Here is a 72,089-nt window from a genome sequence, read left to right as displayed (position 1 = left end):
CCAGAGGCCTCAGCAGCCAGTGGGGGTTATGGGTGTTCGGTGTGGCAGACGGGCTGGGACAGGGGTTGCCCCCAGAATGGGGTTGGGATCCAGGGTCTGGCATGGTGGTACCACGACCGGTTGCCCCCCCCAGCACCACCCTGCCAACCGTCCAATGGCGGTCCACCCCTGAGGAGGGTCCCCCTCCCCCGCCGAGGACTGGGGTGGCAAGCTCGGTCTCTATGCCTGTGAGCCAAGATGGCGACTCATCTCCTCGGATCCCCATAGAAGCCTTTACGCCAGGTTCACGTATGTCAAAAGGAGTATTAATTGGCGTAGCGTGACCATTTGCAGGGGAGGCCGCTGAATGACAGGAGGCCATTGGATCACGGGTGGCTCTTATTAATTGTATGGAAATGGGCTTAAATGGTGATAATTGGTTTCTCGCCACTCTATGGCGAGATTCTGAATTTGCCTACGGGAGCAGGTCGGTTGCATCGCAAACTCTTTGGTCCCTGGCACGCTTCCCATTTTTGGCCTCCCCCCACTGTTCACTGGCCACATTACACTTGAGCGCGAGAGTAACGAGGCTGGAAGATCGCGTCCCATGTGTTGATGCTGGGGGAGAATTCGTAGACTTCCATGATAGAAAACTGGTGCCAAAACAGGATTGATTCAGCAACTGTGGAGGGGCTAGCACTGGTGCCACGTGGAACACAATTGATTCCAATGAGAAACGGTGCGGGATTCGTCGGGTCCGCGTTTGACACTCGGGAGGCTGACAAGCTGCAGTCGAATAATCACAATTCACTCCCCACACACACACCATTTCAGCCAAGAAGACGGCACTGGCTGTGCTGGAGCGTACCCATCCTGCTGATAGGTCGGCTGGGGCGAGAAGGTACCTAGGGGAGTGTCCTGGGGGGGACACCTATACTGTACGGGCCCTAAGTTCATGGCGTGCGCAGCTGCATGGCTGCCTTGCTGGTTGCGGCAATGGTGTTCTGTGCCTGTCCACCCTGACCCCACAGCCCACTTCCTGGACAGCCCTCGTTACTTCCCCCAGCCCTGGCAGAAGCCCCTGTCCAGCGGAACAACTGTCAGCAAACTATGTCAATGTTGGACACTTTCTGTACCCCCTCTCCCTCCCTCAGCAGCCACGGCGCTGGTTTGATGATTTTTGAAAGCACAAGTGAACCGCGCCGTTGTGAACTCGACCCATTGGAGGCGGAGCATCACGGAGGCCCCGGAGAATACCGGGTCGGGCCCGCTAATGACACGCAAACAGTATCTAATATATGTGCGTTCCAGACTGCATTGATGCCGCTGTCGAGGTGACGAAGAATTGCGATTTGGCGTCAAATTGGTGCCCGCCGCAACTTTGGCATCGGAATCGATTTTCCACCCAATCGCTTTCCGTGATTTCCGTGTCAGCCAACGGAGAATCCTGTCGCATGAATCTGGTCACAACTGCTCTGTAGTCCATGAGCTTGGTCACTACTGCTCTGTAGTCCATGAGCTTGGTCACTACTGCTCTGTAGTCCATGAGCTTGGTCACTACTGCTCTGTAGTCCATGAGCTTGGTCACTACTGCTCTGTAGTCCATGAGCTTGGTCACTACTGCTCTGTAGTCCATGAGCTTGGTCACTACTGCTCTGTAGTCCATGAGCTTGGTCACTACTGCTCTGTAGTCCATGAGCTTGGTCACTACTGCTCTGTAATAGGTGAACTACTGAACAACAAATAACTGCGTGCAAAGCCAAAACACCTAACAGGCAAAAAAAAATCAGTGCTATAGTCATCAGCTCACTGTTGCCCCTTTAAATCAACATAGACCGCATTAAAAAATTGACTGTCACTCACACTTCAACTTTGTTTTTATGATTTAATGACTGAATCAAATTATGTCAACTTCCCGCAAAGGGTAATGGAAAGCTGGAACTGTTTAGCCCCAAAAAGCTGTTGCTGCGAGATCAATTGAACATTTCCAAACTGAGATTGATGGATTTTTATTAGACAAAGGTATTACATTTTATGGAACCAAGGCAGGTTGATTGAGTTGAGGTCAGTCATGATCTAACCGAATGGTGTAACAGGCTCAAGGGGTAAATGGTCTCCTCGTCTTACCACATTCTTGTGGAATGATGCAAGTGTTTATTCACCATTTGTTGATGAATTCTGAAAAAAAAAATCAATAAATAGTTAATTACATTTTTTGATAGGAAATGGCTATGAATTTGCAGGGTGTCAACAATCATGGAATTTTGCCATCAAGTGGTTTGTGGCAGATCTTAGTTGTTGCGTTTTATCGTCTGATGATCGCTACAGATGGGCAGCACGGTAGCATAGTGGTTAGCATAATTGCTTCACAGCTCCAGGGTCCCAGGTTCGATTCCCGGCTTGGGTCACAGTCTGTGCGGAGTCTGCACGTTCTCCCCGTGTGTGCGTGGGTTTCCTCCGGGTGCTCCGGTTTCCTCCCACAGTCCAAAAGACGTGCAGGTTAGGTGGATTGGCCATGCTACAATTGCCCTTAGTGTCCAAAATTGCCCTTAGTGTTGGGTGGGGTTACTGGGTTATGGGGATAGGGTGGGGGTGTGGGCTTGGGTAGGGTGCTCTTTCCAAGAGCCGGTGCAGACTCGATGGGCTGAATGGCCTCCTTCTGCACTGTAAATTCTATCTATAAGATGTTGGAAAATTCCACACACAATTTGTCCATTTGTTGACATAAAACAAGTTAATAGCTATGAACAAATAGCTAGAATAATTATTTTTATGCCTATGTTCAAATTAACTGACAAAGAAACTGATATTTACAAATTTGTGTATGTAGGGAATAGGTCAACTAAGTCAGTCCAAGATGCCAAGAGAGAATATCAGACCAAGCTAGAGTCACAGACTAGCATTACATACTCTCGGCGGTTGTGGCAAGGCCTAAACAACATAAGGGCTACAAAGCGAAGCCGAGCAGTACCTCCAGCAGCAGTGCACCCCTCCCCGATGAACTCAATGCATTCTATGCTCGGTTCAAGCAGGAAACCATCGATCCGCAGTCGACTGCCCCAGCAGCCCAGAACACACCCATACCCACCATCACAGCTTCCGAAGTCAGATCAGCCTTCCTGAAAGTGAACCCTAGGAAGGCGACGGGCCCGGACGGGATCCTTAGTCGTGCACTCAGAGCCTGCGTGGACCAGCTGGCAGATGTGTTCGCGGACATCTTTAACCTGTCCCTACTCCACTCCGAGGTCCCCACCTTCTTCAAGAAGACCACCACCATACCGGTGCCAAAGAAGAACCAGGCAACGTGCCTCAATGACTACTGACCGGTGGCCCTGACGTCAGTTGTAATGAAGTGCTTCGAGAGGTTGGTCATGAAGCGCATCAACTCCATACTCCTAGAACGCCTTGATCCACTGCAATTCTCATACCGCCGCAACCGGTCCACAGCAGACCCTGGCCCTACACTCATCACCCAGTCTAGTCCATCACACAAACCTGCCTCCCATCCATTGACTCCATCTACACCTCCTGCTACCTGGGGAAAGCGGGCAGCATAATCAAAGACCCCTCCCACGCGGTTTACTCACTCTTCCAACTTCTTCCATCGGGCAGGAGATACAAAAATCTGAGAACACGCAAAAACAGACTCAAAAACAGCTTTCACCAGACTCCTAAATGACCCTCTTATAGACTGACCTCATTAACACTACACCTGGTATGCTTCACCCGATGCTGGTGTTATGTAGTTACATTATGTACCTTGTGTTGCCCTATTATGTATTTTCTTTTATTTCCTTTTCTTTTCATGTACTTAATGATCTGTTGAGCTGCTCGCAGAAAAATACTTTTCACTGTACCTCGGTACACATGACAATAAACAAAAATCCAAAATCCAAATCCAAATCCAGTGGGCAGGTTTCTCCGTCTCCCGCACCCGTTTTCTGGTGTGGCGTGCCCCCGCTGGCAATGGGATCCTTCGCCCCACCAGCCGGCCAATGGGGTTTCCCATTGTGGACACTCCCACACATTGGGAAACCTCCCAGCATGAGTGCACTGCCGGCGAAATGGAGGATACCGCCGACAGAGAATTCAGCCAAATGTTTTTCAAACTTTTTTTCAGGGACTCACTTTTGCCAACTGGCCAACCTTGGGGATCCACGCCAGCTGACCTTGGTGACACACGTCACTTTCTCTTACTTTTAATGCGAAAGGGGAGCCTGCTTGGTCCTCATGATCTCACTCCCGTTAGGTTCACAGGGCAATAACGCATATCAGGTCTGGACTTCAGGCAGTTCCTTTGTTCCACCTATATCTTTGAGAGAACGGAAAATCCAACCTCACACATGTAGGTTGTTGTGATTGGCAATAGCAACAAAATGCTTGTTTTACTCAGCACTGGATACTCCTGGGAGATGCTACTCCAGAATGCTGACAGCCTCATGGATTTTTGGTCATGTTTTTAATGTACTGTCACACGTCAGCTACAGCAGCTTAGTATTTTCATTTGGAGTCAGCTGTGAGTTAATAACTGAGTCTGGAGTCTCAACCTCAAAAGGAATTTTGAACCCACCACTTCTCTTTCAAAATCTGAAACTTCTCCTCTTGTCGGCCAGTACTTCCCTGCATATAACACATATGGGCTTTGCATCCTTATTTGCATTGGCACAGTTGACAAGTCTATACCTCAAAAAATCAACTTTAGTCTGCTTTGTTCCCGAGTTAAGTCTATTCTTTGTAGGCTGTTCATAGGAGACCTTGGAGCTCAGTACAGAGCTAACACAATACTGCTCTGTCCTGCCATGGATTCTCCTGAGCAGCTTTCTCCAGCAGATTCAGATGTGAAATTCTGGCCAGCAAGTACACTGCCTACATCTGTGTCTGGCCATCTCTTCCTTTTAACAAAATGATCCATCTGCACAGTCTTCACAGTCCTCTTGCCTTGCTTGCTACAAGCTAGAAAATGTAAGAAGCTCTCCTCTGTGATTTGGCGCCAAAAGCACAAACGTACAGGGCGCTTGACGTCAAGTGTATGTGCAGGACACATAACCTGTTCACTGCTGCCACTTACGGTCCGAAGACTGCACACAGTCTCATTTCCTCCTCATTTAAAAGCCAGTAGCAGTTGTCATTCCCAAATTAAATGGCAATAGCAGCCGTTGGGCACTTCTCCCGCGATAGCGAGCACTGTTGCGGGAATGCCATGACCGATTTCTCAATGACCCTCCCAGCAACCACTCGTGGCCCACTGAGTTGTAGCACATCTGGGAACTTTTCTGTCATATATCATCAGCTGTAATAAGAATTCTTCATATCTAATGCATCTATGTTGGAACTTCTCTTGCTATATATATAAACTACTTGGATTTGCTCGATGACAAAACATCAACATTCTCTATGAGTACCAAATGAGGGACATAACCAATTAGGGAAGAGTACAAAGGCTGAAGGAGAACATTAAGAGGGCAGTGAAATGTGTGGTGCGTGTAGTTCAACATTATTAAATGTGAAACAGTAAAATTTGCAAAATAGGGCATAGGTGGCATATAGCCTAAACTGTAACAGTATGAAGTAAAAAGACAGAGAAATCTAGAAATACATATGGCATTGGATGTAAAATAAAGAACATGACAATGAATTTGTAGTAGGCATTGGTTACAACACTACAACACAAATTTCGGAACTTCAACATGCAAAAGGTTTGAATCTCTCGGGGGTTTCTCGTGTTCATTCTCATACTGTTGGTGGGTGAGCAGCGTGGAACTAAAGGCGTAAATGTTATTTATGCATTTTTCAGAGCTCTCACACCGATATCAAGGTGGATGTGTAGCCATCTGGGATGGCCACTTCCCCAAACCGAAAGCACAAACAAAGCCAGGCCAACGGCCACCTCGGACACACCCAGCCATCAGGGCACCCACCCCTTTATTGGTCAAGGTCAATACGAGTGATCAAGATACGGTCCAATTGATTGGGGCCAAGTTCAAGGCCCGCCCAAAAGCGCACAAAGCTCCCTTAGGGTATAAGAAGAAGGCCCCAAGAGAGAATCGCTCTCTTGGAATTGGCTCTCGAAGCGGAGAGACCCTTCCACCAGCTACCACCAGAAGCAAGTAAGTCCAAGGTCAACGCTCACTACCAGATGGACGTCCTTAGCTGTTCTCCTGTACCACTTCGAACCCAACAACCTCAGATCCGAACAACGGCCATTGTTCCTCTGACTGAGTGGGCACCCGAAGCTAAGTATAGGCTTTAGCATTAGTGATAGTTTAGTCTGTAGTATTTCGTGCATGAGTAGTTATTGCTGTGTGTGTAAATAAATAGTATTGACTTTGAACTAACTAACTGGTGGACCGGCTCTTTGATCAGTATTCTGGTTTGAACCTTGTGGCGGTATCGAAAGATACCTGGCGACTCTAAAGCAAACATAATTAGAATTAAGGAAGGTGACCATATTGAACCCCATATTTAGAACCAAATAAAGAGAGCAACATTTACTGGCGACCTCTGACGGGACTCGACCTAGAAGTGGCCTAGTCACTCCGAGAGAACCCAAATTTGAATTGGAATCCAATTGGAAACAGAAAAACCACAAGTCTAAGAACGATACTGATCAAACCTCCAAGATTCAGAAGTGTGTTATTGCATGCGTACTAACAGGGATATAAGGTAAACCTGAGAGATTTTGTTGTGTAAAACTGTCGGGAATTTTGTAGGCCGGAAATTAGCGTAAGCCGTACCCTTGTTTGCATCACCACTTTATCACCCCTTGTTCCAAATTCGGCAGAGACCACAGAGATAGAGAAAAATGGCAATGAAGGCAATGGAACGCCTTATGAACCCCCAAGAATTCGAGGTTGCAGCAACCAGTAGAGTGGGACAGTGTCCCGTATGGGAAGAAGAGATCAGAAAATATCTCAAAGGGTAAGGATGGCCCCTTTGGAGTGAATTCTGCGCCAATGATGAAACAGGTCCCGGAAGTATAGGGCATACTTGGTGGGAGAACCTGACAGAGATCCATAAGAAGAGCTTAGGAAAAGCTCGCAAGCCGATGGCAATCGTGTCCTGCTTGGCACAATTGCGAGGCACAGAGGAGGTCGTGAGGATGCTCCGTAGAGAGATTGAGGAGAGAGACAAGAGTAGTGAAGGAGATGTGAATGGATATGAGAGAGAGAACAAGGAACTGAGAGAGCAGTTAGTGGCGATGGACAAGGAGGTGGAGGATGCCAAGCGGGCACACCAGTCTTGTCTCACCCATTTAAGCAGCTTACAGTCCTAATATGACAAAGCCTACCAGGACACGCAACGCGCGTGGTAAAACAGGAAACGGAACAAGTTGAGCAGTTACAGAAACAGTGCAACGATTTAAAAGCAGCCCTATGAGCACTCCACACTTCCACGGTGGAACAAAGGCAGTGCTCGGTAGATCACTCGGTAGAAAGGCAAAGTGCCGGAAGCAAATTGCAGAATTGCAATCTCTGTTTTCTGTTCAGAATGGGTTTCAGAGCACGGTTGGACCCCAGTTAGACAAGGAAAATGGCCCCGACTGGCAGGAGTTAAATGACACTGCCCACAGATACGTACATGGAACATGTACACAGGAGAAACCACAAAAGAGAAAAGCACCCCAATCCCCGACTGCACAGGCAGAACACAATCCTATGAACCCTGTCACCACACAGCGCAGGTTACCTGTACACCACCCCATTAACCGTCACTCAATTACGGGATGCGTGCGACAAGATAACACCGTTCCTACCCACATCGGACCCCCACCATTACTTTGCAAGAGTAAAACAACAGCCGCCCATGTACGGCCTGGATGAAAAGGAGCAAGTGAAGCTTACAGTTTTAAGCCTCGACCCCTCAGTCATGGCAGCCCTTCCCGACCCACAAAACGTAGGAGGAGGCACCCTCCAAGAAATGCACACAGCGATCCTAGATGCGATCGGCTATAACAAAGGAGACCCCGTAGAAGGCCTAAACAAGTGTAGGCAAAAGAAGACAGAGCACCCAACAGTGTTTGCTGGACGCTTGTGAATACATTTCACAGCGTATTCGGAGAATTAGCCCGCGCCCATTTGACCCTAGACAATATGGCCAAATGGACCCGCATCCTAGTCTCTCATGCAACAGTAGCAGGACAGAAAGCTTGCGCAAATTACGACCCCTCAGACGAGGCCCACAACGAGAAATGGGTTTTAAAGAGATTGTCCCGCACTTGGGAACAAACCGTTCAAGGTAAATCAGCTTATGGTAGAGCAGAGGAAGAGCAGGCAGATGCGAACATGCATCCAGTTGGGACACATCAGAACCCCGCATGAGTAAATGAGGGAAGAAATGGCCCACAGCAGCCTAAATCCCACGAGTGCTACAATCGCGGACAGTTAGGACATTATGCCCGAGAATGTCAAGCGCCCCCGAAACAGCAATGGAATCAGCCCACCAATGCCCCCCAGAAACAGCAGTGGAACCAACAGCCCAACCCCCTGTGGTGGTATGTATTAGGGGTATTAAGGTACCCTATGATGCCGAGAGGCTATTGGTGGATAGACACTGGATCCCGATTGGATCAGCCGCCTACTGGCTCCACCCAGTAAGGCGGAGTACAAGAGCCCGGGTTCTCCCAGCAGCCGCATTCTGTAACTGTGCTGCTGGGGAACAAGTCTGTGTAATAAAGCCATCGTTCGACTCCTTCTCATCCCGTCTCGTGAGTGATTGATTGTGCTACAATTTATTACGCAAACTTTAAAGGACATGGAGCTCCGAATCATTCCGGAGTGTCTGCGAATCAGCCCCCACGCGGCAAACTTAGCGGCAACTTTTAAACATTGGTTAGCGTGTTTTCAGGGATACCTCCGAACGGCCCCCGGCATACCTACAGAAGACCAGAAAATGCAGGTCCTGCATGCCAGGGTGAGCCCTGAAATCTACACTCTCATAGAGGATGCGGACGATTACCAGGCAGCGCTCGCCATGCTGACAGGAATCTACGTTCGGCCCGTCAACCAAGTCTACGCACGCCACCAGCTCGCGACAAGACGGCTGATCCCCGGAGAATCGCTGGACGAATTCAACACTGCGCTGTTAATACTGGGGAGAAACTGCATCTGCCCATTGGTTTCGGCTAACGAACACACAGAGCTACTTGTACGAGATGCGTTCGTGGCAGGTATGCTTTCATCCCAAATTCGCCAACGATTGCTGGAAAGAGCCGCACTAGGCCTCAAATAGGCACGGGCCCTCGCGGCCTCGTTCGATGTGGCATCACAGAACGCCCGTGCCTACGCCCCCGACTGCGCGGCAGCCCCACCGCGACCAAACCCCAGGGACCCCCCGCCCACCCGCAGGCCTGTGCTGCCAGAGCGGCAGATCACCTGGGGGGGCCTCGCTGCTACTTTTGTGGGCAGGGGAACCACCCCCGAATGCGTTGTCCGGCCCGCTCGGCCCTCTGTAAAAGGTGCGGCAAAAAGGGGCACTTTATAACAGTGTGCCTGGCCCAAGGGGTAGCCGCAATCTCCGGGGGCGAACCCCAAACTCAACCCCCCCCCCCCAGTGATCCATGTGCGGCCAACGGGCGCCGCCATCTTGGGTCCCGGACTCCATGCGAGAGGGGTGGGCGCCGCCATTTTGTGCTCCTCCGGCAACGTGCGATCCATGGGCGGCACCATCTTGTCCACCCCCGACCGTGTGCGACCCGTGGACGCCGCCATCTTGGCTGACGACTAAGGACCCCGGGATGGACGGCCCCACGGGGCCTGAAGATAACGCCCCGATGCAGCAACTACGACTGGCTTCTGTGACCCTGGACCAGTCGCAGCCCCGGACGCGCCAAACAGCAACAACGACAGTATTTATAAACGGGTACGAGACGCCCTGCCTGATGGACTCTGGGAGCACGGAGAGTTTTATACATCCCGATACGGTAAGACGCTGCTCCCTTCCGATCCACCCGAGTAATCAAAACATTTTTCTGCCGGCAGGGTCCCATTCTGTAGAGATAAAAGGGTTCTGCATCGCGAACCTCACGGTGCAGGGGAGGGAGTTCAAGAACTATCGGCTTTACGTCCTTCCCCACCTCTGCGCTGCCACACTCCTGGGATTGGATTTTCAGTGTAACCTCCAGAGTTTAACGTTTAAATTCGGCGGCCTATACCCCCACTCACTATCTGCAGCCTCGCAACACTCAAGGTCGATCCGCCTTCCCTGTTCGCGAATCTCACCCCGGATTGCAAACCAGTCGCCACTAGGAGCAGACGGTACAGCGCCCAGGACCGATCTTTTATCCGATCAGAAGTCCAGCGGCTGCTGAGCGAAGGCATAATCCGGGCCAGCAATAGTCCCTGGAGAGCTCAGGTGGTAGTTGTAAAGACCGGGGAGAAGCAGAGGATGGTCGTAGACTATAGTCAAACCATCAATAGGTACACGCAGCTGGATGCGTACCCTCTCCCCCGCATATCCGACATGGTCAATCGGATTGCACAGTACAAGGTCTTTTCCACGGTGGACCTTAAGTCCGCATATCACCAGCTCCCCATCCGCCCGAGCGACCGCAAATACACTGCTTTTGAAGCAGATGGGCGGCTCTATCACTTTTTAAGGGTTCCATTCGGCGTCACTAACGGGGTCGCGGTCTTCCAACGGGAGATGGACCGAATGGTTGACCGGTACGGTTTGCGGGCCACGTTCCCGTACCTCGACAACGTCACCATCTGCGGCCACGACCAGCAGGACCACGACTCCAACCTCCGCAAATTCCTCCAGACCGCGAACGCCCTGAATCTCACATACAACAGGGAGAAATGCGTGTTTAGCACCGACCGTCTAGCCATCCTCGGCTACGTAGTGCGAAATGGAGTGATAGGCCCAGACCCCGAACGCATGCGCCCCCTCATGGAGTTCCCCCTCCCCCACTGCTCCAAGGCCTTGAAACGCTGCCTGGGCTTTTTCTCTTATTACGCCCAGTGGGTCCCCAACTATGCGGACAAGGCCCGCCCGCTAATCCAGTCCACGGTTTTTCCCATGTCGACAAAGGCCCACCAGGCCTTCAGCCGCATCAAAGCGGATATCGCAAAGGCCACGATGCACGCGATCGACGAGACCCTCCCCTTCCAAGTCGAGAGCGACGCGTCCGACGTAGCTCTGGCGGCAACCCTCAACCAAGCGGGCAGACCCATGGCCTTCTTTTCACGCACCCTCCACGCTTCAGAAATCCGCCACTCCTCAGTGGAAAAGGAGGCGCAGGCCATAGTGGAAGCTGTGCGGCATTGGAGGCATTACCTGGCCGGTAGGAGATTCACTCTCCTCACTGACCAACGGTCGGTGGCCTTCATGTTCGATAATGCGCAGTGGGGCAAGATCAAGAACGCCAAGATCTTGCGGTGGAGGATCGAACTCTCCACCTATAACTATGAGATCTTGTATCGTCCTGGAAAGCTGAATGAGCCTTCCGGTGCCCTACCCCACAGCACATGTGCCAACGCACAAGTGGACCGTCTCCGAACCCTCCACGAGGACCTCTGCCACCCGGGGGTCACTCGGTTCTATCACTTCGTAAAGACCCGCAACCTGTCCTACTCCATCGAGGAGGTCAGAACCGCCACCAGGAACTGCCAAATCTGCGCAGAGTACAAGCAGCATTTCTACCGGCCAGATAAAGCGCACCTGATAAAGGCTTCCCATCCCTTTGAACGCCTCAGCCTGGACTTCAAAGGCCCCCTCCCCTCCACCGACCGCAACACGTACTTCCTTAACGTGATTGACGAATACTCCCGGTTCCCTTTCGCCATCCCCTGTCCCGACATGACCGCGGCCACGGTCATTAAAGCCCTCTGCACCATCTTTACACTGTTCGGTTTCCCCGCCTACATACATAGCGATGGGGGGTCCTCCTTCATGAGCGTCGAACTGCGTCAATTCCTGCTCAGCAAGGGCATCGCCTCGAGCAGGACGACCCGTTACAACCCCCGGAGGAATGGTCAGGGAGAGGGGGAGAACGGAACGGTCTGGAAGACCGTCCTGCTGGCCCTACGGTCCAGAAGTCTCCCAGTTTCCCGCTGGCAGGAAGTCCTCCCACTCCATCCGGTCGCTGCTGTGCACAACAATGAATCAAACACCTCACGAACGCCTCCTTGTCTTCCCTAGGAAGTCCTCGTCCGGAACGTCACTTCTGACCCGGCTGGCAGCCCCGGGACCCAACCTGCTCCGAAAGCATGTGCGGACGCACAAATTTGACCCGTTGGTCGAGAGGGTTCATCTCCTCCACGCGAACCCGCAATACGCCTACGTGGCATACCCCGACGGCCGACAGGACACGGTCTCCCTGCGGGACCTGGCACTCGCCGGAACTCCACACACTCCCCCAACACCAGTGACCCCCTCTGGAACTCCACACACCCTCCCAACATCAATCACCCCCTCCCTCCCACCGACACACCCCACAGCTGCCCCCTTCCCGGGTGGATCGGTCCTTCCACCGGCCCCGAATAGGGGTATTGGAGCGGGAAGAGGCATCGCGATGCTCCCAGAGACGACGGGGCCCGAACCAGCGCCTGCATCACCACCGGGGCTAAGACGATCAGCGAGGATGACCAGGGCACCCACTCGACTCATCGAATCAGTATAGCAAAGCAAGAAATGCCTCTGTAAATAATTTTTTTGGGTGCCCAGTAGAAGCGGCATTGAAGTAGTACTGGTAGTTGATATCGGAGCACAGCCGCCATGTTAGAGGCATCCTAGGTACCGACTCTCTAAACCCCTACCACCATACGGCCCACTACCCCGCCGGGTTCTTTTTTAACAAGGGGTGAATGTGGTGGTATGTATTAGGGGTATTAAGGTACCCTGTGATGCCGAGAGGCTATTGGTGGATAGACACTGGGTCCCGATTGCATCAGCCGCCTACTGGCTCCACCCAGTAAGGCGGAGTATAAGAGCCCGGGTTCTCCCAGCAGCCGCATTCTGTAACTGTGCTGCTGGGGAACAAGTCTGCGTAATAAAGCCATCGTTCGACTCCTTCTCATCCCGTCTCATGAGTGATTGATTGTGCTACACCCCCCACCCAAGGAACCACACCCAAAGGAGCAATGCACCAGAGAGCATGCTCCACCTTACATGCCCCAGGGGTCATAGAACATAGAACATAGAAATATACAGCACAGAACAGGCCCTTCACCCATGATGTTGTGCTGAACCTTTGTCCGAGATTAATCATAGATTATCATAGAATTTACAGTGCAGAAGGAGGCCATTCGGCCCATCGAGTCTGCACCGGCTCTTGGAAAGAGCACCCTACACAAGGTCAACACCTCTACCCTATCCCCATAACCCAGTAACCCCACCCAACACTAAGCGCAATTTTGGACACTAAGGGCAATTTATCATGGCCAATCCACCTAACCTGCACATCTTTGGACTGTGGGAGGAAACCGGAGCACCCGGAGGAAACCCACGCACACACGGGGAGGATGTGCAGACTCCACACAGACAGTGACCCAAGCCGGAATCGAACCTGGGACCCAGGAGCCGTGAAGCAATTGTGCAATCCACAATGCTACCGTGCTGCCCTTAAGAACAAATTAATCGACACTATATCATTCTACCTTAATCCATGTACCTATCCAATAGCTGCTTGAAGGTCCCTAATGTTTCCGACTCAACTACTTCCACAGGCAGTGCATTCCATGGCCCCACTACTCTCTGGGTAAAGAACCTACCTCTGAAATCCCCCCTATATCTTCCACCATTCACCTTAAATTTATGACCCCTTGTAATGGTTTGTTCCACCCGGGGAAAAAGTCTCTGACTGTCTACTCTATGTATTCCCCTAATCATCTTATAAACCTCTATCAAGTCGCCCCTCATCCTTCTCCGTTCTAATGAGAAAAGGCTTAGCACCCTCAACCTTTCCTCGTAAGACCTACTCTCCATTCCAGGCAACATCCTGGTAAATCTCCTTTGCACCTTTTCCAAAGCTTCCACATCCTTCCTAAAATGAGGCAACCAGAACTGTACACAGTACTCCAAATGTGGCCTTACCAAGGTTTTGTACAGCTGCATCATCACTTCACGGCTCTTAAATTCAATCCCTCTGTTAATGAACGCGAGCACACCATAGGCCTTCTTCACAGCTCTATCCACTTGAGTGGCAACTTTCAAAGATCAATGAACATAGACCCCAAGATCTCTCTGCTCCTCCACATTGCCAAGAACTCTACCGTTAACCCTGTATTCCGCATTCATATTTGTCCTTCCAAAATGGACACACTTTTCGGGGATAAACTCCATCTGCCACTTCTCAGCCCAGCTCTGCATCCTATCTATGTCTCTTTGCAGCCGACAACAGCCCTCCTCACTATCCACAACTCCACCAATCTTTGTATCATCTGCAAATTTACTGACCCACCCTTCATCTCCCTCATCCAAATCATTAATGAAAATCACAAACAGCAGAGGACCCAGAACTGATCCCTGCGGTACGCCACTGATAACTGGGATCCAGGCTGAATATTTGCCATCCACCACCACTCTCTGACTTCTATTGGTTAGCCAGTTTGTTATCCAACTGGCCAAATTTCCCACTATCCCATGCCTCCTTACTTTCTGCATAAGCCTACCATGGGGAACCTTATCAAATGCCGTACTAAAATCCATGCACTACATCCACCTCTTTACCTTCATCCACAAGCTTGGTCACCTCCTCAAAGAATTCAATAAGATTTGTAAGGCAAGACCTACCCCTCACAAATCCGTGCTGACTATCCCTAATCAAGCAGTGTCTTTCCAGATGCTCAGAAATCCTATCCCTCAGTATCCTTTCCATTACTTTGCCTACCACCGAAGTAAGACTAACTGGCCTGTAATTCCCAGGGTTATCCCGATTCCCTTTTTTGAACAGGGGCACGACATTCGCCACTCTCCAATCCCCTGGTACCACCCCTGTTGACAGTGAGGACAAAAAGATAATTGCCAACGGCTCTGCAATTTCATCTCTTGCTTCCCATAGAATCCTTGGATATATCCCGTCAGGCCCGGGGGACTTGTCTATCCTCAAGTTTTTCAAAATGCCCAACACATCTTCCTTCCTAACAAGTATTTCCTCGAGCTTACCAGTTTGTTTCACACTGTCCTCTCCAACAATATGGCCCCTCTCATTTGTATATACTGAAGAAAAGTACTCGTTCAAGACCTCTCCTATCTCTTCAGACTCAATACACAATCTCCTGCTACTGTCCTTGATCAGACCCACCCTTGCTCTAGTCATTCTCATATTTCTCACATATGTGTAAAAGGCCTTGGGGTTTCCCTTGATCCTACCCGCCAAAGATTGTTCATGCCCTCTCTTAGCTCTCCTAATCCCTTTCTTCAGTTCCCTCCTGGCTATCCTGTATCCCTCCAGCGCCCTATCTAAACCGTGTTTCCTCAGCCTTACATAAGTCTCCTTCTTCCTCTTAACAAGACATTCAACCTCTCTTGTCAACCATGGTTCCCTCACTCGACCATCTCTTCCCTGCCTGACAGGGACATACATATCAAGGACACGTAGTACCTGTTCTTGAACAAGTTCCACATTTCACTTGTGTCCTTCCCTGACAGCCTATGTTCCCAACTTATGCACTTCAATTCTTGCCTGACAACATCGTATTTGCCCTTCCCCCAATTGTAAACCTTGCCCTGTTGCACGCACCTATCCCTCTCCATTACTAAAGTGAAAGTCACAGAATTGTGGTCACTATCTCCAAAATAGTGGCCACACTAACAAATCTATCACTTGCCCTGGTTCATTACCAAGTACCAAATCCAATATGGCCTCCCTTCTGGTCCGACAATCTACATACTGTGTTAGAAAAGCTTCCTGGACACACTGCACAAACACCACCCCATCCAAACTATTTGATCTAAAGAGTTTCCACTCAATGTTTGGGAAGTTGAAGTCACCCATGACTTCTACCCTGTGACTTCTGCACCTTTCCACAATCTGTTTCCCAATCTGTTCCTCCACATCTCTGCTACTATTGGGGGGCCTATAGAAAACTCCCACCAAGTGGCCGCTCCTTTCCTATTTCTGACTTCAACCCATACTACCTCAGTAGGCAGATACTCCTCGAACTGCCTTTCTGCAGCTGTTACACTATCTCTAATTAACAATGCCACCCCCCACCTCTTTTACCACCCTCCCTAATCTTATTGAAACATCTATAACCAGGGACCTCCAACAACCATTTCTGCCCCTCTTCTATCCAAGTTTCTGTGATGGCCACCACATCGTAGTCCCAAGTACCGATCCATGCCTTAAGTTCATCCACCTTATTCCTGATGCTTCTTGCATTGAAGTATACACACTTCAACCCATCTCCGTGCCTGCAAGTACTCTCCTTTGTCAGTGTTCCCTTCCCCACTGCCTCACTACACGCTTTGGCATCCTGAATATCGGCTACCTTAGTTGCTGGACTACAAATCCGGTTCCCATTCCCCTGCCAAATTAGTTTAAACCCTCCCGAAGAGTACTAGAAAACCTCCCTCCCAGGTCATGTTACAACTGTGGGCAGTCAGGACACTTCGCCCGAGATTGCAGGAGACCCCCACCACCGGCTAGACTAGCCCCCAGATATGAAAGAGAACGCCACCCACAACAGCTGCAAGGTCCCAGCTGCCCCATGCAGACTGTGAGTGCTTACCCACCACTTCCCATGGCAGCGTTACCTCAGCAAGGCCACTTCATTTTTGTTTCTCTCTTCCTTCCTCTCTTCTTCGGTCACACTACACCGACTCCATATGCTAGTTACACCCCAAGCCAAATGTGATTTACGGTGTCCTTTCTGATGGAACCTGCATGATTTTTGTTATGTTTGTGTGTTATTGTGAATGTTAAATGTTGTTTGTTAACTCAAGGTTTTCATGACCCCATGCCATCACTCTTTTAACGCCCACTGGTAGTTAATGGAACTAGTTTGTCCGCAGACAACCGTTCATAGCTACTCTTCTGCTTTGAAGGTGGAAGATGGCCACCATCGGCAACCCCCATGACGACCACAAATTCTTACCGTTCTTGCCGGTCGCTCAGGTAGTGGAGAAATGGCGTCCCCGCCCTGCCTGAGGACACCCATCTGGTCAGCTAGCTCAGGTAGAGCACATACGGCACTTGTCACCATCCTACCCAGGGATTCCACCCATTCTTACCCGCCGCAGCCCATTTTGGCACTTTTAGTTCAAAACTCTTTTGTTTATTTATGGCGACCCTTAGGTTGCTTCCAAATGCGATTTACATCCTCAAACACTGGGATGGTAGATCACACAGGCTGCGAGGTGGTTCGCACTGTGCCAGTATTTTTCTCGGATGTCTTGTCCCAAAGATTTGGTTTTAAAAAAAAGAAAAAAATGAGGGAGTCACAGATGGTGACCAATTATAATGGGTAATTGGCAATAAAAGACAGACAGACAGATACATGAGATCTTAAACAAGATAATAACAGAAATTATGCTTGTGTCCATAGAACTCCAGAACCACAGAAGCCTCAAGAAGAAAAGAAGAAAGAAAGAAGGAAAGATGAAGACAACCATCATGCTCTACAGTTGGATCTTTGCGGGATCCCTCCAGTTACGCACGGACGCTACCCCCCTGACCCCTACCACTCAGGCCGTGAATGTTTCCCACCCCTGCCATACATTGTACCCCGAGGTAGTTACCGATACACCGACCTGGTGTGACAAGTTCATCACTTGGTATTCCCTGTCCTACGTTGTGGAAGCACTGTTAGTACTGGCAATACTCTGCAGTGTCATTCAGACCCTTAGACTCAGGAAATGGCGAAGGAAAGCCTCCCGCACTCCGGTATACACCTTCAGATCCCCTATTTTCGGACCTCAACAGACCCCTTTAAGTGAATTAAAGTACATCCGTTTTTTGTGTGTTTGTTTCGTTCTAATATAGACATGTAAAACTCTGTGCTTGACTGCCAAGCCAGAGAGACCTGTGTTGCTGCTATTGTACAGTTTAAAATGTTGTAAATTATTTTGATTGATTGAGGATAGTTTAGTTAAGGACAGTTAGAGGTTCCAGTTTTTTTATTTCGTAATGCATGCCTGAATGTCATAGCGCCCCGTAGAATTGTATAATGATGTATGTACGTAAAATAATTTAGGTAAAAGTTGCAATTCATAGGACAGAGCAATGTAGAGCCTGTCAGTGCTTATGGGTGCCCGACTTGGGAGGAGAACGAAGACGACGCGATAATGTGATCCTTCAAGCTTCACATTGAGGATCACAAGGAGGGGTGTAGCCATCTGGGATGGCCACTTCCAGAATACAAAATGGATGTTTGCAAAGATTGCAGGGAACTATGGACAATGCTAAGAAAGCAGGCAGGCACAGAGCCTGTATGTGTATTGGAACCGCAGCTCCCAGACGAGACTGAAACTGTAGGTCCATTAGCATATTGATGGCCCATCTCCGGGAACAAAGGGAGATACTCAAGTAACCGATCTGGCTCCAGACTTCACGGCGCTAGTTCCCCAAACCAAAAGCACAAACAAATCCAGGCCAACGGCCACCTAGGACATGCCCAGCCATCAGGGCACCCACCCCTTTATTGGTCAAGGTCAATACGAGTGATCAAGATACGGTCCAATTGATTGGGGCCAAGTTCAAGGCCCGCCCATCAGCGGCGAAGCCCCCTTCGGGTATAAGAAGAAGGCCCCAAGAGAGAATCGCTCTCTTGGAATTGGATCTCAAAGCGGAGAGACCCTTCCACCAGATACACCAGAAGCAAGTAAGTCCAAGGTCAATGCTCGATATCAGACGGACGACCTTAGCTGTTCTCATTTATCACTTCGACCCCAGCAGCCTCAGATCCGAACAACGGCCATTGTTCCTCTGACTGAGTGGGCACCCGAAGCTAAGTATAGGCTTTAGCATTAGAGATAGTTTAGTCTGCAGCATTTCGTGCATGGGTAGATATTGCTGTGTGTGTAAATAAATAGTATTGACTTTGAACTAACTAACTGGTGGACCGGTTAACACAAAATTAACTGTTTATTTATAACAAGAGAGATAAGAAATGCAATAATAATAATAGAATATCGGCCAGCTAACCTATTTCTCCCCCTTTACCGTCCCACTCTTTATCCAAACACTCACAAGACAGGCACACACAGGAGAAAGGGAAAGGGTACAAATGATAGGGATTAAAGTGGAAGAGAGATGAGTGCCCTTGTTGTTGATATTGAAATTGTCGTAACTGGCTATCATCCCAGGACGCAGAGTGCTGAAACCACCAATTGAATTGCTAACAAGGTTCTTCTGGCTGGAACATTCAGGCTGGACTCTCCAGCTCTGCAATCCCTTCTAGAGAGTCACTTTAAGTTGTGTTAACTTGGGCCTTCACACAGAAGATGGACTTCAGGTCTGTTCAATTCTTATTTGTTTCCTGCATCATCAGACTGACCAACAGCTTGCCCCAGATAAACAGAGTATCAGAGAAGCAGTTTCCACAAGGCCATAGAGTGATCTGGTAACCTTACAGGGAGCGGAATCCAGAAAGTTCCCTCCAGCTCTATCTTCAGGCTTTAAACACTCATCAGCTGGGTAGAGAGAAAAACACTGGCTACTCCATTTACCTGGAATGAGCCCAGCTGAGGTATTAGAGAGAGAGTTCCGCCCTTTCTGTGTGAGACATTTAAAGGAGCTCTGTTCAGTTCTGAGTTCAAATCGAAACCAACTCCCAAAATGGGGTCTGCCTTTCTTCGCAGAACATTCTGGAATGGCTAACATCAATCCGCATTGAGGGTTAGGCAAGGCCCGGGAATTTAATGTAACTCTTTGGCTGCCAGCCAAATCCATCAAAATGTGTAATCACTGAACCAAACCAAGCAGCCCATCTCACCGGGAGGGGTTTCTTGAGGCCATACCAAATAGCCCATCTGCCGGGGGTCCCATTTTTGAAAATTAAAGGTGCAGTCTATCTGAAAGGCATCCGTCCCAGCAACTGTCCAGGTACAAATGTTCTAAAAGCAAAAACTAACAGAAAGCAAAGGGAATATACCGGGGAACCCAGGTTTGAACAGGAGGATCCTTACGTAAGAGAATACAGTTAATATGAAGGATTCAGAAAATACAGGCAAGTGCTTAGTGATGTTGAGAAGGTTGATGGCAGTTTTCTGGCTTTTAAGATAATGGTTTGTGCTGTGGTGGTCAACTCTGCATTAGGCATTTCCACGCCAGTCTCTGCCGCATTTGCTGCTGAGTAAGACAGTGGGCTGAGAAGGTACACAATTTACTGGCCTCTGTTTTCTCTGGTTCTTCCTCTCAGCCAGTTGAGCTTTTCATTTCTGCTCACCACTTCCAAACAGTCAGCCTCCAGAGGTCATGGCCGTCAGCTACCGTCTCCCAGTTCTCAGTGTCAAAATCCATTGTCATATCTTGCTAGCAGGATCTTTGCAGCAGAAATACGGATGCCCAGGAGGTCGTGACCCAGTGGCCAATTCACAGTAAAGGCAGACTTTGGGTATGTAGCCAACATCCATCCAATGAATGTGAAAAGCTAGTGTTGAAGGGATATCTAATAGATACGTTTGAAATCTTGAAATGGTTTGAAATGGTAAATACTGTAGTGAAAGATCATTTCCATTGGCCAGTGAATTAGTGACAAAGGCACATAAACAAAGGATAAAAACCTAGAAGCATGAAGAGGAGGTTAAAATAATCTTTTCCTGCTATGTTATTAGAATATGGAATGTCATAGCACAAGTCATTATTAGAGCTGAGTCAACCGTGATATTGGAACATATGGAGAAGAAAAATATGATAGTCTATAAAGGAAGAGCAGTGAAATGGGATTAAATAACTTCAATACAAGCTTCAGTGCAACCACAATAGGCTGAATAGTTTTCATCTCTGCTGACACTTCTGCGAATTTTACCATGATTAAGTGGTTGAAAGATCTGTGCTGACCCTTTTCTTCATTTTCATTTATTAGAATAAAAGCTCTGATAAACCTTGTAAGGTCAAATTCCATACGCAACGAGTTTTTTTTTTACGTGGCTAGGAATTGATTTAAAGAGGCTGTATTCTACTGTGAGCTGTTAGAAAAATTGATGTGAAGCAGTTGGAATGTTGAGCTTAATCTGGCTCCCTGAAATGGGGTTAAAGAGAGCCTACGAACTGTCAACACATCAGTCTACACAATGGATAGAGTGCTAATGGCAGAACAATTCATGCTGTTACTGCATATGCCACTAGTTCCAAATGTACGGTCAGCTGAGTTTCTGGTACACCATCATACTTTTGTTCTGCAGTTTGGGCTTTGAGGATTCTGAACATCACCTTTCTGAAATGTTACGGGCCTATTAATGAGCTTCAGAAATATTAACTCATCTCGGTTTCCCTTTAGTCTTTGTTAACAGAAGTTGGTGCCTCCAATGGGTATGATCTGAAGAGTATCTATCCCATAATCATCAGTAAATCTCTATTAACTGTGCCACAGCAGTTCAGCATGGACCTCCACATCACTGACAGCTGCAAACGTTGTTCCTGCCATTCTGCAGTCAGCAGAAGTGACATTTCTTCTGTCTGTCTTTTGGGTTCATTTTTATGATCACTCCTCCACCGACATGAAGCAATTGGAGGTTTCGTTCTCCAACTTGATTTCAGCCGGATGTTGTACAAATCTGTAACAGTACAAATTCTTAGCACTTGGTTGGTCCACTATTTTTCAGCATCCTTTCATCCCTTCATCCCTCCATGTACCTCGCTGAAGCAAGTGGATGTTCCTGATTCCACATTTACAGGTCCTCTGATTTGATGGAAAATTCCACAGTATCTAATGCTTGATTTCTGATGGATGATGGCTGGGACAGGTGTGACCTCAGAAACGTTGCATTGGCTACTCTAAGAAAGAGACTGATCACTTGCCAGAGGTATTCCCTGACAGCTTCCGAGTTAATGTTGCATAGTGTTCCTGGAAGAACTTGGAGCCATAAAAACTGAGGGGTATTATTTAATTGCCATAGACAATGCAGCTGTGGTACTGGAGTGTGTCTGCAATTCTTTGAGATGATATTGGTATAGTTCCCTATTGGCATCCTTGGTGGTATACCGCTGTTGGATATAGGGTTCTTAGGAAGTACCTCCTTGAGTGCATGTCAGGAAGGGTAGCATCTGGTTGTTTTCTGTGTTGTGCCATGCAGCCTGACTCTGTCTATGTCTATGAGGAATGACCTTCCTTGCCAGAAATTGGTCAGAGTGTGAGTTTTGGCATTGGATACGGTTGTATGGGTTTGCAAGTTATTTTCTGGTAAAATTAAGTTCAGGTGTCAGTGATGAAAAAAGAAGGAAGGGATTTAAAAACAAATTCTTCAGAAATTAGTGCCTTCTTCAGTTCACCAGCTCCTCACTTAACACTTCTACTTGTCTGAAAAGCTAGGGGGAGCTATGAGGCTGGATTTCTTTTTGTGTGTAAGGTCACACTGATTCAGAAGTGGCATGGACTAAAGAAACTTACACGTGTTACACAAATAAACCTTGAAGGACTTTAATGAATGTGCGATTTGCGCTATTAAAATATAGGTGAAATATGGTGCAATAACTGCACCATAATCCCCAAAAATGAAAATTCTTCTATCTTATTGGGACAATCCTGGTGTGACAACAGTATATGTGCTGAAGACAATGAGGAAATTAAAAGTCATGGGATTTATAGTAGAAAAAGGTGACAAACTATGACAAACAATATGGCAATCTGAGTATAGTTTCATAGGAAATGTGCAGTTATAAGAATTTTATTATCATAGATATCATTTTTAAAATTGTACTTTATGATTTGATCCTCCATATTCCAGTTCAGCTGTATTTCTTTAAATAATCCATTATCTTAGTTATTAAAATATGATTCCAATAATTTGTTTGTAGACAATTCTCATTTTGAGGTCAGATTCTGTGCGTGTGGTTGATGGTTGCCCTCTCCTCCACAATTCCATCTGAAATTAGACCTGATCATGGTGGAGAATGAGAGAAATATCAGAAGCTGTCTCATTTACCTCTGTTTCCCAATCGCCACCATGCTGAATGTGATGGCAGGCCCCAGAAATCGAAGGGACAGGGATATGTAGTGACCACCTTTCCATTCAGGTGGATCCAGCATTCACCATCCTTTGTGGGATTGCTCACTTCCAATGCCTGCATTACAGCCACCCTGGTGGCCTTCAGACTGCTTCTACCATTTTGAGCAGCCAGACCACCTCTTTTGGCACTGCAGTGGCAGCCATAGTTACAGTGGGTGGAATTCTCCCAATTTGAGACTAAGTGCCATGGTGGGGGTGGGAATGTGGAGTGTTCCTCCCAACAGCAGCCAGCGGGAAAAGATGCCAAATCCTCAGCCGCTGACCTTGTTACTTATGTGCCCAGGTGTTTCACGCTGCATTCAGTGGTAGAGCAGGCCTGGATGATGTGTAGTCCACCATCGTATCTGGGCGCTATATTGAAAAGGTGTCCAACATCACTGATCCACGACTGAAGAAAGAAAATAAACCTCATGAAAATGAAGATAGATCACCGGCAACACTCTGAGACTGAAAGATGGCGCTCCTGAGAATTAAGATGGATCTCCAGGGACATTCTGAAGCTGGAAGATGGACCCCCACCAGGACACCTAATCTGGAAAGTTAACCTGCAGATATACCCCTCACCCACTGCTGTGGTTTTCCAGGGACAGGGTTGTGGGTGGCTTCCACCCTGAATTCCGAAGGCAACCCCAGACATTGTTCAGATGAGTCCCGACATTTGCACACCACGTTGTACGAACGTGTTCCACTCCAACTTTTTTTCTCATGTGAGGGGGGTTGGGGGGGTTGGGCCTTCACCTGCTTCCCATTAACGGGATGCAAATGAGGTTCATGCCATCCTCTGGCAGTTTAAAAATATATATTTTTATTCGAAGCATTTTCAGCTATTTACAAGCAATGCACATCACCAATAACCGTCCCTCCCAAACTAAACGCCAAATACAAAAAAGAACCCCTCTATCCCAAACCACATCACCTACTCCTTTTCTAACTATAATACTCAAAAGGAGCGCCCCCCCCCCCCCGATCTAAGCTCAACCCCCTATAACAACCCCCACCCACTGGTGTTTACCTATCTTCAAAGAAGTCGATGAACAACCTCTACCTCGAGAAGAACTCCTCCCCTAAACCCTTGATAGTGACCTTTATCTTCTCCAGGTGCAGAAATTCCTCCAGATCACACACCCATCCCACCGCTTTCGGCAGCTCCGGGTCCCGCGACCCTAACAATATCCAGCTCCGGCTATCAGGGAGGCAAAGGCTGACACGTCAGCCTCTCTTCCCACCTGCACTCCAGGATCTTCCAACACCCCGAATATTGCCACCCATGGGCTCGGCACCATCTTCACCCCTCGAATCTTTGACATGTTTCCCACACAAGCCTTCCAGAACTCCTCCAACTTCGGGCATGCCCAGAGCATGTGGACATGATTTGCCAGACCACCTGAGCACCATCCGCACCTGGCCCCCACCCCCGCGAAGAACCGACACATCTTTGACACCGTCGTATGTGCTCTATGCACCACCCTAAACTGAATGAGGCTTAGTGGTGCACATGAGGAGGACGAGTTTACCGTTTGCAGGTCCTCACTCCATCGCCCAGCTTCTAATGCCCCTCCCAGCTCCTCTTCCCTTTTCTGTTTTATTCCCTCTTATGAGAACCCCCCTGTCTTCATCAGTTCCCATATATGTCCAAGATCCTATCCTCCCCATCTCATAGAATCATAGAATTTACAGTGCAGAAGGAGGCCATTTGGCCCATCAAGTCTGCACAGGCCCTGGGAAAGAGCACTCCACATAAGCCCACGCCTCCACCTTATCCCCATAACCCAATAATCCCACCTAACCTTTTTGGACACGAAGGGCAATTTTAACATGGCCAATCCACCTAACCTGCACCTAACCTTTGGACTGTGGGACGAAACCGGAGCACCCGGAGGAAACCCACGCAGACATGGGGAGAATGTGCAGACTCCACACAGACAGTGACTCAAGGCGGGAATCGAACCTGGGCCCCTGGAGCTGTGAAGTGACAGTGCTAACCAGTGTGCTACCGTGCTGCCTTGGCCAGAATCTCAGTGAACATCCCCCCCCCCAAGCGTTTACTGGGAACACCTCGCTCTTTCCCACATTGAGCTTGTACCCCGAGAATGGCCCAAACTCCGCCAATATCCCATAATCCTGTCAACACTTTCCACCGGGGTTGTAGCTTACAACAGCAGGTAACCTATACTGGGAGACTCAAGGCTGGCTTTTCTGTTTTTGGGACTCTGTCCCCACGCCGTCGTAAAAACTGTGACCTTTCACGCCAGGGGGCTGTTTAGCACACGGCTAAATCGCTGTTTTTGAAAGCAGACCAAGGCAGGCCAGCAGCACGGTTCAATTCCCGTACCAGCCTCCCCGAACAGGCGCCGGAATGTGGCGACTAGTGGCTTTTCACAGTAACTTCATTTGAAGCCTACTTGTGACAATAAGCGATTTTCATTTTCATTTCATTTCATTTCAAAATCTGGCGTGAAAGGGCCACACAATCCTAGCCCTGCAAGGGGCTCGCAGTGACCCAGCGTGAAACTAGCAGCTCTACTGCAGGAACGGGCCGTCACACTTCCCGGTAAGAGGCGGACTTAGACCGCGGAGCTGGACTCTCCAAATCGTGCCCCCGATCGGCCATGCGTCCGACCGGGACCACCCGCCCAAAATTAGCGTTGAAGTTGCGTTGAATAGCAATGTGATTCTCGGCACTGCAAGTGCCGGGAAACACGCGGCTAAATGTGTTTGCCAGGGGGCTTTGTTCCCTTTTGGGATAATCGCACCCATAATATCTCGACGCACACACGGACAGTTTCCCATCCTCCCTGAGTACAGCATCTCCAGTCCACTTCACAGTGAAGCTCCCACAATGCTCTCACAAGTCCACCAGTCCATGGACTCTTCAGAACTTACTGGCCTCCTCCGGCATATCAAAGTAGTGTTCCTGTCCCCCATGCATAACCCACAACAGAGCAGGGTACAACACCCCGAACCGTACCTTGTTGCGAACCTCATGTCCCTCCAGGTGCACACTCTCGTCTCCATTGCCCACCATAGGATCTCCACTTTTTCAAGATAGCGATGCAGCCGCACAATAACCGCCCTCGGCGGCTCCCTCGTTTTCGGCTTCTTCCTCAGAGACCTGTGTGTCCGATCAATTTCAGGAGGTCGGTCAAAGTCCCCTCCCCCACCAAATTCTCAAACATCCTAGCCACATATTTTGTGCCCTGCGCTCCTTCCATCCCTTCAGTCATCCCCACCAACCTTAGATTCTACCTCCTCGAGCGGTGTTCCAAATCATCCACCTTCTCGCTCAGTTTCTTCTGGCCCTTCACCATCAAGGGCATTTCTACCTCCAACGAGGCCAGCCGACTTGTCCATCTTCTGGAGCGTTGCATTTTGCGCCTCCAGCCTTTGCTCCACTCTCTCCAGGGCAGCCCGAATTGTCTCTGTCACCCTGGCCAACAGCTCCGAGGCTGCCTTCCTCTGCTGCTGCAACTCAGCTTCACCAGTTGCTCCGTTGACCATTGTGCAGGCAATGACACTCCAGATCCCTCTGCCATCTCTCCCTCTGCTGCATCACGGGTGTCCTCTTGGCCTGACTGTGGACCTTTGCTCGTTGCATTCCTTGTTTGATAGGGTTGAGACATTCCCTGCCAAAGGAGAATCACCAGCTCTATCTTATTCTCACTTTTTTCACCTACAAACACCCTACAAAACGGGTAGAAAGGGCCAAAAAGTCCATCCTCAGGTGGGAGCCACCTTGTGTGCTATCACTTACTCCATGGCCATCAGCGGGTGCCTCAGGCGATTTGTTTGACCCATCATGGCAGGCACCAGTGGAACATCCCGCTGTAAATTCATGCCAACAGAAAACTGGTTTCTGACCCTCCTGACATATTATCCCACCATGCCCATCATCAAACATACTGGCAGGAGCTTGGGAGAATTGCTCTCAGTGACTTTATAAGGGAATGTGAATGTATGGGCGGCAGGGTAGCACAGTGATTAGCACTGTTTCTTCACATTGCCAGGGAGCCGGGTTCGATTCCCACTTGGGTCACTGTCTGTGTGGAGTCTGCACGTTCTCCCCGTGTCTGCGTGGGTTTCCTCCGGGTGCTCCGGTTTCCTCCCACAAGTCCCGAAAGACATGCTGTTAGGTGAATTGGACATTCTGAATTCTCCCTCTGTGTACCCGAACTGGCGCCAGCGTGTGGCGACTAGCGGATTTTCACAGTAACTTCACTACAGTGTTAATGTCAGCCTACTTGTGACAATAATAAATATTGTTATTATTATGCCTTGCCCCACGCTGCCTTCCCCCACCAGACCTGCTCCTGCCTCACCGTGCACGGTCTCACCCTCCTTAGTCTTCCCTGCCCCAACCTGCCTCTGCACCTGCCTCAAGCTGCCCTCCATATCTCCCTATCCCCACCCAACCCGATGTGTATTATCCAACCTGATTAACCAGAAACTCTTGATACTGATCTGGAATTGGCCAATCTGTTGTTGTGAAAAGAATCCAGCGGCTTTCGAATATTTTATTCCCCATTATCTCGAAGCTGGAAAAATTTTAATCAACAATTTATCAGTTAAGATTCTCTTTTTTATGTACAAGAACCTAATACCAAATGAAAAGTACGAAGTCTTACAACACCAGGTTAAAGTCCAACAGGTTTGTTTCGATGTCACTAGCTTTCGGAGCGCTGCTCCTTCCTCAGGTGAATGAAGAGGTCTGTTCCAGAAACACATATATAGACAAATTCAAAGATGCCAAACAATGCTAGGAATGCGACCATTAGCAGGTGATTAAATCCTTACAGATCCAGAGATGGGGTAACCCCAGGTTAAAGAGGTGTGAATTGTATCAAGCCAGGACAGTTGGTAGGATTTCGCAGGCCAGATGGTGGGGGATGAATGTAATGCGACATGAATCCCAGGTCCCGGTTGAGGCCGCACTCATGTGTGCGGAACTTGGCTATAAGTTTCTGCTCGGCGATTCTGCGTTGTCGCGGGTCCTGGAGGCCGCCTTGGAGAACGCTTACCCGGAGATCAGAGGCTGAATGCCCTTGACTGCTGAAGTGTTCCCCAACTGGAAGGGAACATTCCTGCCTGGTGATTGTTGCGCGATGTCCGTTCATTCGTTGTTGCAGCGTCTGCATGGTCTCGCCAATGTACCACGATTCGGGACATCCTTTCCTGCAGCGTATGAGGTAGACAACGTTGGCCGAGTCGCACGAGTATGTACCACGTACCTGGTGGGTGGTGTTCGCACGTGTAATAGTGGTATCCATGTCGATGATCTGGCACGTCTTGCAGAGATTACCATGACAGGGTTGTGTGGTGTCGTGGTCACTGTTCTGAAGACTGGGTAGTTTGCTGCAAACAATGGTTCGTTTGAGGTTGCGCGGTTGTTTGAAGGCAAGTAGTGGGGGTGTGGGGATGACCTTGGCAAGATGTTCATCATCATCAATGACGTGTTGAAGGCTGTGAAGAAGATGACGTAGTTTCTCCGCTCCGGGGAAGTACTGGACGACGAAGGGTATTCTGTCGGTTGTGTCCCATGTTTGTCTTCTGAGGAGGTCGGGCCGGTTTTTCGCTGTGGCCCGTTGGAACTGTCGCTCGATGAGTCGAGTGCCATATCCTGTTCGTACGAGGGCATCTTTCAACGTCTGTAGATGTCTGTTACGCTCCTCCTCGTCTGAGCAGATCCTGTGTATACGGAGCGCTTGTCCATAGGGGATGGCTTCTTTAATGTGTTTAGGGTGGAAGCTGGAGAAGTGGAGCATCATGAGTTTATCTGTGGGTTTGCGGTAAAGCGAAGTGCTGAGGTGACCGTCCTTGATGGCGACGAGTGTGTCCAAGAATGCTACCAATTTGGGAGAGTAGTCCATGGTGAGTCTGATGGTTGGATGGAACTTATTAATGTCATCGTGTAGTCGTTTCAGTGATTCTTCGCCGTGGGTCCAAAGGAAAAAAATGTAATTGATGTATCTGGTGTATAACGTCGGTTGAAGGTCCTGTGCGGTGAGTAGGTCCTGTTCAAACTTGTGCATGAAGATGTTGGCGTATTGGGGTGCGAATTTGGTCCCCATGGCTGTTCCGTGCGTCTGGATGAAGAACTTGTTGTCGAAGGTGAAGACGTTGTGATCCAGAATGAAGCGGATGAGTTGCAGAATTGCGTCTGGAGATTGGCAGTTGTCGGTGTTGAGTACTGATGCTGTTGCAGCAATGCCGTCGTCATGGGGGATGCTGGTGTAGAGTGCCGAGACGTCCATTGTGACGAGGAATGTTCCTGGTTCAACTTGTCCATGGGTGCTGAGTTTCTGTAGGAAGTCCGTCGTGTCGCGACAGAAGCTGGGTGTACCTTGTACGATGGGTTTCAAGATGCCCTCGATGTAGCCAGAGAGGTTCTCACACAGGGTCCCATTGCCTGAAACGATAGGGCGGCCTGGTGTGTTGGCCTTATGTATTTTCGGGAGGCAGTAGAGATCTCCAATGCGGGGAGTACGTGGGATGAGAGCACGTAGGGTGCTCTGAAGATCTGGATCCAAGGTCTTGATCAGTCTGTTAAGTTGGCGGATGTGTTCCTTGGTCGGATCTGCGGGTAACTGTCTGTAGTGTTCTTGGTTGTTCAGTTGTCGGTATATTTCTTTGCAGTAGTCCGTTCTGTTCAGTATGACAGTGGCCCCTCCTTTGTCTGCTGGTTTGATGACGATGCTGCGGTTGGTCTTGAGAGCGTGGATGGCATTGCGTTGTGCTTGGGTGACGTTCGGGGCTGTCTTGTGAATGCGACTGATGAATCTGGCATTGACGCGACTCCTGACGGCTTGAGCATACATGTCGAGTCTAAGGCAGCGGCCTTCCGGAGGGGTCCAATTCGACTCTTTCCTCTTCGGTTGCCGCACCGCAGATCTCTCGGTCTGCTGTTCCGGTTCATTGGTAGTCTGCTTGGGTTCGCTGTTGGCCTCTTGGGGTCTGTGGAAGAATTCCCGGAGCCTCATTCGCCTGATGAATTCCTCCGTGTCTGCCGCGAGACTGATGGGGTCCATTTTGGTGGTGGTGCAGAAATTGAGCCCTCTGCTGAGGACTTCGATTTCGTCTGGTTGAAGGGTGTAGTCTGACAAGTTGACAATAGATTTCCCTGTATTGTTTTCTACTGTGACACCGGGGGTGGCTTGGTTGCTGCTGGTGGTGATGCCAAGTTTCTCAAGCTTTCTGTTCTTGGTATGCATATAGGTGGCATAGTATTGTTGTCTCATCTGTTTGGCGGTGTTCCGCAGCTGGTCTGCTGCGTCCTGAGCGCAAGTTGAGAATATGGCCTCTATCTTGGTAGAGCTGGCGGACGAGGTGGTTGAGGAGTGTGAGAGAGGTGCGACGGCAGAGTCTCTCAGCGTAGTCTGTGTTGTAGGTCGACTTGAGTGGGTTTGTGATCTGTAGCCCTTTCGGGATCTTGTCTGCAAATGAAAAGTGACAGAGATCCGATTGGCATCCAAAGCTCATACTCAGATACATTTTCATACATGTCCCCAAATGGAATAAAATAACCCTTTGATGATCTCACTGGGCAAAAATGCTGAAGCATTCACATCATATTAAGTAACATTCATTTTTAATATTCAAACATCTAATGAAATAGCTTTATTGTATAACAGATGTGCGGTTTATTCACTGGTGTACGGGATTCTATTCCGGGATACCCAGTGAGAATGTAGAACATTTGTAGCCAAGTGCATTAAAAGGTCGACGAAAGAAGATCTAGAATATCTTTGACTTTTGATTATCTCCATAACATTGTCATTAATTGACTTAGTGGACTCCATTAAAGTAAAGCCTCTGGCACAGAATGTATCACTAGATTGTAACATTAACACATTTAGCTATGAATAATGAAGTTAACATCACCCATTAATGCATTAATGTCCAACATGAAAGTAACTGTTTTGTTGTTGTGATGCTGAGATGAAAATGGCTCACAATCTGTAACTTGATCTGAACAAAAATCAAACCATTTGTGTGCATTTAATTTTTCTCAATCCTCTGACAACTAACTTACTGCCTTGTACCTGACTTTGTCAACTTCACTGGAAAGCAATGAGGCAGCTCCATCACCACAGGAGGCTCCAAGACTCGACTAAAGTGATGGACTGTACCTGTACCTTTGGGAACAGCACTGCTTTCAGCTTTAATGTCAACATTTACTTTGCCTCAGTGACTGACCCAGCCAATGTGTTCGCCACGAATTAAGCTGTGAATGATGATGTAAAAGCAACATTGCGAGCACAAGCTTCTACAAGCACCATTATTTCACTGTGGTTCTGATGCACGCTGCAGAATGACTTGCTTAGTGTGTTTCTCAGGAGCCGGTTCCAGATTTCACAGTGTCCCCAGAGTCAACTTGCTGGATTCACAAAGGCTGTACACTCGTAGTTTGCTTCATCAAATCCAGGAGAATGGCTCTGGGCTTGCCATCAGCTACAAGAGACCCACTAGCAGCTGACTGCTCTTGCACCCCGCTAAGCAGAGCATAAAAGCAGCTATAAACAAGGTAATAGATTCCATTGCAGTGGCAGCCAGGAGCAGCATTACAGTGCCACTTCTGAATGGTGTGTTTACTGGAAATCTACAAAGCATGTTAGCCAGATCTAACATAGTTGCGGAAGCTGTGAAGTTCCGCAACGTTATCCAAACCCTCGCATTCCCAATGCTATGAAAAACGAACTGCTTGATGTACTCTGCCAGTCTTTTGTTTTAAAAATGCGAACGAACATTCTGTTTGGAAATATTTTCTTTTAGTGAGTCTCATTGAAGCCTGACATGATGAGACTTTGCTCATATCCTGCGCCACCCTGAGTGACATTGCTAAGGCGGAGACCTGCGTGTGTCCCATACTGTCTTCAGTCAGCTTTATTGGAACTGGCACTTTCAACTGGCCCACAGCCAATCGGGCCCAACCCTGGAAACAAGTCACAGCGCTTCCTTCAATCTTTCCTTCCCCTTTAGTTGTAGCTGGATTGAAGACAAGCTCTCGTGTTTTGGCACCTTGACCGTTATTCCGCAGAGAGAGTTTGGAAAAAAATACTTTTGAACGTTGGATATTTCAGAAACAAATGTATTACAGAAGGCTGCGTTCAAAAAATGTTCTTGACAAAAGATGATTCATTTCCTAATGGAAGTTGGTTTCTCTAAAGACTGCAAACAATAAACATCCATTAATCTGTCTCGGCAATCGATAAACACTTCAACGTGGAATTTCCTCCTATTTTCTGCTGTAAATATGGCTGCACACCGGCTCCCTCATACTTATTGGCTGCTTCAACTGCTCACCTATAGCTCTCATTTCCATAGCTCCCAGCTCCCATCCAAGTTACAGCTGGTGCGAGGCTCCTGCTTTAACACCACCAATGTACTGCCAGAGATTGAAACCCAGATCAAAGAGGTGTAGCGTAATCTCTATCACCTGATATTGGTATACATGAGGAATTGGAAGACTTCTGACAAATGCTACAAGTTTCCTAGCGATTTGACATTTTTTCTCATTAAGGCCTGTACATTACTAGTGCTGTTAGTCTTATTGCATCTGAGGTGTTCAGATCCCTGACTTCACCGCACTCCTAAACATTCAGAACAACTGAACAGTAAGTATGGGCCCTCCAATGGACATATTCTGCATTCTATTATTATACTAGGATGAGGAGCAGCAGAGGAAGAGAGTGAGGCACCACATTTACAGACAATAGCAAACCAGAAGAAATAATGGCATCAAATTAAGTTAATTCCACAAAGGTTATGAGAGTGAAGCCTTATAGGAGGATAAACCCCCAACCACTCCGAGTGGACAGGCAGTGTCAGCATCTTTCAGAGGAGATGTGTATCAGGGGACTGCACTGCTCCATTGAGTCACATGGTACTTTGAATCATCTTCTAGGTGGTACCTATTGCGTCAGAGTTTAGTCAGCATGATACATTAAAGAAAATTGAACACAGCTAGTTGTGACATTCTCAGCTTCTCATCCACTTTTGTTGTTGGAGGGTACTAAAGAAGTTGTTGGTGAGTCAGGATGTCTTGCAGTTCAATAATGGTTTAATAAGGACGAGGGAGACCAAACCGAATAAAAATAAGAGCAACGTTTATTTACAAACAGTATATTACACACCCCGGTAGACCCCTACCAGGTACTTCTCTAGTCAATGCCTCACTGGTCAACATTATATACTCTTGGTAATTGAGATACCCTGCCCCTAGTGGGGGACCTCATACTCTGCAAGGAGCACGGGGAAGACAAGCATTCCCACCATGGGCCCCGTGTGGGATATTACAAATAGCTAGACCAAAGCCATCCTATTAGCTCTGTACACTCCCAATAGAAAGATTGGTGCCTGGCCCTGAGCCTTGCTGATCCTTGGACCCCAGTCAAATTGATCCAATAGTGGTCAGGTAATTATCCTGCTTCACCTTAAGCTGAGCTTCAAGATCCTATATCCAATCCATTAGCCTTGCTTACTTTCACTTGTGAAACAGTGTCAATCTCTGCCCCACTTCAACCTTATTCTTCCTTTATCACATGTTGATCAAATTTTACCAAACCTTTCTCCATGTTTCCTCACTGTAAATCCAATATCAACTCCACCTAATCCAGAAATCTAGTGTGTGCCCAACATGCCACCAAACCTTTCAGGCTGATCCTTGCCAACGTGCAGTGGCTGCCCATTCCCCCGCACTTTGATTTAAAAGTTCTCTGCCTCATTTTTAAATCCTGTCATGTCCTCACCCTTCCCTTTGTTTCCTCCTCCAACCTTTGCTCTTCTCTCCTAATTCTGATCAAATACATATTATCCACTCCTCCACTTTGCCATCAGTAGAAGAGTCTTTAGTTGTCTGATCTTCTCGCTACTCTGGACCACTCTCCCTCCTGCTTGCCCTTTCTGTATCCAAATTTTCCTTGAGGCAAACCTCTTTTGTATCTATTACTCACATCTCTTGACCGCTTTCCTATTTTGGCTCAACTATGATGGTGCTTGGGATGTTTCCTTGCATTAAAGCAGCTATATAAATACAAGTTGTGAGAGCTCGGATTGTGCAAATGACACACACTTTATGATGTACATCACATTTAATGGCAATGCAAAATTGCACTCAGGTAGATCTGACAAAACTGATTGTACTGAGCGGAGGTAGCGATACTGCAGCCACTTACAGTACAACAGAGAAAGTAAAATCCGCCAATTTAACGCAGTCTTCTTTCAAATGCTTGTATATTGGAAAGGGAAACTTGGTTTGCTGAGCAGTAATTATATAACAATAGTCAAGCAGTTCCTCATTCAATGAGTACTTGGTTGCGGAGGTGGAACATTGGGGGGTATGCATTTAAGGCAAATGATCTAATAACATAAAATGCTTCAAATGAGCAGAGGCTCATTTGGAACAATGAACTCTCCATCTGAGAGACAATTTTCAACAACGTATTACTGAGGGGGATAATTAACCACAAACAGGTCCTCCGCAAAAACTGGAATTCCTCCCTATTCCCTCCCTTATCCCCAAAGGATTGTACCAAATAACCTCAAAAATCAGAATTATCAGAGGAGAACAACATTGGAATTCTCTCCCTACTGACTTGCTTGGTATCCATCTGTTTTCTCCTTTCTATTTAGAGCTCTGGTTTATTGCCAAGTGTACAGATTCTCACTGGCACTTCATCTTAATAATCCAATCTATTTGGTCTCTCTACAACCCTCTGCAGAACAATTATATGAAAGAACAGGCAAGGAGACGAATGATAAGAAAGAAGTCAACAAAAGGCTGTGAAAGCTATTGCATTGTGTAATGAAACTGAAAATGAATAAGCAGCAATGAAAAGTTATGACCCACTGCATCATTAATGAATAGATTATTCCGAGTTGCATCATGAACCATTAATAACCAGTTACACTGCTGTTTCTGTGGACACAATGCAATGGAAAAATATTCTATGTCTGGTTTTGGGCGTGTTCAGCAGGTGTTTCTCGGTGACTGGCCTCGGGGAGTTTCTCCCTGTTAAGGCCGCACTTGAGGAAAGACCCTTTACAGTTCGGGGAGCCATTTTGTCTGATTGCCTCAATCTTGCCCCCCACATTCAACTCCCCCCCCCCATTTTTAACACCGCCAACATCAGGGAGGCCCCCGGGAACACCCCCTCATTCCCCCCCAACCTGGTAAGGCCACCCCGTACACCCTGGCGCAACACCTGGCAGTGCAAACCTGGCACCCTGGTAATGGCTCTGCCAGCCTGGCAGTTCCACCCTGGCACCCAAGCAGTGCCAGGTTGACACTGTCAGGATGCCCAGCTGGCACCTCCAGGGTGTCAGGCTGGTAGTGCCATGGTGCCCAGAGGTCAGAGCGAGTGTCAGGATGCCACCCTTCCCTGCCCCCGACCACCCGGGGATCTCTAATGGCCTGGAAGACCCCCGAGGTGCCATAACAACTGGTCCATATTTGTGGAAACCAGTACTAAACGCCACCTTGGTGAGGTCTCCCAGGCACGGCTGTTGGGTCCCAGGTACCGTGAGTAATCCCGCGAACACATATTTCAATGAGCCGAATGGATAATTTGAATATGCAGATCTGGATCGTGCCCAGTGAGGGCGAGATCCAGATTGCAACGCCTCGTGAGATTTCATTAAATCTCGCAAGGTGTTGGGACGTCCGGTGACGGCGGGCGGGAGGTAGCCGCACACCGGAGGGCTCCTGTTCAGGAATAGAAATTTTGGGGTTTTAACCACAAACAGGCCCTCCGCAACGTGTCCCAGGGGCAACGGAGGCTGAAAAAGCTGTAAGAAGGCACAGGGAGGAGAAATGTCCAAGCTTGGGGAAAAAACGGCCGTGAAAAAGGGGGTTAATGAAAATCCGCCGGTGAGTCAGCACAGGAACTGTAAGGAAACCGGAGGCTGGAGCACCAGGGGAGGCCGCACCACTCACAGTGGAAGAAATGACCAAAGTGATGGTTGTGGAACTTGAAAAACAGTTCACAAAGCACATGGAAGTGATGAAGAAGGAGATGGGGGCTGTATTGAAAGTGCTGGTGGAGGAGGCGATTGCCCCGGTGAGGGCGGCGGTATCAAGCGCAGCGGCGGAGGTGCGGGAGCAAGGTGGGACACTGAAGGAAGTGGAAGAGGTATTATCGCAGCACAGTGATCAACTCACCTGGATGGGGAAGGAGCTGCAGAAGGTGACAGAGACCAACAAGGGTCTGCGAGCCAAAATGGAAGACCAGAAAACAAATCCAGGCGGCAGACTCTGAGGATCGAGGGTCTGGCCGAAGGGGTGGAAGGCCCGAGGCCGACGGAGTATTTTGCCACGATGTTGCCGGAGCTATTGGGGGAGGAAGATGATCCCACTCAATACAAACTGGATTGGGTTCATCGGTCGTGGAGGCCTATACCAAAGGCAAGTGAGCCGCCAAGAGTAGTAACTCTGTGTTTCCGTAGGTACAGCGTGAAGGAGAAGGTCCTGTGCTGGGCAAAGCAGAAGCGGGTGGTGCAGAGGTCTGGAGCTGGTATGCGCATATACCAGAACTTTACAGTGGAGCTGGCGAGGAGGCGGGCTGCCTTCAGCCGGGTGAAGAAGGCACTGTACATCAGCAAGGTGCAGTGCGGCATAGTATATCCAGCTAAGTTGAGGGTGACCTACAAATCCAAGGACGTTTATTTTGGGACGGCGGAAGCGGCGGAGGGGTTTGTGAAGGCAGGAGGACTGTGGCAGAATTGAGAAATGGGACTGAGAGCGGGTCGTGTACCGATGTAGCCTCATGTAACTTTATTTTTTTCACTGCGTGTTGGTGTATGTACTAAATGAGTCGACGACGCTGTATATTTGGACAAGGGAAGAGTTGGGACTTTGATTTGCAATGATGGTTCTTTCGGGCTTGGGTGTGTATGCCGGGGTTGTGTATTAAAGGGGATTTATTGATTTTCCTGGGAACGGGCAAGGGGGGCCTCCACGCTGGCTGGTTTAAGCCGGCCAGTGAACGGGAGTGAGGTGGGGGGAGGGGCTGCGGCTGTGGTAAACCACTGTTGCACCTGTATTAGGTGATGTACAGTAGGACCTGTACTACAGGTTCGCCGGTGGTCCCTGCCTGCTGGCTCCGCCCAGGAGGCGGGGTATAAATATGCGTGTCCTCCAGCCAGCAGCCATTTTGCCAGTTGCTGTGGGAGGCTACACACCTGATAGCAATAAAGCCTCAGTTGGATTCAACTATCGTCTTTGTCCAATTGACCGTGCCTCAATTTATTGTTATCAGTTTCTAAGGATGGACCTCCGTAGCAAACCGGATCGCCTGCAGCTGGAGCCGCACTCAAGCGATGCCAGAAAGGACTTCCAGCACTGGCTAGCTTGCTTCGAAGCGTATATCAACGCAGCACCAACCCCTGTTCCGGAGGCTCAGAAGATTCAGATTTTATATTCCAGGTTGAGCTCCAAAGTCTTTCCGTTAATCCAGGACCCGCCGAACTACGCCAAAGCCATGACTCGATTCAAGGACAACTACGCACAGAAAACGAACACGCTCTTTGCCAGGCCCGCACTCGCCACTCGCTCTCAACTCTCTGGTGAGTCCACAGAAGACTTCTGGCGGGCCCTAATCCCACGAGTCCGGGACTGTGACTGTCAGGCCGTTACGGCCACGGAACACTCAGACCTCCTTATGCGGGAAGCTTTTGTGACTGGAATTGCGTCAGATCTCATACGCCAGCGACTCCTTGAAGGGGTCACGTGTGACCTCGCAGAGAGTAAAACGCTAGCACTCTCCACAACAGTTGCCCTGCGCAACGTCCAGTCCTACACCCCCAGCGGCGCGACCCACACCTCCTACGCTCCGTGGACCTCACAGACAGCCGCCCCAGCGGGGGCACTGCCCACCCAATACGCCTGCACTGCACGCCAGCCAGTGAACCCCAGGGGGCCCCCGATTTTGCGGCCAACAGAAGCACCCCCGCCAACGCTGCCTGGCCCGCGCTGCCCTTTGTAAAGCCTGCTGGAAGAAGGGCCACTTCGGCGCGGTTACCAGGCCCGCTCAGTAGCCGCTATCGCCCCCACCCCCCTCGGTCACGGACAATGGGCGCCGTCATCCCCCCCCCCCCAGGTCATAATATACACCAGTATATCATGGTGCAGACACACACACTGATGGACACACAGCAAGACCAATCAACACACACAACACCACAGCCAATCACCAGTTAGAGCACACTCACTATAAAGACAGGGGGCATCAGAGTTCCTGCTCATTCGGGATGCAGCCTCCACAGACCGGGAAGCTGCCTCAGACACCAGGAAAATCGCTCTCTTCCTATCCACGGCCGGGGAACATGCCATCCACATTTTCAATTCTCTCACCTTTGCTGATGGTGAAGATAAATCAAAATTCAAGACGGTCCTCCTTAAGTTTGACAATCACTGCAACATCAAGGTGAATGAAAGGTTCGAGCGCTATGTTTTCCAACTGCGTTTGCAGGGTAAGGATGAACCTTTCCAGTCCTTTCTCACTCACCTCCGCATCCTTGCGCAGTCCTGTCATTACAGGCCCACCTCCGACTCCATGATATGCGACCAGATCGTTTTCGGTGTTCAGTCGGACCCCCTACGCCAGCAGCTCCTCAAAGTAAAGCAGCTCACCCTAGCGACTGCCATCGAGACCTGCGTGCTACACGAACACGCCACTAGTCGGTATTCCCACATCCAAGCGGCTGAAATGGCGCGGCAAGGTCCCCACGAGGCAGAACGGGTCCAAGCAATCGAGCAACTCCAGGGCCTCAGCCTGGATGAGGGTGGCCATTTTGCGTGCTTTTCGTGGACTCCCGCGCTTGTGCGCACCGAACGAGGGGACGGCGACGCGACGAACGTACTGTGCAGGCGCGTACCATGTACGACTGCACCGTGCATGCGCGGTGGCGCAGCGAACGTCCTGATGCTACAACATGCGGCAACTGTGGCTCCGCCCACTTAAAGCGACAATGCCCTGCCAAATCCCGACAATGCCTGAGATGTGGCAAACTTGGCCACTATGCTGCTTTATGCAGAGCAGCTCAGCCTGCCAACTCTCATCGCTCCAGCCAGCCTCGCAGGAATGTCCGGGCCATTCAACCCACGGGCACTGAGTCCGATTCGGACCTGCCACCCGATACTGACACGGAGGACCTGAAGGCGCCTTTTCAAGTCAATGTTGTTACAAAAAACAGGGTGTCCCCGAAGCAAAGAATCCAGCCTCTATCGGTATACAGCATCGATCCAGACGATGAGTGGTGTGCCACCCTTACGGTCAACCAGTCCCAAATACGATTCTGCCTGGACACTGGTGCCTCCGCCAATCTCATTGCGTGGTCTGACCTCCAAAGTCTTTGTGTCAAACCAGCCATCCTCCCATCAGCCTGCCAGCTATTAGATTATAATGGCAATGCCATTGCTGCCAGCAGCAAATGCCAACTTGAAGTGACGCACAGGTCACGCAAAGCCATCCTTTCCTTTGAAATCGTGGGCTCCTCGAAAGCCTCCCTGCTTGGCGCGCAGGCATGCAAGCTGTTGAACCTAGTTCAGAGTTCACTCTCTCTCTCCTGCTGATGCGTCTGCCTTTCAGGACACTGACTTCAGGGCGCAGCTCAACGCCATTATCAACCAGTACCACAACGTCTCCAAGGGCATGGGCACGCTCCCGTACACCTACAAGATTTTATCAAAACTGAATTCCACGCCTGTGGTGCACGCACCTCGCAGGGTCCCAGCACCCCTTAAGGATCGCCTCAAGCAGCAGCTGCAGGACCTCCAGAACCAAGGAGTGATTTCCAAAGTCACGGAACCGACCGACTGGGTCAGTTCCATGGTATGTGTAAAAAAGCCTTCCGGCGAATTGAGAATTTGCATTGATCCCAAGGATCTAAATCGCAATATCACGAGGGAGCACTATCCGATTCCCAAGCGCCAAGAGCTCACATGTGAGATGGCTCGCGCCAAGCTCTTTACCAAACTCGACGCCTCAAAAGGATTCTGGCAAATCCAGCTCGATAAATCCAGCAGGAAACTTTGCACATTTAACACCCCCTTTGGCAGATATTGTTACAACAGGATGCCGTTTGGGATCATATCTGCATCAGAGGTGTTCCATAGGATTATGGGACAAATGATGGAAGGCATTGAGGGTGTTCGCGTCTATGTCGACGACAAATCATTTGGTCCACCACCCCGCAGGAGCATGTTAGTCGCCTCCAGCGCGTATTCAGACGTATACATGAGCATGGTCTCCGCCTCAACAGGGCCAAATGCTCTTTTGGTCAGACAGAACTTAAGTTCTTCAGGGACCACATCTCCCAATTGGGTGTGCAGCCGGATGCGGACAAGGTAGCTGCTATCACAGCTATGAAAACACCAGAGGACAAGAAGGCGGTCCTCCGATTTCTGGGCATGGTCAATTTTTTAGGGAAATTCATCCCTAACCTCGCCTCTCATACCACGGCTCTCAGGGTCCTGGTCAGGAAGACGACAGGCTTCCAATAGCTCCCTGCCCACGAGCGCGAATGGAGAGAACTCAAAACAAAACTGACCACGGCCCCGGACTTAGCTTTCTTTGATCCAGCAAAGGAGACCAAAATTTCGACTGATGCCAGTCAATCCGACATTGGGGCAGTGCTCCTTCAACATGATGAGGCCTCATCATGGGCCCCCGTTGCATCTGCGTCACGTGCGATGACCCCCACGGAGCAGCGCTACGCGCAGATAGAAAAGGAGTGCCTGGGCCTTCTGTCCGGTGTGGTTAAGTTTCACGATTATGTCTACGGACTTCCTCAATTCACCGTCGAGACCGACCATCGTCCGCTGGTCAATATAATACAGAAAGACTTGAACGACATGACGCCTCGCCTCCAGCGTATTCTTCTCAAGCTCCGGCGATACAACTTCCAGCTGGTATACACCCCAGGCAAAGACCTCATCATTGCTGACGCTCTCTCCAGGGCAGTCAACATTCCATGTGCCCCAGCGGGATTTGTCTGCCAGGTTGACGCCCATGTGGCATTTGCGGCCTCCAATCTGCCTCGGATGAACGCCTCGTCCAAATTTGCCGCGAGACGGCGGCTGACCCCTTGCTACAGCGTGTCATGCGCCACCTAACGGATGGGTGGCTCAAAGGCCAATGCCCTCAATTCTATAATGTCAGAGACGATCTGGCGGTAGTAGACGGGGTTCTTCTAAAGCTGGACCGCATTGTCATCCCGCATAGCATGCGCCAACCTGTCCTGGAACAACTACACGAGGGCCACCTTGGCGTGGAAAAGTGCCGCCGACGGGCCCGAGAGGCAGTGTACTGGCCCGGCATTAATGAGGACATAGCCAACATAGTGCTTAACTGCCCCACTTGCCAGCGCTTCCAGCCGACCCAACCACGTGAGACCCTGCAGCCCCATGAGTTGGTCACATCACCATGGACCATGGTGGGCATCGACCTGTTCCACGCGCTGGGTAGAGACTATGTCCTGATCGTGGACTACTTTTCAAATTACCCGGAGATGATACGGTTGCACGACCTCCGTCTGCAGCCATTCGCGCCTGTAAAGAAACCTTTGCTCGGCACGGCATCCCGCTCACGGTTATGTCGGACAATGGCCCCTGCTTCGCCAGCCAAGAATGGTCCAACTTTGCCAGGCGGTCAACCAGAATTCGTCGCCCACCTCAGAGAATAAATTTATGAACTTGCGAACTTATGGACTCGCTGAATTGTTTTGTTGCTTTGTTTGATCGTTTCCCTGGTTTGTATATAGTGTTGATCTCGTTACTCTTGTTGCATACTGCTTCTCTGCACCAGGCACCTTCCCATGTAAATAGCTTAGTTCTCATGTACGTAGTCCTGTAAATATGTCTTCGCACCCCACATGTAGTTAGGAACATTCTCACCACACATTATTTATTGCCACACACATGCATTTTTTTATAAAAGGGGGAATGTCATAATATACACCAGTATATCATGGTGCAGATACACACACACTGATGGACACACAGCGGGACCAATCAACACACACAACACACACAACACCACAGCCAATCACCAGTTAGAGCACACTCACTATAAAGACAGGGGGCATCAGAGTTCCCGCTCATTCGGGATGCAGCCTCTTAGAAAGACAGAGCTTACAGCTTATAGCACAGATCTTCACCATGTGCTGAGTGCATAGACTGGTTAGGACAGGCATAGGTCTTTAGTTTAATCTAATATCGTGTTAACCCACAGTGAAAGTATGTTCAACAGTTTCTAACTTAATAAAATATTGTTGTACTATTTTAAGTGTTGGTGGCCTGTATGTGTTCCACGGATCCAGAGCACCCAACACAACATCCCCCTCAGACCACGTGCGGCCAGTGGGCGCCGCCATCTTCCCCTCCACGCAACACGTGCGTCCCATGGGCTCCGCCATCTTGTTCCACCCCCGCAACGTGCGTTCCATGGGCGCCGCCATTTTGTAACCCTCAAGATCTTTTGTAACCTCCTGCCTGCTGGACTCCAGGAGCACCGAAAGCTTCATACACCCGGATACGGTAACGCACTGCTCCCTCACGATACACCCCGTTAACCCAAAAATCTCCCTGGCCTCCGGATTCCATTGCGTAGCGATCCGGGGGTACTGTACGGTCACGCTCATGGTCCAGGGCACAGAATTCAGCGACTTCTGCCTCTACGTCCTCCCTAATCTCTGCACTGCATTAATCCTCGGCCTGGACTTCCAGTGCAACCTCCAGAGCCTAACTCTGAAATTCGGCGGGCCCTTACCACCCCTTACTGTGTGCGGCCTCGCAACCCTAAAGGTCGACCCACCTTCCCTCTTTGCCAATCTAACTCCAGATTGCAAACCTGTTGCCACCAGGAGCAGACGGCACAGCACCCAGGACAAGACCTTCATCAGGTCCGAAGTCCAGCGGCTGCTTCGGGAAGGCATCATCGAGGCAAGCAACAGCCCCTGGAGAGCCCAAGTGGTAGTGGTTAAAACTGGGGATAAACACTGAATGGTCGTGGACTACAGCCAGACCATCATCCAGTACATGCAGCTCGGCACGTACCCCCTCCCACGCATCTCTGACATGGTTAACCAGATTGCGCAATACCGTGTCTTCTCAACGGTAGACCTGAAATCCGTCTACCACCAGCTCCTCATCCGTAAATCGGACTGTCCATACACCACCTTCGAGGCAGACGGCCACTTATGCCACTTCCTTAGGGTTCCCTTCGGCGTCACAAACGGGGTCTCGGTCTTCCAAGGGAGATGGACCGAATGGTCGACCGGTACGGGTTGCAGGCCACCTTTCCGTACCTAGACAACGTCACCATCTGCGGCCATGATCAGCAGGACCATGACGCCAACCGTGCTAAATTTCTCCACACCGCTACGCTGCCAAACCTCACTTACAAGGAGAAGTACGTGTTCAGCATGAACTGCTTAGCCATCCTCGGCTATGTAGTTCAGAATGGAGTTCTGGGGCCCGATCTCGACCACATGGCGTTCCCCCTCCCCCACTGCCCCAGGGCCCTCAAACGCTGCCTAGGGTTCTTTTCGTACTACGCTCAGTGGGTCCCAAACTATGCGGACAAGATCCGCCCACTCATACAGTCCACCCAGTTCCCCCTGACGGCCGAGGCCCAACAGGCCTTTGCCTGGATCAGAGCTGATATTGCCATGGCCACAATGCACGCTGTAGATGAGACACTGCCCTTCCAAGTAGAAAGCGATGCATCAGACGTCGCCCTTGCCGCCACCCTCAATCAGGCAGGCAGGCCCGTGGCATTCTTTTCCCGCATCCTTCATGCCTCAGAAATTCGGCACTCATCCGTCGAAAAGGAGGCCCAAGCTATCGTTGAAGCTGTGCGGCATTGGAGGCATTACCTTGCCAGCAGGAGATTCACTCTCCTCACTGACCAATGGTCGGTAGCCTTCATGTTCAATAACACACAGCGGGGTAAGATCAAAAATGATAAAATCTTGCGGTGGAGAATCGAGCTCTCCACCTACAACTACGAGATTATGTATCGCCCTGGCAAACCCAACGAACCTCCATATGCCCTATCACGAGGTACATTTGCCAGCGCACAGGTAGACCGACTCCGGGCCCTGCACGACAGCCTTTGTCACCCAGGAGTCACTCGGTTGTACCACTTCATTAAGGCGCAAAATCTGCCCTACTCCGTCGAGGAAGTAAGGACGATCACCAGAGACTGCCAGGTCTGTGCGGAGTGCAAGCCGCACTTATGGCGGCCGGACCGCGCACGCCTGGTGAAGGCCTCCCGCCCCTTTGAACGCCTCAGCGTGGATTTCAAAGGCCCCCTCCCCTCCACCGACCGTCACACATATTTTCTCAGTGTGATCGACGAATACTCCAGATTCCCTTTTGCCATCCCATGCCCCGACATGACGTCTGCCACCATCATTAAAGCCCTCAGCACAATCTTCGCTCTGTTCGGTTTCCCAGCCTACATCCACAGTGACAGGGGATCCTCATTCATGAGTGATGAGCTGCGTCAGTTCCTGCTCAGCAGGGGTATCACCTCCAGCAGAACGATAAGCCATAACCCCCGGGGGTACGGACAATTAGAAAGGGAGAATGGGACGGTATGGAGGGCCGTCCAGCTGGCCCTACGGTCCAGAAACCTCCCGGCCTCCCGCTGGCAGGAGGTCCTCCCTGATGCACTCCACTCCATTCACTCATTACTCTGCACTGCCACTAACAGTACACCCCATGAACGTCTTTTTGCCTTCCCCAGGAAATCCACATCTGGAGTGGCACTCCCGACATGGCTCGCAGCTCCGGGAACCATGCTCCTCCGTAGGCACGTCTGACTCTACAAGGCGGACCTGTTGGTGGAGAGGGTGCACTTGCTCCACGCAAACCCCCAGTACGCCTACATGGCATTCCCCGATGGCCGCCAGGATACGGTCTCCCTCAGGGACCTGGCACCAGCAGGTTCCACCCCCACACCCCCTCCGCCCCCGGTGCCATCCTCCCCTCCCCCGTCGCTCCCAACAGCACTAGGACCATCCGTCCCCCCTCTGCCCACGCCCGATGATGAAGAGGATTTCAGTACACGCCCGGAGTCACCTTCGACTAGATCAGCACCAACATCGCCGACACCACTGCGTCGCTCCCAGAGGAACATCAAGGCCCCGGACCGGCTAAACCTCTGACCGGTCCATCGGACATCAAAGAACATTTGTTTGCTCAAATCTTGTAAATATTAACTCATTGTTGTATATAGTTATCCACCACCCCCGCCGGACTCAATTTTTAACAGGGGGCGAATGTGGTAAACCACTGTTGCACCTGTATTAGGTGATGTACGGTACGACCTGTACTACGGTTCGTCGGTAGTCCCTGCCTGCTGGCTCCCCCCAGGAGGCAGGGTATAAATATGCGTGTCCTCCAGCCAGCAGCCATTTTGATAGCTGCTGTGGGAGGCTACACACCTGATAGCAATAAAGCCTCAGTTGGATTCAACTATCGTCTTTGTCCAATTGATCGTGCCTCAGTGGCCATCGGAGCCTGATAGAACAGGTTTTGGTGATTCTAGCCGGGGTGAAAAGTTGGGGGAAGGAACCGAGGCTGGGGGGAGGAGTTTACAAGAGGAAGTGGAGGGCAGGAGAGTGGGAGGGGTTGTGGGGGGACGGTATCTCAATTCATGGGTGCCATTCATGGTACTCTTTCGGGGATTGGATGGCATTGAATATTAGGGGGGTGGGTTGGGGGGTGGACTATATGTGTCAACGGTGACCAGGGGCGATTCCTGATTCCTTATTCTTTTTTCCTCCTTGCGAGATTAAGTTTTATTTGATGCTTATATTGTCAGGTTGGCTGTTATTTGTTGGGTGGTGGGAGGATGGGATCGTTGTTGTTAATAAGGGGATTGACATTGTATTCGTTATTGTTTACTGTTTGTTTGTGGGGGGTAAATTCTGAAGAAATTGTGAAAATGGAAAATAAAAATATTTTTCAAAAAAAAAAATCTTGCAAGGTGTTTTGAACGTCACAAATCTTGCGAGAGGTCTCTCGCGAGATTGAATAGCCTCGTTCCAACACCGAGTCGAGTGCAACGAGGCTGCCAAATTGCGTGCTATGTTGATCGATACAATTTTCGTATTGCCTCAGTGTGACTGTAGTGTGAAGTTACTGATTTGAGGATGATTTAAATTTGACAAGTGATGTCACGGTTCCCATTGAATGTGGTTAAACTGCAAATGGTGGCAATGTGTTTTAAACAAAATATATAAACAACCCCTGGCTTGTGTTCTATTTTTTGCTTATTACGTCTAACATTTGGTTGGCTATGTTGATTACTGCTGTGCATTATTTGGATGTGCTGAGATGGATAAATTGTGTTCATTATCATCCGCTTTTTAGGTGAAACTAGGACAATAGGAGCTCCAAAATGGAGTCCAAGGCATGTGTGCGCACTTGTGGGCTGAATAATGCTGGATACCATTTTGGTGAGGAAATTACAGCATGCTCTATGTGTATACCAGAAATAAGTAGGACTAGCAGATCTTGGCATCAAACAGCATGCCGATTTGAAGCCAGCTCTGCTATTTTGTTGCTCCATGCTCCAGCACTCTCTTAGACCTGAATTATTTCTCCCTAGTCAGGTATACAAAGTTGGGACATTTTTTGGCTTGCTGCACCCGCCCTGGGAAATGTGCCATGAATAATTAGATCATTGTTCCAGGGGGTGCGCTGTCCCAAAAAACAGTTCAGAGGCAGGCGCAGGAGCTGCCAAATGCCCAGGTGGTCTGGTTAAAAGATTTGTCTTGGTGATCTGGGACTTTGTCCCAGTTTTATTGTTGAATATTAGGCCCTCTAGTGCTCACCTGTCACACCATGCCACTGCCATGCCAACTTATGCCAACCCTTGCTGCCACCCATCCCAATTGCCCTTTCTACCCTCCATGCCAGTCCATACTCCTTTACCAACCCTATGACCCCGAATACCTTCCAAGCCAACCTATGCCCTTCACTTATCCTCAAGCCCCTTTCATAGCTCTTATACCACCTTAGTGCCGACCCATGAGAACACATGACCCCCATTCATCCCCATGACCTGTTATAACTCTTATGCTAACTTAGTACCATTCCATGCTAACCCATGCCCCCACCCATGACCATTTCCCTTGTACCCTCCATGCCAACTCATCCACTATGCACCATGGACAGACCTCAGGGGCCATGCTGAAATCAAATAAAGTAAAGTTCTAATTGTCTATTACAGACTTCACTCTGTACAAATGTTAGTGATAAAAAAACTATTTCAATACATTTAAATCCCCTGAAGTAACTAATCCCTTATAAAGTAATTATTTGTATTCATCACCTCAAATCAAAAGCAGCTAATCCCTTAATAAATTCTGGAGTTTCAGAAGCCCTGAGCAGAGTGAACATGACCGCAACATACGCCAGGTTCAGCCTGATCCAGTTTAAGGTCGTGCACCGGGTCCACATGACGGTGGCTCGGATGAGTATATTCTTCGGGCTGGAGGACAAGTGTGCTAGATGCGCCGGAGGGCCGGCAAACCATGTACACATGTTCTGGTCATGCCCTAAAATGAGCCCGGAGGTGGCAATCTTTGGGGTTTCGGAGGACCCAGGAGTCCAGGAAGAGAGGGAGGCCGATGTTCTGGTCTTTGCTTCCCTGGTAGCCCAGCGACGAATACTGTTAGCATGGAGGGACTCAAAGCCCCCGAGGGCTGAGGTATGGCTATCGGACATGGTGAGCTTTCTTGGCCTAGAGAAAGTCAAGTTCGCCTTGAGAGATTCGCTACTAGGGTTCACCCGAAGGTGGCAACCATTTATTGACTTCTTCGCAGAGGAGTAAGCATCAGCAGGGTTGGGGGGGGGGGGGGGGGGGTGGCTAGGGTAGAGTAGAGTAGAGTAGGGGATATTGAGGCAGGTCCGTGCGTGAACAGAGCCGTGGTTTGCATTATGTTTAATGTGTAATTTGTGTCTTGACTTCTTTTTTTGTTTGTACTGTGCAATGTCATTTTTCTATATGCCTAAAATATCTTAATAAAATTGTTTGTTAAAAAAAATAAATTCTGGAGTTTCAGTCATTCTACAACCTTACAGCCCCCCCCCTCCCCCCCCCCCCCCCCCCTTCCCCGTGATAATGATAGGTTGTGGAAGCTGTAATGATAACCCTTAGGACCATGTCAACAAACAGACTTTGAAACCGAAAACACTTTTTTTTCAATTCAGATAGGCTGTTGCTTCTCAAAATATATCCAACTTTTACAACCGTTCACACAAATCTATAAGCTATACATTGTGGGAAATGACCCTTGCTCTTATGAAAATGGTATTTGTTTAAACTCAGCAATGATTTCATGATTTCAATGATTGCATGGTTTGGGTTCCCCGATGTGTTGACCACAACCTTTCCCCTGGTGAAAATAGCTTTTACAGAAATGGGGATCCAGGGTCTCACAAGTATTTTGGATAAAGTGTGGAGTCTCCATCATTTAGCCTTGCATAAATTTTGGCTATTTAAAGGGATCATCAACAACTTACGGGTTAGTTGCTGGTCGATTTTTTTCTGGTTGTTGCTTTCAAGTTACATTGGTCGACAGGGAGGCGTGTGACAGATACTGAAGGATGTTTCATTGACTTAAGTGTTCAGTCCAAGTCAGTTTGTCCCAGAGATAAGTGCACTAAGATTCATTCCTCTTGAAATACAACATGCATTGGAGAATGAACACAGGGCAGGCAGAAGAGGACAAGCTGCTGGAAGGGGAAGGAATCAGAAGGGGAAAAGGGAATTCAGGAGGACCCTCTATCTGCCCAGGGTGTTCAGAGAACAATTCTATATCCTGAACCTCACTGAGGAACAATGTATGAGACACAAGCACTTCAACATGTACATTTTCACAGAAATCTGTCATCTGCTGCATCCCCAATTGCACCCTTGGAACGATGCAAGGGCTACATTGTCAGTGGCTGTGAAGGTGACCATAGAAATTCACTTTTATATGTCTGACTCCTTCTAGGCTGGAGTGTGTGGGATGAGAGGGAAATAGAAAGTGAGAAGAAGGATTACAAAGAATAAAGAACAAAGAAAAGTACAGCACAGGAACAGGCCCTTCGGCCCTCCAAGCCCGTGCCAACCATGCTGCCCGACTAAACTACAATCTTCTACACTTCCTGGGTCCGTATCCCTCTATTCCCATCCTATTCATGTATTTGTCAAGATGCCCCTTAAATATCACTATCGTCCCTGCTTCCACCACTTCCTCCGTCAGCGAGTTCCAGGCACCCACTACCCTCTGCGTAAAAAACTTGCCTCGTACATCTACTCTAAACCTTGCCCCTCTCACCTTAAACCTATGCCCCCTAGTAATTGACCCCTCTACCCTGGGGAAAAGCCTCTGACTATCCACTCTGTCTATGCCCCTCATAATTTTGTAGACCTCTATCAGGTCGCCCCTCAACCTCCTTCGTTCCAGTGTGAACAAACCGAGTTTATTCAACCACTCCTCATAGCTAATGCCCTCCATACCAGGCAACATCCTGGTAAATCTCTTCTGCACCCTCTCTAAAGCCTCCACATCCTTCTGGTACTGTGGCGACCAGGATTGAACACTATACTCCAAGTGTGGCCTAACTAAGGTTCTATACAGCTGCAACATGACTTACCAATTTTTATACTCAATGCCCCGGCCAATGAAGGCAAGCATGCCGTATGCCTTCTTGACTACCTTCTCCACCTGTGTTGCCCCTTTCAGTGACCTGTGGACCTGTACACCTAGATCTCTCTGACTGTCAAGACTCTTGTATTGATTAATAATGAAAATTATGGATTCCAACCTGCTCCTTGTAATATCCTCAGCAACGGCCTTGCAGATAATGGCCATCTCCTCCATGGCGTCAGGATGTAAAGGTTCGCCTGTTTTCCTTTGGCTAGCTCCTGCTGCCTCCAATTGTCATGGAGAAGAGGTTATAGGTGAGGTCCTTACATTGTGAGGCACCAGCCATGGGTGGGTTGCAGCCTGAGTATGGGGCAAGGATTTTATAGTTGCCAACTCGCCGAAGGAGAAGTTGCAGATGTGTTCTTCTGCAGAAGATTCAGATGAAGAATTTGATGAGACTGCCGAGAGAAGAACACTGTTGAGGATGCAGAACAAAATGCTCAATGAGTTGGGAAGTCAGCCACTTCTGTCGCCTGGGATCATAGAATCATAGAATTTACAGTGCAGAAGAAGGCCATTCACCCCATCGAGTCTACATCAGCTCTTGGAAAGAGCACCCTACTTAAGCCCATATGGCCACCCTATCCCCGTAACCCAGTAACCCCAGCTAACCTTTTTGGACACTAAGGGCAATTTATCATGGCCAATGCACATCTTTGGACTGTGGGAGGAAACGGGAACACTCGGAGGAAAACCACGCAGAGGCAGGGAGAACGTGCAGACTCCACACAGGCAGTGACCCAAGTCGGGAATTGAACCTGGGACCCTGGAGCTGTGATGCAACTGTGCTAACCACTGTGCTGCCGTGCTGCATGGGGGAAGCCAGGGAATTACAGACCAGTTAGCCTAACATCTGTGGTGGGGAAATTGCTGGAGTGCATAATCAGGTGTGGGGTAACTGAACAGCTCGAAAAATTTCAGTCGATCAGGAAGAGCCGGCATGGTTTCGCGAAGAGAAGGTCATGTTTGACTAATCTTATTGAACTTTATAAAGAGGTGACTAGGGTAGTGGACAGGAGAATGTCTGTGGATGTTGTTTATATGGGCTTCCAGAAGGCATTTGATAAAGTTACATGTAAGACACTGTTAACGAAGGTGGAAGCCCTTGGAATTGAGGTCAAATTATTGACATGGTTAGGTAATTGGTTGAGTGCCAGGCAACAGAGAATGGGGATAATGGGTAAGTACTCCAATTGGCAGGAGGTGACTAGTGGTGTACCACAGGGATCTGTGCTGGTGCCTCAATTATTCACATTATTGATTAATGACTTGGACTTTGGCATAGAAAGTCATACATCCAAATTTGTTGATGATACAAAGTTAGGCAGCATTGTAGACAGACTAGATGACAGCATAAAATTGCAAGGAGGTATTGACAGACTAGGTGAATGGGCAAAATTGTGGCAGATGGAATTCAGTGGAAGCAAGTGTGAGGTTATCCATTTTGGACCAAAAAGGATAGAGCAGAGTACTTTCTAAATGGAATGAGATTAGGTACAGTGGATGTCCAAAGAGACTTGGGGGTTCAGGTGCCTAAATCCTTAAAATGCCACAAACAAGTGCAGAAAATAATCAAAAAGGCTAATGGAATGTTAGTATTTATATCTGGAGGATTGGAGTATAAAGACTCCGAGGTTATGCTGCAGCTATACAAAACCGTGGTTAGACCCCCACTTCAAGTACTGTGAGCAGTTCTGGGCACCACAGCTAAGGAAGGATATTTTGGCCTTGGAGGGAGTGCAAGGTAGGTTTACTAAAATGATAACTGGACCACGGGGGTTAAGTTACGAGTAGAGATCTAGGGGGCATAGTCTAAATATTAAGATTAGACCATTCAGGAGAGATGTTAGGAAGCATTTCTTTGCTCAAAGGGTGGTAGAGGTTCGGAACTCTCTCCCACAAACAGCAGGTGAAGCTAGAACACTTCATAGAATCAGTACAGTGCAGAAGGAAGCCATTCGGCCCATCAAGTCTGCACTGGCCCTCTGAAGGAGCACCCCACCCATGACTACACCCTCACCCTATCCCCATAACCTACCTAACCTTTTGGGAACTAAGGGGCAACTTAGCATGGCCAATCCACCAAACCTGCACATCTTTGGACTATGGGAGGAAACCCACGCAGACACAGGGAGAATGTACAAACTCCACACGGACAGTGACCCAAGGTGAGAATTGAACTCAGGTCTCTGGCGCTGTGAGGCAGCAGTGCTAACCACTATGCCACCGTGCCACCCATTGTTAAATTTAAATCCGAGATAGAGAGATTTTTGTTAGGCCACAGATCAGCCATGATCTCATTAAATGGAGGGATAGGCTTGAGGGGCTGAATGGACTACTCTTGTTCTTATGTCCTGTGTACCTATGTAAATATCCTGCAAAAAAAGGGAAGTATTTCAAGTGAGTGCCCTGCAATCTATTTTGGCTGACGTTGCTGGTAGACTGTGCAAACTGAGTTGTGGGTGTGAAGCTTGCAGTAGTACAAGTAATACCAGGGTGAGGGTGAAGTAAAGCGTGTGAAGGTTCGATCAGAGGGCTGATTGATAGAGATTGTTGGGGTAGGTGAGTGAATAGGAAGGAGTGTGGTGAATTGAGCACAAGGTATCATTGATAAGCCTTCTTATATAACGAAGCAAAGAGGTTCATTGGAAACAGCAATGAGGTTCAACTGTATACAGGCTCAGAGGTTTATCATTAAGATCTTCACTCCTTGACTCCCGGGTCCACACTGCCCAGGCCCCTGCTCCCAGTGCCCCGTGCTTTTTCCCCATTGATCGGGGTTTGCGCAGTCCCACGTGATAAGCCCCGAGAGTGTCACATGCCCCACAAAAGATCTGCCCTTAAAGGGGCTTTGCTGCCACACAGTGATGAGGGTCATGGTGCAGTTGATAGGATATGGCATTTGCTGATGCATTCACTGACATTGACCACTCATGTGAGGTTATTCAATTTCTTGCAGCACCACATCGAGGTCATTGAGGCTTTGCTCCTGGTTTTCACCTCCACAGCTATCTGCTCCCACTGCCTTTTTGTCTTTGTGTCCACTTTTCTACCTCCCCCACCAAGACCTCCAGTGCTAAGTCTAAAAACCTTGGAGCACGCTCTTCCCCATGTTGTGCTATTCTTTCCACTTTGTAGGTTAGATCTGGTTGGTTACAGTAATCATTCAAATGAGCCGGCAGCAGGAAGTTTTTGCTTGCATTGGAATCAATGGACATGAGTTACTCATGCATCGTGGTACTTGGAGTACCACAAGGATCTGTTCTGGGGCCGTTGCTGTTTGTCATTTTTATCAATGACCTAGAGGAAGGCGCAGAAGGGTGGGTGAGTAAATTTGCAGACGATACTAAAGTCGGTGGTGTTGTCGATAGTGTGGAAGGAAGTAGCAGGTTACAGAGGGATATAGATAAGCTGCAGTGCTGGGCTGAGAGGTGGCAAATGGAGTTTAATGTAGAGAAGTGTGAGGTGATTCACTTTGGAAGGAAAAACAGGAATGTGGAATATTTGGCTAATGGAAAAGTTCTTGAAAGTGTGGATGAGCAGAGGGATCTAGGTGTCCATGTACATAGATCCCTGAAAGTTGCCACCCAGGTTGATAGGGTGGTGAAGAAGGCCTATGGAGTGTTGGCCTTTATTGGTAGAGGGATTGAGTTCCGGAGTCAGGAGGTCATGTTGCAGCTGTACAGAAATCTGGTACGGCCGCATTTGGAGTATTGCGTACAGTTCTGGTCACCGCATTATAGGAAGGACGTGGAGGCTTTGGAACGGGTGCAGAGGAGATTTACCAGGATGTTGCCTGGTATGGAGGGAAAATCTTATGAGGAAAGGCTGATGGACTTGAGGTTGTTTTCGTTAGAGAGAAGAAGGTTAAGAGGAGACTTAATAGAGGCATACAAAATGATCAGAGGGTTAGATAGGGTGGACAGTGAGAGCCTTCTCCCGCGGATGGAAATGGCTAGCACAAGGGGACATAGCCTTAAACTGAGGGGTAATAGATATAGGACAGAGGTCAGGGGTAGGTTCTTTACGCAAAGAGTAGTGAGGCCGTGGAATGCCCTACCTGCTACAGTAGTGAACTCGCCAACATTGAGGGCATTTAAAAGTTTATTGGATAAACATATGGATGATAATGGTATAGTGTAGGTTAGATGGCTTTTGTTTTGGTGCAACATCGTGGGCCGAAGGGCCTGTACTGCGCTGTATTGTTCTATGTTCTATGTTCTATCGCGATCCCCATGACCATTTATGGGAGCTATCCAATTTAGCCCATGGGTATTTTTCAACCTTATCCAAAGCTAGTTCAACACCATTCACAAAGAATGTGCATTGCCCATTTTTCTATCTAATAATAATAATAATCCTTTTTTGTCACAAGTATGAAGTCACAGCGCCTGTTCGGGTAAGCTGGTACGGGAATTGAACCTGTGGTGCTGGCCTTGTTCTGCATTACAAACCAGCTGTCTAGTCCACTGAGCTAAACCAGCCCTATGTGCACCACTCTATCATAGTCTGCATTATATTTCATCTGAAATCGTTCAGGCCACCCATGCATTTATTTAAGTGCCTCTGCAATTTCAGGGCTACCTCATTTGATTCCATTACTTCTTTTAGTTTGGTATGATCGGCAAAATTGATAATTGTTCTTCCAAGTTGTTGATGTAAATTAGAAATAGGAATGACTGCAACACTGAGCCTCGGGTATTTTTTTTTGTCTTTAGTACTTTTCCCCAAGGCACTGTTGCTCCTTTAACTAGCATTTACTATTTTCTACCATTCAACCGACGTCTTACACAGTCACAAGTTTGACGTCTCCAAACTTTGAACTGAACTCGGAAGTCTCTATTTTAACTCTTCCTTCATGCACGAGGAATTAAAATGCTGGGCATTTTCCAATGCATTCCTATCTGCTTGTCCCCTGTTTTAATTTCCTAGTTTTGGGTGGTTTGAGGACACTCTGCAGTCAGGAGGGGGCCTCAAAAATAATTAAATGTTGGGTTCCTGATCTGTCTTTCAAATCACAGTGCTAACTTAACACTGACCCGTGTGAATCACGCGCATTCTCACAATTGGCAGCAAAACAGCACCATGGTCAGGGAACTCATCATACTCTCACAGCTGGGGGAACCTTGTCCTTCCTCTGCCCCAGACTTCCTATCCTTCCTGCAATGTGATTAGGCCTGACTCCCCAGACCTCACATTCATTACCTTTGTTCCCCGTGATTTCCTACACATTCCCACAGGCCTACCTATGAGTGCCACAGGCATCAGGTGAGAGTCACTGTGGCGAAATTAGCATGATGTCCAGGAGTTACTGTGGCCTGGAGCCTCAAGCTGTGAGAAGCTGGTCACAGAGTCACCTGCATTGACCCCTGCTTTGATTATTTATGCCTCACGTTGAAATTGGGGATGCAGTCTTTCATGTGGAACTTTATCAAATGTCTTCCATAAGACCATAAGACCATAAGACATAGGAGCGGAAGTAAGGCCATTCGGCCCATCGAGTCCACTCCACCATTCAATCATGGCTGATTTCAACTCCATTTACCCGCTCTCTCTCCATAGCCCTTAATTCCTCGAGAAATCAAGAATTTATCAACTTCTGTCTTGAAGACACTCAACGTCCCAGCCTCCACCGCCCTCTGTGGCAATGAATTCCACAGACCCACCACTCTCTGGCTGAAGAAATTTCTCCTCATCTCTGTTCTAAAGTGACTCCCTTTTATTCTAAGGCTGTGCCCCCGGGTCCTAGTCTCCCCTGCTAATGGAAACAACTTCCCTACGTCCACCCTATCTAAGCCATTCATTATCTTGTAAGTTTCTATTAGATCTCCCCTCAACCTCCTAAACTCCAATGAATATAATCCCAGGATCCTCAGACGTTTAGCTTATGTTAGGCCTACCATTCCTGGGATCATCTGTGTGAATCTCCGCTGGACCCGCTCCAGTGCCAGTATGTCCTTCCTGAGGTGTGGGGCCCAAAATTGCTCACAGTATTCTAAATGGGGCCTAACTAGTGCTTTATAAAGCTTCAGAAGTACATCCCTGCTTTTATATTCCAAGCCTCTTGAGATAAATGACAACATTGCATTTGCTTTCTTAATTACGGACTCAACCTGCAAGTTTACCTTTAGAGAATCCTGGACTAGGACTCCCAAGTCCCTTTGCACTTCAGCATTATGAATTTTGTCACCGTTTATAAAATAGTCCATGCCTCTATTCTTTTTTCCAAAGTGCAAGACCTCGCACTTGCCACGTTGAATTTCATCAGCCATTTCTTGGACCACTCTCCTAAACTGTCTAAATCTTTCTGCAGCCTCCCCACCTCCTCAATACTACCTGCCCCTCCACCTATCTTTGTATCATCGGCAAACTTAGCCAGAATGCCCCCAGTCCCGTCAGCTAGATCGTTAATATATAAAGAGAACAGCTGTGGCCCCAACAGTGAACTCTGCGGGACACCACTCGTCACCAGTTGCCATTCCGAAAAATAACCTTTTATCCCAACTCTCTGCCTTCTGCCTGACAGCCAATCGTCAATCCATGTTAGTACCTTGCCTCGAATACCATGGGCCCTTATTTTACTCAGCAGTCTCCCGTGAGGCACCTTATCAAAGGCCTTTTGGAAGTCAAGATAGATAACATCCATTGGCTCTCCTTGGTCTAACCTATTTGTTATCTCTTTCAAGAACTCTAACAGGTTTGTCAGGCACGACCTCCCCTGACTAAATCCATGCTGACTTGTCCTAAGCCGACCCTGCACTTCCAAGAATTTAGAAATCTCATCCTTAACAATGGATTCTAGAATCTTGCCAACAACCGAGGTTAGGCTATTTGGCCTATGTTCCCTTCTTGAACAGGGGAGTTACAACAGTGATTTTCCAATCCTCTGGGACTTTCCCTGACTCCAGTGACTTTTGAAAGATCATAACTAACGCCGCCACTATTTCTTCCGCTATCTCCTGGGCTGGTTTAGCACACTGGGCTAAATCGCTGGCTTTTAAAGCAGACCAAGGCAGGCCAGCAGCACGGTTCAATTCCCGTACCAGCCTCCCCGAACAGGCGCCGGAATGTGGCGACTAGGGGCTTTTCATAGTAACTTCATTGAAGCCTACTTGTGACAATAAGCGATTTTCATTTCATTCCTTTAGAACTCTAGGATGTAGCCCATCTGGGCCCGGAGATTTATCAATTTTTAGACCTCTCAGTTTCTCTAGCACTTTCTCCTTTGTGATGGCTACCATATTCAACTCTGCCCCCTGACTTTCCTGAATTGTTGGGATATTACTCATGTCTTCTACTGTGAAGACTGACGCAAAGTACTTATTTAGTTCCTCAGCTATTTCCTTGTCTCCCATCACTAGATTACCAGCGTAATTTCGGAGCGGCCCAATGTCAACTTTTGCCTCCCGTTTGTTTTTATTGTATTTAAAGAAATTTTTACTATCATTCCTAATGTTACTGGCTAGCCTACCTTCATATTTGATCCTCTCTTTCCTTATTTCTCTCTTTGTTATCCTCTGTTTGTTTTTGTAGCCTTCCCAATCTTCTGACTTCCCACTACTCTTTGCCACATTATAGGCTTTCTCTTTTGCTTTGATGCATTCCCTGACTTCCTTTGTCAGCCATGGCTGCCTAATCCCCCCTCTGATAACCTTTCTTTTCTTTGGGATGAACCCCTGTACTGTGTCCTCAATTACTCCCAGAAACTCCTGCCATTGCTGTTCTACTGTCTTTCCCACTAGGCTCTGCTCCCAGTCGATTTTCATCAGTTCCTCCCTCATGCCCCTGTAGTTACCTTTATTTAACTGTAACACCTTTACATCTGATTCTACCTTCTTTCTTTCAAATTGGAGATTGAATTCTACCATATTATGATCACTGCCTCCTAAGTGTTCCCTTACTTTAAGACCTTTAATCAAGTCTGGCTCATTACATAACACTAAGTCCAGAATGGCCTGTTCCCTCGTGGGCTCCATCACAAGCTGTTCCAAAAAACCCTCCTGTAAACATTCAATTAATTCCCTTTCCTTGGGTCCACTGGCAGCATTATTTACCCAGTCCACCTGCATATTGAAGTCCCCCATGATCACTGTGACCTTGCCTTTCTGACATGCACTTTCTATTTTGTGGTGCATTTTGTGCCCCATGTCCTGACCACTGTTAGGAGGCCTGTACATAACTCCCATTATGGTTTTTTTGCCTTTGTGGTTCCTCAACTCTACCCACACAGACTCCACATCATCTGACCCTATGTCGTTTCGTGCTATTGATTTAATTTCATTCCTAATTAACAAGGCAATCCCGCCTCCTCTGCTCACCTCTCTGTCTTTTCGATAGGTTGTGAATCCCTGGATTCCAGTCTAAATGCCAGTCCTGAACACCCTGCAACCACGTCTCTGTGATGCCTACCACATCATACCTGCCAGTCACAATCTGGGCCACAAGCTCATCTACCTTGTTCCGTACACTGCGCGCATTTAAATATAGCACCTTTAACTCTCTATTGACCGTCCCTTTTTGTTTTCTTAGTGTGGTGGACCTTGGTTTACTGAGCCTTTCCATACACTGTGTCATATTTTGTGGGATGGGGACTATGGTAACCTCTCCTGAGTTCTGTCTTTTCGTGCTTTTTTGTATTCCTAAGCAGCTACGCTTCCCACTGATTACTTCACCTCTTGGTTCCCTGACTTTCCCTTTCCCCCCAATCTCTAGTTTAAAGTCCTATTGACCACCCTATTTACTCTTTTCGCCAGAACACTGGTCCCAGCTCGGTTCAGGTGGAGACCATCCCAACGGTATAGGTCCCCCCTGTCCCAAAACTGATGCCAGTGTCCCATGAAAAGGAACCCCTCTTTCCCACACCACTCTTTCAGCCACGTGTTAACTTCCCTTATTCTTACCTCCCTATGCCAATTTGCACGTGGCTCGGGCAGTAATCCGGAGATTATGGCCCTTGAGGACCTGTTTTTTAATTTGAATCCTATCTCTTGATAATCTCTAAACAGGTCCTCTTATATCTTATTATACTTCTATCACTAACATCATGTGTTTCCTTCTAAATGTTAGAAAAGTTGTAATGTAATGCCAACTTACAGATGTCAATGCGGACAAAGTACAAGGCCCTAAGTAGTGTATGGAATTTCACACGGTTCAAAAAGAAAAAATTAAACTGCATATATCAACAGATGATGGTGGAGAAAAGTCAGTAACACAATCCTAGGGTTCATTGACTTGTATAAATCACTCACTCTTCTTTTGAAGTTTATGATGCCTTTTGAGCCCCTTCACTGGGTTTGTGTCTGGGTAATTTCCTCTTATCTAACTACTGGTTGTATTTAAGCAGAAACACTAAAGACGAGTAAGGAATCGCAGCATTTAACATTAACGATGAAATAGTTTTAGTTTTTTGTAGTAATTTAAAAAAAGATGGAAATTAGGACAGGAAAGGTCAGCTGGTGAGCAACACAGCCCTGAAAAAGCTGAGAGCTGTCAATTACCATGGAATGGATGGTGTAGGCAGGAACTGCATTCTCCACATTACCCATAAATCTACACAGGCAGCAGGCAACATATGAGCTGCAACGACAGGCTGTTCATGTAGCAACCCAGTAGAAAATAGAAACCATAAAACTGTCATGAGGATAAAAATGCAGAGGAGATTTGTTTATGTCTCCCATAATTCAGAACTGCCTTAGTTTAAAGTAACTACAAAAATTACAATAAGCACCTATTCATGGCACGGATCATAGAGCATCAAAAAAATATTACGGGTGCAACATGGAGAGTCTAATGAATGGACAGGTATAAACCTGGTTGAGTTACTAGATTATATGCACATATACACAGTTAAATTTTATTCACTAAATTGCCCATTAGTGCACAAAATATTTTCACCCATTTGTTGAAAATATTTATTTATGTGTAACACGTAATTTGTCTGTAAAATGAAGCCACAATTAGCTTGTCTCAAAATGAGTTCAACAGCATCAAACAGCTATGAGTTGAGGTGTTTCATTACGTGGATAAGAGCAAATCTGTGTTGCGGAGGGCGAAGGTCTAGAAATTTACGTCTGCAGCATTCTTTTCAGGCACAAAATGATCACTGTGGCCTAATATTGTGGGCTGTATGCATATGCAGCACACCACCGAGCTTAGTCCTTCCCGGATGCCCATTGTTTATGCAAATCAGAGATGCACTGTCTGTTTGATGGTTCTTTGTGGCTGACTGCAGAATGCACTGTGCACAGAACAGCTGAACCAGTCTTAAAGGGACCATCCGAGGACGCCAGCCGAAAGACAAGTTCAAGATTTTTTTTAGCCTTCTCTAAATGTGGAGAAGGGTCTCGCCTGGATCCACATTAAAACTGAGGGCTGCTGTCAGTCCACCCTCGGCCCTCTCCGATTTGCCTCCCCTCCCCTGACTCATCTTAAACCTTCAGCCTATATCAGATAAGCCTGAGCCCTTCCTCCACCCTGCAACTCGAGAGATGCATCCAGTGGCTGGAAGGTCCGCTGTACACAGCCTTGCCTTGTACACAGTCCTGCTTTGTTACCTCTGTGTCTAATGTGCAGTTCTTGGTTAACACGCATTTCGGTGCAATGTCATCTCTTGGCATTTCTACTTGAAATATTTCATTAATACTCAAGTGTCCCAAACATATGGCAAATAGCATTCACACCACACAAGTGCCAGGCAATGACCAGCTTCAATAGGAGAGAATCTGACCATCTCCCTTTCACATTCAACAGCATTAACATCACTGATCAATATCCTGAGGGGTTGCCATTGACCAGAAACTGAGCTGGACCAGCCACATAAATACTATGCCTACAAGAGCAGATCAGAGGCTTGGAATTCTCTGGTGAGTACCTCACATCGTGACTTCCCAAACCTTTTCCACTATTTACTAAGCACAAGTCATGAATTTGATGGAATATCCTCTACTTGCCTGGTTGAGTGCAGCTCCAACAATGCTCAAGAAGCTCTACAACAGGGGTTTTCAAACTCAGGGTTGTGACCCGCGGGTGGGTCGCAGACAGGTTTCGGGAGGGTCGTGGTGTCCTGATCGCGGGAGGAACGCCCGAGTGTCGCGGCTGGCCTTTAGAAATGCTGGCCAGGAGGAATTTTTAGATTGTAGGCATGTTGCGCATGCATGCTGGATCAAGCAGTGCGCAGGCCCAGAGCCCAGCAGAGTGGACCGCCTCCTCCTGACATCAGGGCACTGTCCAGGGCCATTTTATTTCAGAAAACGACCGAGTCCTCCCACCGAGGCCGGCAGCAGAGAGCCCTGTGTGCTGACTCACGTGATCAGGGCGCGAGAGAGGTTCCTCAATTTTGCGGCTGTCAGCAGTGCTGGTGAGAACTCCTGGGATTTTGGTGAACAACCCATGAAGAAGATGCTGAAAACAGGAACAAAGCAGCATAAAGATGATTACCTGAGGTGTGGGTTTATTAATTGTGCCACTGCAAATCAGGATTCAAAGTCATGTGTATTATACGCAGGGAAGCTCTGGCAAATGAAAGTTTAAAACCCTCAAATCTTCGAAGATATTTGGAGACTAAACATGGTGAGTTTGAGGACAAACTTCTTTTTTTTTTTCAACAGATGCAGTGAGAACTTAAATCATCAGCAGAAGTCATTATAAGAAATGTAGCATTGGATAACAAAGGAAGTGACATCATGAGCACCAACATTATCAGCTGGAAGGACAATCACAGCAGGTGCAAGGGAACACCACCACCTGTGTTTCCTCCCAAGCCACACGCCATCCTTATTTGGAACAATAACATTGTTTTTTCAACATCATAGAATCAGAGAATTCCTCCAGTGCAGAAGGAGGCCATTCGGCCTATCGAGTCTGCACCGACCCTTGAAAGTGCAAACTCCACACGGACAGTCACCCGAGGCTGGGTTCGAACCCGGGACCCTGGCGCTGTGGGGCAGCAGTGATACTCACCGTGCCACCTTGGGTCAAAGCCCTGAATGTCCTTGTTATCAGCACTCTGAGTGTACCTATACCAGATAGTGATAGTTGTTCAAGAGGACAGCTCACCACCAGCTTCTCAAGTACAATTAGGGATTTGCAATAAATGATGTCCTTGCGAGCAGAGCTCACAATCCATTAAATACTTTTTTGAATCTTGTATTGTAAATCTGTCAACATTTTTTTTTAATGTTTCATAATCTTACACCAGAGGCAAACCTCTTCAAATAAATGAACAGATTCAGCAAAATGTTGTTGGCCATGAATTAAATTAAAATGGCCAAATTTGGAAATGCTTTTTTTTATGATCCGAGGTTGATTTGTTGTTTGAATTTCACTGAGAAGGATCAAAATTCTGCTACCAAGTTATCAGGACGATGGGAAACACACTGTCACACCTGTAGGGCAGAATTTAATGTCCTCCCCAGTGGCGAGCTTGGTGGCGGGGACAGGGAGTGGGGATCAGTGAAGCTGCACCGTCCCCTTTCTCCGAAGGTTTAGATTCATTTGTATGACTGTTGTCCTTTAAAACTTTAGCAGCAATTTTGTCACTTCACTGGTGATGGTATCATTGGCCCCGTTAATAAGAGGGAAGCTGGAAGGGGACAGGGTTGGGAGAGGTTTACCGGATGGTGTTGCCTTTTCTGTGGCTCTGCTGTAACTATGGCAATCAGTGAGGTTGCCCTCCTTCCTTTGGATATCGATATTATATTGCTCAGAATCGCCAGGTATCGAATGAGACCACCACAAGGTTCAACCGGCTATCGATCAAAGAGCCAAACACCAGTTAGTTAGTTCAAGGTCAAGGGTACATTATTTACACACAATTAATCATGCAACATAAACACTACTAGTTAAACTACATCTATCGACTAAGACAACATGTACTTAACTTCAGGCACCCGGCTTAGGTCAGAGGAACAGTGGCCGTTGTTCGATTCTGGATCTATTGGGTCTGTAGAAGTAACTGCTACTCAGCTAGGCTCATTCGTCTGGTAGCGGGCGTTGAACTTGGGCTTGCTTCTGGTGGTGCTGCGATGTGGAGATGGTCGTAGCCGGGGCGCCAGGTCCAAAAGAGGACGAACACATGGTGGACTCTCTTCTTATGCTTGGGGGTTTTTGCGCTCTTTTGGGCGGTCCTTCAGTTTGGACCACCATTAATTGAGGGATCCCTGGGGTGGGATTCTCCCCTACACGGCGGGGCGGGGGGATCCGGCGGGATGGAGTGGCGTGAACCACTCCGGCGTCGGGCCGCCCCAAAGGGGCGGATTTCTCTGCACCTTTAGGGGCCAAGCCCTCACCTTTAGGGGCTAGACCCGGGCTGGAGTGGTTGCCGTCCCGCCGGCTGGCGTCGAAGGCCTTTGGCGCCACGCCAGCCGGGGCCGGCGGAAGTCCGCGCATGCGCGGGAGCATCAGTGGCTGCTGACGTCATCCCCACGCATTCACAGGGGGGGTTCACCTCCGCGGAGGCCATTGCGGAGGCTATGGCTGACGCGGAGGGAAAAGAGTGCCCCCATGGCACAGGCCCGCCCGCGGATTTGTGGGCACCCCCCGGGTCCAGATCGCCCCGCGCCCCCCCCCCCCCAGGACCCTGGAGCCCACTCGCGCCGCCTGGTCCTGCTGGTAAGGGAGGTGGTTTGATTCACGCTGGCGGGACAGGCATTACAGCAGCAGGACTTCGGCCCATCGCGGGCCGGAGAATCGCCGGGGGGGGGGCCCGCGACCGGCGCGGCGCAATTCCCGCCCCCGCCGAATCTCCGGTGCCGGAGAATCCGGCGGCCGGCAGGGGTGGGATTCACGCCGCCGCCCCCGGCGATTCTCCGACCCGGCGGGGGGTTGGAGAATCCCGCCCCTGATCACTATTTTCGATTTCTTTGTTTTTAAAAATAATTTTTATCAAAGTTTTCGCAAAATATCAACAACAAAATGTAAAAGGAATCAATAGAATTAAATATAAAACAAAACAAAACAACTCAGTGCCCCCCTCCCCCCGATACATCAATAATAAATTAACACCCGCCGAAACACATAGCAAACCCCCCTCAGATCCCCCAATATAGACAAACAAAAATAAAATAGGACCCACCCACCCTCCTTCCCTCCGGGTTGCTGCTGCTGCTGACCATTGTCTACCGTTCAGCCAGGAAGTCTAAGAACGGTTGCCACCGCCTGAAGAACCCTTGCACCGATCCCCTTAAGGCAAATTTCACCCTCTCCAATTTGATAAACCCCACCATATCGTTGATCCAGGATTCCACGCTTGGGGGCCTCGCATCCTTCCACTGAAGAAGAATCCTTCGCCGGGCTACCAGGGACGCAAAGGCCAGAATACCGGCCTCTTTCGCCTCCTGCACTCCCGGCTCCTCTGCAACCCCAAATATTGCGAGCCCCCAGCCCGGTTTGACCCTGGATCCTACCACCCTCGACACCATCCTCGCTACGCCCTTCCAAAATTCCTCCAGCGCTGGGCATGCCCAGAATATATGGGTGTGGTTTGCTGGGCTCCCTGAGCACCTAACACACCTGTCCTCACCCCCAAAAAACCGGCTCATCCTTGTCCCGGTCATGTGTGCCCTGTGCAGCACCTTAAACTGTATGAGGCTGAGCCTCGCGCAAGAGGAGGAAGAGTTCACCCTCCCCAGGGCATCCGCCCACATCCCCTCATCAATCTCCTCATCCACCTCCTCCTCCCACTTACCTTTCAGCTCCTCCTCCAAGGCCTCCTCCTCCCCCTGCATCACCTGGTATGTTGCCGAAATCTTCCCCTCTCCAACCCTCACCCCCGAGAGCAGCCTGTCCTGTACCGTGCGTGGCAGCAGCTGCGGAAATTCCACCACTTGCCGCCTGGCAAACGCCCTTACCTGTAGGTACCTAAAGACATTTCCCGGGGGGAGCCCATACTTCCCCTCCAGCTCACCCAGACTCGCGAACATCCCGTCCACAAACAGGTCCCCCAACCTTCTTATCCCTGCCCTGTGCCACCCCGAAAACCCTCCATCTATTGTCCCTGGGACAAACCGGTGGTTCCCCCGTATCGGGGTCCACACCAAAGCCCCCACTTCCCCCCTGTGCCGCCTCCATTGCCCCCATATTTTGAGGGTAGCCGCCACCACCGGGCTTGTGATATACCTCATTGGAGGGAGTGGCAGCGGCGCCGTTGCCAGCACCTCCAGACTCGTAGCCTCACAAGACGCCATCTCCAGCCTCTTCCATGCCATCCCCTCCCCCTCCACTTGCGCACCATCGTTGCATTGGCGGCCCAGTAGTACCCACAGAGGTTGGGCAGTGCCAGCCCCCCCCCTCCCTACTCCATTCCAGGAACACCCTTCTCACCCTCGGAGTCCCTTGCGCCCACACAAACCCCGTTATGCTCCTGCTGAGCCGCCTCAAGAAGGCCTTCGGGAAAAGAATGGGGAGGCACTGGAACAGGAACAAAATCCTTGGGAGCACCGTCATCTTAACTGACTGCACCCTACAGCGGCAACGCGTCCCACCTCTTAAACTCCTCCTCCATTTGCTCCACCAGCCTCGTGAAATTAAGTCTGTGCAGGTCCCCCCAGCTCCTGGCCACCTGGACCCCTATGTACCTGAAGCTCCTCTCCGCCCTTTTTAGTGGGAGCTCGCCAATCCCCCTCTCCTGGTCCCCTGGGTGAACCACGAACAACTCGCTCTTCCCCATGTTGAGCTTGTACCCTGAGAAATCCCCGAACTCACTGAGGATCCTCATTACCTCTGGCATTCCCCCCACCGGGTCCGCCACATATAGCAGCAAGTCGTCCACATAGAGCGACACCCTATGCTCCTCCCCATCCAGTTCATCAACTCCCTCAGTGCCATAGCCCGGGGTTCAATCGCCAGTGCGAAGAGCAGGGGGGACAGGGGACAGGTCTCTCGATGCAACCGAAAGTACTCAGACCTCCTCTTGTGCGTGGCCACACTCACCATCGGGACCTCGTACAACAGCCTAACCCAGCTGACGAACCCCCCCCCCCCCCCCCCCAAACCCGAACCTCTTCAGCACCTCCCACAAGTACCCCCACTCTACCCTATCGAAGGCCTTCTCAGCGTCCATCGCCGCCACTATCTCCGCCTCCCCCTCCCTCGCCGGCATCATAATAACGTTCAGGAGCCTCCGCACATTCGCGTTCAACTGCCTCCCCTTCACGAACCCCGTCTGGTCTTCATGGATGATCTGCGGCACCCGATCCTCAATCCTCGTGGCTAAGACCTTCGCCAGCACCTTGGCATCTACATTTACCAGCGAAATCGGCCTGTAAGACCCACACTGCAGGGAATCCTTGTCCCGCTTCAAGATCAAGGAGATCAGTGCCCGGGACATCGTCCGGGCAAGGCCCCCCCCTCCCTTGCCTCATTGAAGGTCCTAACCAACAGGTCCACATATTTTTTGTAAAATTCAACCGGGAAACTGTCCGGCCCCGGTGCCTTCCCCGCCTGCATGCTCCCTAACTCTTTGGTCAGCTCCTCCAGCCCAATCGGGGCCTCTAATCTTGCCACCAGTCCCTCCTCCACCTTCGGGAACCTCAGTTTGTCCAAAAGCGAAAAACCCTCCCTCCTCCCGTGGGGGCTCGGACCGATACAGTTCCTCATAAAAGTCCCTGAAGACCCATTGATGCCAACCCCACTCCCTCCCTTATCCTTAACTCCCTCGATCTCCCTAGCTGCGTCCCGCTTCCGAAGCTGATGCTCCAGCATCCGGCTTGCCTTTTCCCCATACTCGTAAATCGCCCCCTGGGCCTTCCTCCACTGCGCCACCGCCTTCCTGGTGGTCACCAGGTCGAATTCAACCTGGAGGCTGCGCCTCTTCCTCAACAGTCCCTCCTCCGGCACCTCCGCGTACCTCCTGTCTACCCTCACCATCTCCCCCACCAGCCTCTCCCTCTCCCTCTGCTCACTCCTCTCCTTGTGGGCCCTAATAGAGATCAGCTCTCGCCAACCTCTGCCATCATCGCCTCCCAGACCGTCCCGACTCGGACCTCCCCGTTATCGTTGGCCTCCAGGTATCTCTCTATGCTTCCTTGGACCCGCTCACTCACCTCCTCGTCCGCCAACAGCCCCACCTCCAAGCGCCACAACGGGTGCTTGCCCCTCTTCTCCCCCAGCTCTAGGTCTACCCAATGCGGGGCGTGATCCGAAATGGCTATTGCCGAGTACTCGGTATCCTCTACTCTCGCTATCAGCGCCCTACTCATAACAAAAAAGTCGATCCGGGAATAGGCCTTATGAACCTACGAGAAGAATGAAACTTCCCTCGGCCCCCGGCCTTGCAAATCTCTAAGGGTCCACCCCTCCCATCTGGTCCATAAACCCCCTCAGCACTTTAGCCGCCTCCGGCCTCCTACCCGTCCTAGACCTGGAGCGATCCAGTGCCGAATCCAACACCGTGTTAAAGTTCCCCCCCCCCCCCCATTATCAGGCCCCCCACTTCCAAGTCCGGTATCCGACCCAACATGCGCCGCATAAAACCCGCACCGTCCCAGTTCGGGGCGTACACGTTGACCAGCACCACCCTCTCCCCTTGCAGCTTACCACTTACCATTACGTACCAGCCGCCATTGTCTGTCACAATGCTCGACTCCTCGAACGACACCCTCTTTCCCACCAAGATCGCCACCTCCTGATTCTTGGCATCCAGCCCTGAATGAATCACCTGGCCTACCCACCCCTTCCTCAATCTTACCTGGTCTGCCACCTTCAGATGTGTCTCCTGGAGCATGACCACATCTGCCTTCAGCCCCTTCAGGTGCGCGAACACGCGGCCCCGCTTAACCGGCCCGTTACGTTCCAGGTTATCAGCCGGATCAGGGGGCTACCCGCCCCCCTCCCCGGCCAGCCACGCGCCTGCGCCCCATGCCCGGCCCGTTTCCCACGGCGGCAGACCCCCGTCCCAACCCCCTCTACTCGCTCCAGCTCCCCCTTGACCATAGCAGCAGCAACCCGGTTCCCCCCCCCCGCCCCACACCCACCCCACCCCCCCAGCTAGGACCCCTCCTAGCTGCATTGCTCCCCCCATTGCACTCCCGCAAGTCAGCTGACTCCTGCTGACCCCGGCCGCTCCCGCCTCTCCTTCGACTCCTCCCATTGTGGGACATACCCTCCCCCTCCATTACCCACCAGCAGGCTCTCCACCTCCCCCTTCCATCCCAAGCGCGGGAAAAAACCCACGCTTCCCTGCCCTGGCCCCGCCCCCTCCAGCCTTCAGCGCGGGATAAAGCCCGCGCTTTCCACCTGCCCAGCCCCGCCACCTCCGGCGCAGCTCCTTTTACAGGCCCAGTCCCCTCACCCCCGAATCGGGCCTCCCCCTCCCCCGCGGGGCCCCATCTCCCCTACCGGCCATCCACCCCCTACCCCATTTACTTGCCCCCCTCCAAGAACCCACCCGGCAGACCCAACCAAAACAATTCGTAACTCACCCTAACCACCCACACCGAACAAAAAATAAACAGGAACAGAGAACCCCCCCTCAAAGTGTAACACCCCAACAGCAATCCCCGACCTCCCATCCCGACCCTCTGTTTGTGTCCAGCTTCTCTGCCTGAACAAAGGCCCACGCCTCCTCCGGAGACTCAAAATAATGCTGCCGGTCCTTGTAGGTGACCCACAGTCGCGCCGGCTGCAGCATGCAAAACCTCACCCCCTTCCTGTGCAGCACCGCCTTTGCCCGGTTGTACCCGGCCCTCTTCTTCGCCACCTCCGCACTCCAGTCCTGATATATTCAAACCTCCGCGTTCTCCCACCTGCTGCTCCTCTCTTTCTTGGCCCACCTGAGTACGCACTCCCGATCAGTGAACCGATGAAACCGCACCAGCACCGCCCGCGGCGGCTCGTTAGCCTTGGGCCTCCTCGCCAGAACTCTATGCGCCCCTTCCAGCTCCAGGGGCCCCTGGAAGGACCCCGCTCCCATCAGCGAGTTTAACATGGTGACCACATAGGCCCCTCCGGGAGGCCCAGGATCCGCAGATTCTTCCCCCTTGACCGATTCTCCATCTCCTCGAACCGTTCCTGCCAGAATTTCTTTCATTTCGTCTTCTGCAATGAATATTTTTTCCTCACTTAAATCATGGAACCCTTTGGGAAACTCTCAAAGGAGTTCCCTTTGGCAGCACTTTACTGTGACAGCTACATTCTTGATGATGCCTTGGGGAAAATGGTGATCTCTATTGTTATAGACACTAATATACTGGAGCAAATTCTATCTAAACATCAACTTCCAGCAGATCATTGAAAGCTGACTTGCAGAAAAAAGACATTGGCACCATTTAACACGCTGTCATTGTCAGGAGATCGATGAGCTAGGCTGGAACACAGGTCAGGCTGGATCCTGCTCCTCGTTGCTCCTTTCTTCGGGGCCTGATGGTATTTAGGCAGAAACGTCATCCATCCCCAAACATGATCCTCTGTATATGAAGAGGCGTAACCGGAGGGAGAAGGGATTCTTGGACAAAGAGTTTTCTTAGCTCCAGGCTGGACAACTGGTATCCCGAGTGAAAGGATAAATATTGGACTCCTGCACGGTAGAATGAGACCCCATCTGGCTACCAAGGTGTCCAAAATTAGATTCTTCATGTAGTGGTTCTGGTGCAGATTCAAACACAAACACTTGTCCCCAGCTCAGTTACGTGCTATAGCAGGCTCCCGCGCTTCGCCCATATTGACACGGACACCTGATAAATATATGTAGATGAGGGACCCTAAAAGGCTGACAGACCAGCACTGGATGTTTTGATGGGCTGATGACATTATTTAACCTGTTTATTGTCATAATATACATCTATGTATACAATGGAGTGCAGACAGGCAGTGATTGACACACTGGATGACCAGTAAGCACACAGAACACAGCAGCCAATCACCAGACAGGACACGACCACTATAAAGCCAGAGGGCACCAGTTTTCCCGCTCTCTCGGGACCCAGCCTCGGAGACAGTCAGAGCTCATGAGCTAGCCAGCGCCTACACCATGTGGTAGCTAGGTTAGTCTGGTCAGGCTAGTGTCTGGTCTCCAGTCAAGTCAGCATAGTGTCAACCCACAGTTGAACATGTATAATAGTTTGGATGTTGAATGAAATCGTGTTGCATTTTATCAAGTATTGGAGGTCTGTCTCTCGCTACACTGCATCAAGTGCAGTTCACCTCGACCCAGCCTACCCAACACATCATTTATATTTATGGATGTTCCATAATGAGCATATGTTTTTCCTCTCTGCAATCCAGGATTTCAAGTTGATGGTTAGTTGTATTTTGCTCCATGTGGTTATATACTGGATTTGTGAACTCCTGCTGTAAAAACCTAGATTTAACAATTCAACTTTAGCAGTTCAAGCCTTTGGATAAATCATCCACATATTTTACATGGGACAAAATAAATGAATGTTGGGGATCAAGCTTGTCTCAATAACGTGCAATCAGTGTGGTACCTAATTAATATAATTATAGTATTACAATGGAGCTGCTGCCCCTCTAATTTTTATTCACTGCACACAGTAAGCAGGCACATGGAGTTGCATATCAATTTGTAAAATTCAGGCTACATGGAATTGGGATTTTGTGGAATCTTAGTATAAAAGTCTGATTAGCTTAGTCCTAATTATATATCATATATTCCCTGACTGAAGTTGCTGGTAAATATCAGACCTGAATGGGAGTTTGACACAACAAGCACCATGTGAACTGACCGACTAAGGGAGGAACGTTTATGATGACTGACAATTCGACAATGCTTCTATCTGCTGAAAGATTAATTTTGTGCAAGGGATTTGCACCCGATTAAAAATGACTGATTAAAAATCTGTCTCTCTCAGACTTGAAAATACTTGACAGTCCAGCCTCTCACAGCCCACTGCGGTAAAGAATTCCACAGATTCACGACCCTCTGAGAGAATAAACTCCTCAGCTTTGTCTTAAATGGGTGATCCCTTACTCTGAGAATATGCCCTCTGGTCTTAGACTCTCCCACAAGAGGAAACATCCTCTGAGCATCTACCCTGTCAAGCCCCCTGAGAATTTGATATGCCCCTTTTTTTTCTATATCGTGCGTGTTGAGATAATAAATATTAAGGTGCATGTACGTGTGGATGTGTACATGTGCGTGACTATATACAGAATGTGCTAAAATGACCTTATGTACACAGGAAGGTGTCGCTAGTGCAGATATAGGGCGATGAAACGGTAACAACGATATTTACAGAGGTCAAAACGATAAGATTAGCTCTCATTTTTCTAAACTCCAATGAGTACGGGCCCAACCGACTCAACGTCTCCTCCATACCCGGGATCAACCTAGCGAACCTTCTCTGGACTGCCTCCAATGCCAGTATATCTTTCCTTAGGTAAGGGGACCTAAAATGTTCATTGTACTCCAGGTGTGGTCTAACTAGTGCCTTGTATAGTTTCAGCAGGACTTCCCTATTTTTATACTTCATTCCCTTTGAAATAAAGGCCAACATTCCATTTGCCTTCCCAATTACCTGCTGAACTTATATCCTAGCTTTTTGTGATTTATGCATGAGGACTGCAAATCCCTGCGTTGCAGTTTTCTGCAGTCTTTCTCCATTTAAATAATATTCAGCAGGATCCTCCATCCCGGCAGCCGGCCATTATGGCCACCCCCATGCCATCAGGAAACACGCGGGCGTGAGTACATTGCCGGCGAAGCGGAGGATCCCGCCGATGAAGAATCATGCCCAGGATATTTCATACACAAACTTAGTTACATAATCTTTCAACTTCTAACCAACTTCATTCTTTACCTGAACATGTGTTACTTTATGAGTGTAAATGATTATTGTTTCGCACATTCCAATTCCAATAGGTTAAAGGTGTAAAGCAAAGGGTACTGTTTACAATAAAGGAGCTCTGATTACCAGACATAATTCCTTTCAACAACTGTTACACAATACTCCCTTTTAACCTTGGACTTGCTTTATGCTCGGACCCCAAGGTCTCCATGGTACATTTAACTTCTCCCTCAGAATTCTTTAGCTCAAACCCATGGGTAGGAGCCAGATGAGATTCCACATGGTAGGGATACACCACCCATGCTTCTATGGGCGGATCATTCCTCCAGCTTAGTTCCCATGTTCTTTTCATAGGCACCAGATGAGATGGAGCCAGATGTTACTGCACATACTTTCAATCCAATATTTTACACTCTGTAATTGCAAAAAATATCTAATTTCATGATTCATATGTTTTAGTAGTAAAATCATTAGTTAGGGATTGAAGTTTTATAAGTAATATAATATTATAAGCTCCTGCTTTGGGAGGCTGCTAAACTGACCTAATGTAATTGC

The 72,089-nt window shown here is 49.1% G+C and overlaps 1 long non-coding RNA gene across 1 annotated transcript; it reads left to right on the top strand.

Annotated features, from left to right (window-relative positions):
* Positions 1-31,595: 31,595 nt before the first annotated feature.
* LOC140407795 (uncharacterized) lies at positions 31,596-61,946 on the top strand. The gene is made up of 3 exons (XR_011939807.1): positions 31,596-32,696; positions 60,544-60,656; positions 61,401-61,946. It is a non-coding gene; the product is annotated as an uncharacterized lncRNA (long non-coding RNA).
* The last annotated feature ends 10,143 nt before the right edge of the window (positions 61,947-72,089 follow it).

The sequence above is a fragment of the Scyliorhinus torazame genome, chromosome 2, assembly GCF_047496885.1.
Source record: "Scyliorhinus torazame isolate Kashiwa2021f chromosome 2, sScyTor2.1, whole genome shotgun sequence".
In the NCBI taxonomy this organism is placed as follows: domain Eukaryota; kingdom Metazoa; phylum Chordata; class Chondrichthyes; order Carcharhiniformes; family Scyliorhinidae; genus Scyliorhinus; species Scyliorhinus torazame.
This window is presented reverse-complemented; position numbering and strand designations above follow the sequence as displayed.